At 38.0% G+C, this 72089-nt stretch overlaps 3 protein-coding genes across 9 annotated transcripts in view; 2 read left to right on the plus strand and 1 right to left on the minus strand.

Annotated features, from left to right (window-relative positions):
- The first annotated feature begins 12318 nt into the window (after window positions 1-12318).
- ccka (cholecystokinin a) lies at window positions 12319-14097 on the plus strand. The gene is made up of 3 exons (XM_046847979.1): window positions 12319-12442; window positions 13211-13462; window positions 13659-14097. Exons 2-3 carry the CDS (start codon window positions 13213-13215, stop codon window positions 13778-13780), a joined length of 372 nt encoding a protein of 123 aa, XP_046703935.1. The 5' UTR covers window positions 12319-12442; window positions 13211-13212; the 3' UTR covers window positions 13781-14097.
- Window positions 14098-17034: 2937 nt separating this feature from the next.
- trak1a (trafficking protein, kinesin binding 1a) lies at window positions 17035-40652 on the minus strand. The gene is given in 17 exon segments (XM_046847042.1): window positions 17035-19213; window positions 19216-19462; window positions 21612-21714; window positions 23349-23414; window positions 23565-23900; window positions 25423-25742; window positions 25825-26058; window positions 26267-26343; window positions 29634-29771; window positions 29882-29956; window positions 30081-30211; window positions 32005-32083; window positions 32418-32526; window positions 32752-32852; window positions 33269-33385; window positions 34074-34150; window positions 40451-40652. Coding segments are annotated over 17 exon segments (2922 nt in total). The 3' UTR covers window positions 17035-18703.
- A 29126-nt stretch (window positions 40653-69778) lies between these two features.
- Window positions 69779-72089, plus strand: part of ulk4 (unc-51 like kinase 4) — a 100970-nt gene continuing 98659 nt past the window's right edge. For 3 of the 7 annotated variants that reach the window (XM_046846512.1, XM_046846514.1, XM_046846507.1), the window contains exons 1-5: window positions 70029-70204; window positions 70380-70528; window positions 70782-70881; window positions 71603-71742; window positions 71865-72027. In XM_046846512.1, the coding sequence (XP_046702468.1) occupies window positions 70391-70528; window positions 70782-70881; window positions 71603-71742; window positions 71865-72027 (541 nt within the window). In that variant the 5' untranslated portion in view covers window positions 70029-70204; window positions 70380-70390. The other 4 variants (XM_046846508.1, XM_046846509.1, XM_046846510.1 and 1 more) reach the window with 4 other exon arrangements.

Genomic DNA, 72089 nt, shown 5'->3' on the forward strand with positions numbered 1-72089 from the left:
AAGAACACATCTTTGTTTGTAACCCAGTTTGTAATGCATAGTGTTGATGTTTTAATCTATTAGGAAATGCCCACAGTTACAGATATTGATGTCAGGCATCTGTCAATTTTCTAATAATTGCTATACATAGTAACGAGGGGTGAGATGGGCTGTGGGAATCACTGACATTGCACAGTTATTGCTTTAAATCCTTGATTATATCATAAATTGAATAAAAAAGCTCTCTTAGATTTTCTAAGCTATCATTGACATGCCTCTGTGTACTCAGTTTGCTGATGAGTTTGTCACATTATTACTGCATTTGCAGCCTTTCATATGAGACATGTCCTCTCAAATTATCGCTGATATCTCTGACTGTTATTGCTAATAGTAGTGTCAGAAAAGATAATAAATCACACAGCTGGCTTCAGGATGTAATTCAAATCAGAGGAGAAGCCCATAAGCATAAACAGGAAGTCTCAACATGGGATAAAAAAAACGACCTATATAACCTACAAAATACAGTATTATAACCTATTTACCTTATACATTTACATCTACATTTCAGAATTAGTTTGGCTAGGTAAATATATGTGGAAAAAAAACAAAGTTGATATAACAAGTAAACATGAACTTAGATTCCAAGTTTTCGAAATCCTTGTAAATTAGTAATAGACCTCTTGGTAAGCCAAATAAAAGTGTTTTGCAGTAACCCAGTCTAGAGTGCTGGATTTATTTAGCTCACACCTTGCCAATGTGCAGCAATAATATACAGTTTCTCCCTACTCTAGCAATAATGTCTCTGCCAGATTGTTTTCTGTAACTTCTACTGTGCAAATAAAAAAGGACATTAAAAATACTAATGGTTCCTGCAGTCCTGTGAAATTATTCCTGCTTTAAATCTGTTCTTAAAGAGAAACCTTTTTTTGAATAAATGTAATTATGCCAGTGAACTTGTATATTGTGTTAATCTGTTTAACACCAATTAAAGATCAGCTGTTTCTTTGGAATTTTCTTGACATCCCCTTGAAATCTCTCACACTGCTGAAAGAATTTATTAAGTATGCATGAGCTCTCATGTCCAAATATACCAAACAAGACAGGAACACAAAAGAATTTCTAAACGTGACATTACCAAAAAATAGGATGCCCATCAGAAATTGATGAAAGGACAAAACAGAAACTTATGAGGAAGGCTGCCAAGAGACCTACAACAACATTAAAACAGATTCAGGAAAATCTGGCAGGTAATATATTTTTTAGGTCTGGATTGTGGGTGGGGAGGCTAGATGAAAGCCTTTTCTCATCAAAAAGAATACCTAAGCCCAGTTAAATTACCCAAATCCAGATGGCTAAATGGGTTATGGTCTGACATTTTGCATATAATTCTGAAACATATGTTTGGCACAAAATCAAACTTATCACCCAAAGAACATCATCCTATAGGTCTGCTTTCTCTTCCCCTGGAATGGAACTCTAGTCAAAACAGAATCATTCCAAATACTTATCTATTTTCAGCATAAAACCTGCAGGTCTGCAGCTGATGTTGAAGAAAATGATAATGATACAGTCCAAGCCTACAAAGTAATAGCTTCAGAGGAAGAAGATCAATATTTTAGAATGGCTCAGTAAACCCAAATTTAAATCCTATTGAAAACTTCCTGATTGATTTAAAGAGGGCTGTATATTCTTTTATATATATATATATATATATATATATATATATATATATATATATATATATATATGTGTGTGTGTGTGTGTGTGTGTGTGTGTGTGTGTGTGTGTGTGTGTGTGTGTGTGTGTATATATATGCATTGTTTAGACTTTTATAACATTCAAAGTAACTTTTAAAGTGAACCTTGTCTCCTTAAGTACTGAAATAGAACATAGTTGTCATGTAACACGGAGGAAGGTGGATGCTACTGCAGATATTTATATTTATAGTGCTTATGGTACAAAAGCAAACACACAGAAACAAAATATGAACTGATGGGACACTACACAGATAAACAAAACCACACCATGAACAATGACAGTCACAAACAAAATGTAACGTGCAAGGTGAGACTTAATGACCATGTGACACAAAAAGACAATCACATGTAATGTAAAAGGAAGGTGCAGTGATGAGAAATGTAATTCATGTGTTGATTTTGGCAGTACCATGACAATCACTCCCACTTGCCAACCCAAGTTTTATTACTATTTCCATCATTAAATAAATCAATCAGCTCCTACTTATCTTTCAGTTTTGTTACCATTTGACCAACATAGGTAATTGACTTACCCACTTATCAAGATGTTATACATTTGCAGGGCAGCATGTTTGTTACTCTATTAGATTATATGGATAATAGTGTTGTACTGTAATTCTTTAAACCAAGTGGTAAAAGTGAGAATTGCAAAAAGTGTTAATAAAGGTCTATTGGGGCAGGAGTCATGTTGTTCAATGCTCAGGGGAGACATAGAGAACAGAACAGTTAATGGGGTTGGCCAATTGGGTTAGTTTAAAAATAGTCTGGGCCACCAAGATCTTAGAATTAACAGAATGTCTAGGATGTACTGAACAATTTATATTATGAGATATATTAAAGAGAAAAGGGGGATTATGGAGTGGGTAATGTCTGTATATCAGAAATATGTTTGTACCACAATGATTATACCACTCATAGACTATGACTATATGTCTAACTTTTCTAATGCCTAAAATTGTTAAAAACTTGACTAGGCTGGTAAATTAAATGAGCTCTTATGAACATGCCCTGAAGTATAAAACACAGATGAACAAAGGTGAATCTAAAACACTACTATATTCTGGATGAATCAGTGTTGTTGCCATTTAAAGGGTTTACTCAATAAATGTCAGCATGCACTATCAAAATATATGGGAATGTGTGGCTGCTAATAGAGAAAAGAAAATTAGCAGATTTTGAACAAAAAAAACAAAAACAAACAAACACTCTGATCAACTCCGTTTCTTTATTCTTATATGAATTTTTTCCCCTTTTTGTTCACACTTATAGTTATATCATGTCTCCTTGCAATAGTACTCTATAACAATGATTTGTGTGTCTCTAAACACTACTCTATTGCCCTTGGGAGCCAATTTGCTTCCTGTCTCTTTGGTGTCCAGTGCTTCATTACACAGTGTGTGCACCATGTACCTGTGAATGGGCTTAGTGTGTACTGCAGGGTACATCTCACTGTGAATGACTGATTAAGTGTACTTCACTTTCTGTTCGACTTTCCTGCATACTTTAGTAATTGTTCACTCTATCACTTTCTCTCTCTTTCAGTGTTTTGTTCTTTGTGTTTTCTTTAAAGCAAAGATGATGGAGCCACTTCTTACTGTTGAAACAGACATTAGACATCAGAAGCAGCTAAACATGCAACGATATAACATATCTTTTAGATACAAAGACTGCAAAACTATTTCCAAAAAATACATTAAACTGCATTGTCTTTTGTACCACTGTCCCACATAAATGTCTACTTCATTGTCTAATCCTGCTTTGCTGAATGTGAAAGGTATAAGAGAGGCTGAGTACAAATTTGACAACGATTCATTAGCACTCAGCACCTGCATATAGTGACCACTTGTGATAAATTATTGATGATTCACAAACAAGGGTTTGCCCACATAGTGCGGGGGAGAGACTTCAACATGATTCTGACAAAGTGCTGAGTGGATGAACAACGCTCAAGCTCAAAACTGGTTAAATAAATGTTGATGTTATATTTACAGTGCATAACATGCACAGGGATCACTGTTGTTGTATACAGTCAATTCTGAAACTGCTTCCAATTTCTTTCTTTGATATTTACAAAGAAGTCAAATTTTTTTTTTTGAATAATTGATTCTTGGAAAATGCGTCAAGTTTGCTGAAATGTTTCCTCATTACTAAATCTAAAAACCTTATTCTGTAAGCTGAGGTTTGGCTTCAGGTCAAGCATTTTCTTTAGAGCACATTTATAACCAGAAGTTTTTCAACACTTTAATCAAACACATGAGCAGTGCATGGGTCGGATCAGATCCAGTCTTCCCCCCACAGACAGGGTGAGGTTATAGAAGCTGTTAAGGGTGTTAAAGCAGGTGATTAGAGTTTCTGTTCCCTATGGCAGATGAGCAGATTATATTTCTAGTAACTCTGCCAACTGACAGGTTTGCTAGAGGCCAGTTAAACCAAATGAGAAATATTGTAAAACTGTAAAACAATAGAAGTGGAAAATTGGAGGAAGAAAGGTGCTGAAAGTATATTGATCAGAATACTATAGTGATAGAGTTTTGTTGCCAATTTACTATTAACTATTTGTTACCCTATATCAAGGCGATTTTAAAAGTACCACTGGATTGCACTGCAGATAAAACAAAATGCAGCCTGATTTGCTGGAGTAGCACAGGACACACAGAGCCTTGAGGCAAGCCATTAAATCCTAGGTAGGTTTTGCTCAGGCATTTTCTTTTTATTGTTCTCCTGTGGTTGTTCTTCATAAATTGATAAACTTCCTTAGAAAAGAACCATTATGTGGCAGCTCTGGACATGTTGACTGGTAAGCACTCCTATAGCTGAGCTTACTGTAAGTTGATTCAAAGGGTATTTTATGTATTTATGTTTTCATGCTTTAATAATTTGTCAATTCAGCTCTTTATTTTCTTTGTTTCTTTTTTTGCTAATGCTGACTAAAAAAATTTATTTATTCATACATGGATAAAAACAACAACAACAACAACAACTGCTACTATTATTACTAGTACTACTACGTCTGTCACTTTCAAACAACCCTACCACATTTGAATCATTTTAACCACATTTGGGCAGAACCAAACAATTCCATTATATCCTGTGTCATTTCTATTAATCCACCTTTAAATAACATCATTCATAAGTGTGTGTCTCAGTTAAGCAATTACCTGGTCACAGGCCAGACCACATTTAGAAGAGGATGAGTTGTTCAAGTCAAATCAAATCAAATCAAGAAGCTTTTATTGTCATTTTTACCATATATAGCTGATGCAATACAAAGTGAAATGAGACATCAAACAACATAAAGTGCTACATCACACAACATAAAGCTACATAAAAGAACACAGAGCAGGGACTAAAGTAAGTGTCCTCACCACATAAAGTGCATCGTGTGCAACCTAGTAATGGCAACTCTCCATCAGAAAATTAGAATGGCAAAGGGAAAGAAAGAACAACAGGGCCAGAAATATACTACTATATCGGACTATAAGCCGCTACTTTTTTCCCACGTTTTGAACCCCACGGCTTAAACAACGAAGTGGCTAATTTATGAATTTTTCCTGGGTTTTTTCCGGTTTTACAAACTTCAAGCCAAAAAACTGAACCCCATAACATTAGACCAATGAAATTTCCGAACGTAAATGAAAAAACGCACCTCACCTGTGTTCCGAGCTGCACGGCATCGGGAGAGAAAAAGGTTTTTTTTAAAACGCACAACGATGGCAAAAGAAAAACTCCCAAGAGAAATAGTTGTGAAAGGAAGGAGGAAGACAGTGAACAATGACTTTCTTGGTAGGCTACTGTTTAAGCCGTTGTAACACGTTGAGTCTGGGTCATGGGAGAGCTCGCTAACTCCAGTTGCAACAGAAATCATATAAGCACAGACAGGTTTCCAAAACTCGTGCTTTTTTATTATTCTTGGCAACAGCGTTACGGGTTAGTCAAAGAAACTTAGAAATCAGCATCAGAAAATAATAAGGACATAATCCTCGTCTTGCACACATGCAGTAATACCGGAAAAATGCAGTGGCATGCTATTCCCAAAATACTGCTATGCTCCTAAAGGAACGCAACATATTTCCCCTGTTACACTGTGTGTAACGTGTCTTTTGTTAAAGCCTGTGTAAAGTACATTAGTGTAGTAGTGCAGCTTATTTATGTTAAAAATAAAAATATTTGTAATATTCAGTGGGTGCGTCTTATATTTGGGGGCGCTTAATAGTCTGGAAATTACGGTAAGCTGGGCAAAAAAAATGTTTTTTTCTGAACTCAAACACACACACAGTCATCCCACAATTTCGCATCAAGAAAAAGATTCAACCACCCACATGATATCACTTGGAAGAATAGCACACAGCAACTTTTCTACAATGGTGCATATATTCTACAAGTCACACAAGATTAATTAACACCATTACTTCTGCTAACTCATATAGACAATGACCATATTTTAACACATTTAATGTTCTTTATATAATATCTTATGGCGATGTTAAAGTTGCAAAATCAACAGTAAAACAAAACAAAGATTGTTGTGGATTATCTGGTTCTCACCTTTGTTCATTTAGTTCACTCCGCAAGAAATAGGCAATATATCATGTGCTGGTACAAATGCTATTTTATAAGGTGTTGATTAATGAGAATAGAAGCCTTATTGTTAATTTAAGACAAACTTTGTGGTGTTAAATGTGACTATTATGTCAAGGACTATTCATGCAGTAATTTACGGGCAATGTTCTAGACTCCATTATTCATTTAAAGTCATCTATGAATTTCTATATTATGTTATTACTTTCTCTTTATATATTTCTCTTCTCTTTACTCTTACTGTATTGCATTTAATTGCCATACAACAAGTAATCAACTATATCAGTTCACACCTTTGCATACTTTTATTAAAAAAACTGGCTGCTTCAGAAATATGACCTATATACAGTATACTATGTGACATAAATGAGAAATGAGAACTATCCCTGGGTAAAATTACTGGTTACTCTATAGACACCAAAGTGAAATATGACCATGAAACTCTTATAATTTACAAAATGTAACAAACCCAGTACCTGCAATTCAATACATCAATATTATAAATTTTTTTTGCATATTCATGTCATTGGAACACAGCACACAACACCAGTGTTCACGGTTTGCTTCCGTCCAACTACTAAAACATAAATCTACATACACGTCCTCCCATCCGAAATGTATGACATTAAGTGATGACGTGCTTTTGTCTTTTTGTGCTTTGAATAACATAAAATATAGCAGTGATTTTGTAAGAGTGTTTGGGGTTTAAGAGATGGAGAGAAAGCTCTGTGAAAGCAGGCATATCTCCGGGGAAACGTTCTGAGGGAAGTGTCAAGCTGCTGTGAATTTTTAAATCTGGTAGGCAGGAGGTAGGTGAAACTGTGTCAAAAAGATCTTCAGATGCTCAGCCTGTGGAATGAAATGCAGAGTAGTGGCCTGAGAAAATTCATTGGTTATGTCTATACTGAACGAGTGTTGTATTGAGTGTGTGGGGTTATATAGAAACAGTCACAACAGAATAACAAGTGATAAACTCATTGTTGAAAACTAAACTGAGTACAACACATAAACACAACAATAAGTATGTGAATTGTAAGTACTAATATTTGAATATAATAGATAAAATGTATGCTGTTACTCTTTGTTCAGTTGCCTAATCGAATAGTCTAGAAAGTCTGACTCAGAGGCATAATTGTATCAAGAATAAGAAACTTTTTCTTTGCCCAGGCTTTAATATTATTATGTTATATTATAAATTATCATAAATGTGCTAGCTTTTTAAATTGAAAACTGTCTCAGGCACAGTTATAGACAGTGCTGGGAGAGTAGCTGATCTCGTTTACACCATCAGCAAGGTTCAGGCAGGGCTGTTTGTAATATAATCCTAGACAAAAAAACAGTGCATTAGAAAATATATACTCCCCTTTAATCGAAGCAAAATCCTGACATAATGCTGTATAAAAAGCCTCAACCATCATTAACTCAGCTTACCCTAGTGTACCGATTAGAAAAATGATGGAGTAGCTGTGGTTTCGCTGATAAATCAATACTCTTCTCCTCAATCATTAACATCTAAGTTGTTGCAGTGTGTTGCATCTGCTTCCTGTCTTGCTTGTGAACTACTGGACTTCTTAATTCTGTTAGAGAACTCATCCTTTCCACGTTTATAAGTGCCAAGCAATAATGCAATCATATGAAATTTGTGTTTGCATTTTTAACAAATATCCCTAACTGGGATTTTCTGCCTCCTGATGGCCCACTCAGGCACCATAGAAGAGAATACCACTAATGCTCTAAGGCAGTGGTCCCCAACCTCCAGGCACCGGTCCATGGGTCAATTGGTACCGGGCCACACAGAAAGAATACATAACTTACATTATTCAAGTTGTATTTATTATCTGATTCTGAACATTGTTTTATTTTTTTAAATAACCGGATTTTCTCCTCCACATCTGTCTATGACTCACTCTTGATGCATGTCAAGATGCCTCAGTCACATGTCTTACCTCCATCCGCTACCTTCTTAAAGGGGCTGCTCTGGCCGGTAGCATAATACATTACCGCTAAATTGAAATCCCCAAGCGAGCAAAATTAACAAAAAACAACACAGTGTATTCACATTTATTATTATATTTAGAAAATACAAGTTTTTATGCCGGTTGTATCATTTTATTGTATTTATCTGCCACACCTTAAAGGCCGGTCTGTGAAAATATCGTCTGACATTAAACCGGTCCCTGGTTCAAAAAAGGTTGGGGTGTGTATCAGATGTGTACCTCTAAGGTACACATCTGATCTTAATCTCATGGGAAATATAAAGACCACAGACTTAATTTTCCAATTATTTCCTTCCTACTTCCTTTGTAAAAATGAATAGAATTGTACTTGCACAGAAATCTAACTCAAAAGAATTGAACATTTCAGCAAGCCTTGCTTATTCTGTTCCCTACTTCAAAAACACCTCCCATTGGTGAGTTACATCAATGCCCTTGGTCCCACACTGAAATGTTACTGTGGGTTTCTTGTTAAACAATAGTCATGCTGGGCCAACAGAGTGCAGCATTTAAGAAATGACAAGCCACTTTGACTTGTTCTCGCCTGGAGAATACACTGAGATTTAACCTTCCAAATTGCTCTGGCAATCAGCAAGCACAGAATCTAGCAGCATCTAAGAGCATGCGCATATTCGTATGGCAATAGCAATAGAGTACTGTTGAAAAGGCTCCCACTTTTCTGACTCACACTCTCTAAGTAATTGCAACTCTCATGTGCCAGCATTTTCTACCCACTCCAAATGATGGGTTCTATAATTGGGTTATTTAATGATGTTATTTCCCCACACAGATACAAGCACTTGCTCTTCATTGGACTTATCCTGATTGCTATTCACAATTCTTTTATTGTTATTATGAGTGAAAATACTGATTGTCTCTAGAGCTTATTTAGGGAGCACTGAGCTTCTCTGCAAGTTAAGTTTATATTATGAAAAAAGCCAAGAGCAAGTAGGAGAACAAGGTTAAGTATAAATATATTTCTGAGGGGTTTTAAAGAGCCATTCATCTTGATTTAAACTATTTCTCATCAGCAAAATTAGCATTAATTTGAAAAAAGAGCAATGTTGGCTGCCCATACAATTATTCATTAATCTCAAGCCTTTATACAAAGAGACTTATAAGAAGCTTAATGGCAGATTCTATATATGTGACTGCTAAATTAACAAAATATCAAATGCATAGTTTGCTTTGAAGCTTTTTCATAAGCTTTACCCTTTACCCTATGCTTTACTCTTCTTTTGTCTTTTCTTCTTTTTATTATATTCTTTTCCATATGAACAACTGAAAAATGTTTTTGTGACGAATGTTACCTGTGTTCATACAATTATTAAATCATTAATTAAACAATGCAGTTAATTAATAAATCAGTGTAAGAATTTTCATGACTAATTAATTTTTTGACACCAACTTGACTGAAAAAGTGGAATCATTTTGCTGGAGTAAATTGAAGTTATTTTAATTGGTTAATTGTAATGGGTAATGCACAAAGATTAAATTTTCTACACTGAAATGTAATATATCATGATTGCACCTTTAAATACTATACTCTATGTAATATAACCTGCTTCAGCTATATTTTCCAGAGAAATTTCAAATTGCAGGAATTACAATTAAAAACTTTAAAATCTGTGCATTTAATCATCCAAATAACTAATAAAAAGTTTACTGAAAAGGAAACGTTCATGACATTCATTTGGAAATAATTAATGAAAATAATCCAAATCAGTGTACATAGGGTTTCTAAACCCAGTCAACCTAAACCAGTTTCCAAAGTGACTTGTGGACAAGTCAGGTAGGTGCAAATAAAATAGTGCTTTGGTTTAAACCCAAAAACCTGGTCCACAGGTGCTCAACAGTTTTCTCAAAGCAAAGAACAGTGAGTGTGTGGAATATAATGAGAAATAAAAGAAAGCCATTGAAGCCTTTTATCCACTTTATTCCCTATTGACCTTGATTTCACAATGCCTTCTCTCTTACCCTCTCTTTTGGCTCCTCTTTTTTCCTATCTCATCTCTTTTATATATTTTCCCTGAATGTCATTGCAACAGTTGGTCTATGGTATACATTAAATAAAGACTCCTACTGGGTAAGGGTTTCCTTGTTCCTTTGTTCTACTGTTACTAGCTATTGCAACATATATCCATATTTTCAGACTCTGAATGTTTGAGAATGATGTGTCCAGTGTTGGATTTAGAGCATTCTTATTGGATTGGCTCAAGTGTAACACAGTGGGAGCATAATGTGTACAGAGCTAGTGTGGCATGGTCATAGCAAAGTGTGACTTGCCAGTTTATCTAAATAAAATGCACATGCCTTGGTCTGACACTATACTATAGTTTGACATTATGATATCGTTTCACCCTTTGCTTATTTTATTATTTGAGTTAAACATATTTTTCAATCCTGAATAGTTTTCAGAACTGTCTACCTTAATAGCAGAGTAAAACCTACTGTTTAATTAAAGCATTCAATAGCAATCTATTTGTACATAAGTTTTTTTTTTTTCTAATCATGTTAATGTCCTCTGTGAAATTGTAATAAATAGTTGATTATTTAAAGACAAATAACTTATAATGGTAAGGTAAACAAACAAACAAACAAAAAACAATATGGGGCTGATAATGTACAAAGCCACAAAAAAATTCCGTGCCAAGTTTTAGAGAAAAACATATCATACAAAATCCTTTATGCTGCATTAAAAAATATATCTAGTATTTTACTAATATGTCTAAATAAAACATAAAATCATCACAGATTATTATGTCCTCTTTTAAACTGATACCTGCTGTTCCTCACATCTAACACAATTGATTTAGAACGGTCAATCTAACAAAACATTAATCACATGTAGGATCCCATCAGAAATTAAACTTGGAGAAAATGACCCATGGCAGAATGATAAATCTTATTAGATTGATTCTTGATTATAAAAAAAACAGTGTATAAGTAAAGTACAAAAACGCATAATAATTTAGGACAATGTACCATGTAAAACCCAAATGAAGCACTTAGCTAGCTAATGTAGTAGCCTCAGCCTCATTAATTCTTATACAATTCTTAAATATGTAAATGTATTCCTCGCAGCTTTCACAGCATTACGCAGATTAATATTTCTTTTTTGTCCACTTTAACTTTTGTGAAACTGTTGAATCTGTGGTGCTGCATTGTTTAACACTGAATTAATAATGAAATGTACGTGTTTCTATCAGGGGGTTGCCAGATTATATCTCAAATGTATAAGTTGCATACACCTGCTTAAAGTTTCTCTTACTTTGAACATTTCACAAAATTTGTTCCCTTACGTTAAGAAAAAATAAGCCAGTTTTTTGGACAAGTTATCAGAAATGAAATGTTTGATGGTTGTATTCTCTAAAATTCCAATTTATCAACAAATTAAAGGCGTATCAGTCAGACCCATACCTGCTCTTGGATATTCTTATTATAATAAGTTATACAGTTATACAGGATTTTATACTAATGATTCAATGTTATTATTTTATTAAAATTGATTCAATGTTCAGGGCAATTGTAGTTTTTTAATTGTAAAAGTAACTTGGTAAACAGCAAAAAACCTTTGTTTAAATCTACTTTTTTAGCTGAGTATTTTTCCTTTCACTTGGCTCTCTGTGTGAAAATAAAAAGTGGTAGATTTGTCATCCTCAAAAAGGGCCTACTTTTGTCGACATTTATAGTCGTTGAATAGCTGTAAAGTCAGTTCTAATAGAGGTCAATTAATGAGAAGTGTGTGTGTGTGTGCTAGAGAAATATGCTTCTCATTGTGACATTTGTCAGTGTGCATCCTGTAAAAAAAAAACCCCATTCTGCGTCAGGCTTGCGCAAATATACACACATGCACATATTCTTATGCGCGCGCACACACACACACACACACACACACACACACACACACACACACACACACACACACACACACACACACACAAAGGCAGTAGTGCGGCTGGTTCTGTGCAGGCCACACAAAGCCAGCCCCCTGCAGAAGAGTATATAAGGACCGCTGTTACACTGTGTGCTGAAGTTTTCCTCATTCATATTGCTTGTTGAGCACAGCACATCTTCCCATTCCATCTCCTTTCTTGCCTGCTGCTCTTCTCTGCTGCACAGCCTCACGCTCAGGTATTTCATTTGCACTCTTTATCTTTAGATTATTTCCTTGTTTAATCTATGACATTTTTTTATTAACTTAAGATTTCTTGTTGATATGTTGAACAATTTTCATAAATTTAATTCATTCATTATTATAAGAATAGTTGTAAAAATTTGATGTACTTATTTATTAGACATGATTAGACTAGTGTGAGAACATTCATTTCCTGTGCGCCATATACATTGTTAATAATATACAAAAATATATATTGTATATATAGTATAGGCTCATATACCAATCCGTTTCAGATCAACTGCAGTTTTTAAAAAACTGTCTTGGTTTAATATATATATTTTTTTTATTCTCTTTTAATCTCCTTATTTCTTACATTTTATTTCTTGCCATTTTAGATATAATTCTTCTACTTCTGTTCTCTATGAGTTCTTCTTTTTCTTCTACATAATAATAATAATAATAATAATAATAATAATAATTTGGGATCATGAAGGAAAGCCAGACTTTAAAGCTCATAACAAGGGTATATTAAGAGCCACTTGCAGTAATACTTCTAGCACCTAATTTGACAATTATGTCTATGTTGACTAATTCTAATTGTTAATTGCTAATAGTTATGAGGTTATAATTCAGCTCAAGTCATCTCCATTAGTGTAGTTAATTTTAATATTATTTAAACACTAAACCCTAACTGGAGATATAGTGCTTTGTGTAAATGGGATATTATGCCTATAATAAAAAACTAGGTTGTAAATGACTTTCTCTCTGGGTTTGTGCTTCAGGCATGAACACTGGAATCTCTGTGATAGTGCTGCTGGTGGCTCTTTCCAGCAGCAGCTGCTTCTCTCACCACACACACTCAGTGGAAGAAGGGCAGTTGGATGGAGGTTCTGTAGACGAGCACAAACGCCACACCCGTGCAGTGCCCCCCAATGGCCAGCTCAACTTATTGTCTAAAACTCAAGATGAGAACGTGGAGGAGGACGCGGTGCGCAGGCTGAATGAACTGCTGGCTAGAATCATTTCCAAAAAAGGTAGGCTTGTGTCATTTCCTGTTCTACCCTCGTCGTTTAAATTCAGATGTATTCTGATAATAATCCTGCTTTGAGTTTTGATTAAATCCCAACAGAGCAACAGGTAGCACTTTACAGAAGATTAACTTGGTTTCATATCATGTAGATTTTTCCCACAAGCTGTAACCAGATGATATTCCTCACCTCCTCTTTTCAGGTTCATATCGCAGGAGTCCATCCCTCAACAGCAGGTCCAGCCACAGAATAAAGGACAGAGACTACTTGGGCTGGATGGATTTTGGCCGCCGGAGCGCTGAGGAGTATGAATACTCTTCATAATATCCAATCCCCCAAACATCATTTTTAGGGAATTAATCAATCTGCCAACTATGTGTACAGAGAGATACACTTGAATTCTTCTTGCCAATCAAGTCATTGTTGGAGTGCCCTTTCTTCAACTTATTTCTAATGTAAATTTGTATAATGAAGATGATGCAATATATGATTATCTATGTGTAACTCATACAGATTTTACATGCACTCACATTTTCAAGGGGGAAAGAAATGTGCTCTGTTTTATTTATTTTCTTCTGTATATGATTTTGTTCTAGCATTAGAAAATCTGTAAGATGTTTGAGAATAAATCATTGCCTTAATTTATTTCCTCCGCTGTATTTCTTTCTAGGGTCCAGAAGTTTGTTTGATGCATTTACACTAAACCATAATGAACTGAAGAGGATGGGCTGCACCATAGCACACATTTATGCAAAAGCTAATGTGATGCCATGGAAACACTGATTAGATTAGATGCTGTTAGCTTGCATGCTAGAGCAGAAGCTTTCACCGCTCCAGAGAAGGTTACGAGAAAAGACTGAGACACTTTGGTGTTCTTGATTACTGCTTTAATAATGAGATTTGAACCAAATCCCCAATGGAAATGATACGAACAGCGCTGCCGAAGTGACAGTTTAAAGTCCTCCACATTGCAACAGAGAGCAGCGTAGCAATTTGTTTAGTGTTTAGGGAAGAGCGCTAATAGTTAATGGCCACATAAACACATTGTCTTATTGATCATTCGAAGTGGCAGCATTAGTACATAAGGCTTTCAGCAATCTCTCTCCGAACGGCCTTAGGGAAAGCTTACATCGCAGGCAATAAAAGGCCAGCTTTTACTTGTACAGGCGCAAAGCCGGAAACAAACAGACTGGGACATAACCTCATGCTGTCTATTATGTACCACTTGAGTTAGCACATAATGGATGAATTGCAGGATGGCAAATGAGGGAGAGCAATAGTTTAGAGAGAACAAAAGGCATCATTATGCCACAGGTGTGCCTCAATGAGAAGGGTTTCATTCATTTAAGACAATAAAAAGTGAACCAATAAACTCAGACAAGCACCCACACATGCGCAAACACATGCAGGCACATGCACTTACCCCGACATGAAAAGGCCTGCTGCCTGGGCACTTAGATGTACCATAGCAATTCAAACACTGCATCTGACCCTAAGACTACTTTCAAGCATCGCAATTAGCATGAAACAGATTGATTATCTAAGATGTTGGAGATCCTGGAGATGAGGTTTACTCAGCACAGCAGTGTGAAGTAGCAGAATAAAGCCAAGACTTGACAGTGAATTCCTTGGAGATCTCATTAAGGCATCAAAACAATTCAGAATCAAATCCCAAGCTATCTCTTTTCACCTTTGTCTCTTAACTTTTTGGTTTTACTGAAAAGCTAAATTATTGGGAAAAGTACAGAGTATTATTAATGATTTAATCTTAATCTGAAGTGAAGCAGTGAATTTATTAAGTAATCAATAAAAATACATAATAAAAAAAATAATTGCTAACTCAGACAAAACAAGATTTTGGTTTGCTGGTTAGACTCTGAATGATAAATTAGATTAACAATAAAAAAAGAAACCTAATTAGAAAATATACAAATTTAATGTCTGACATTTCTGTGTTAATAAAGTTTTTTTTGTTTTTTTTTTGTAAATTGATCTGACAATTCTATTGAAGTATTCTGTTTAATTTATATGAACAAACATGTTGTGGACACCGGATCATAAGATTTGTATGTGCTTTTTAAACATCCTATTCACATTTATACTGCTGTTATAATGTTCACTTTTCTGAGAAGATTCTCCACTGCATGCTTATTCTATAAACCATAGAGATTAAAATTAAATAAAAATAAAATAAAATTCCATTTAAAATGTAATATGCAAAATGTATATGTACAGTATTTTTGTATTTAAATTAACATTTACCATAGCGTAAATGTGCAAAGTTTGGTGCAAAATAAAAATGGTGTAACTTACATTTGCCATTTCCAACAGTAGTTTTAATATGTTAATTTCATACAGAAAAATGTAAATTGAAATACATAATAGAATTTAAATAGAATTTTGCTACCTCTATGCTTCTATATTATTCAGCCATAAGAGTTTTATTTAAGTATTAAATGAACTATTGTATTTAAGTAAGGAACTGATGGGGTGAAGAGGCCTGGGGCACAGTCAACCTTCCAGCTTATCCCAACCCATCCAGTTCTATAGCAGGCCACTTAAAATCTTTCATTCCAAACCATGTAAATGATATTTTCACAGAGCTGCTATTGTGCACAGGGGCATTGACATGCTGAAACAGGTTTGAGTCCCCCAGTTAAAATGGGAGACTCAATTCAATAGTCTCTATACATTTCTGTGTCTCCAACTTTGTGAAAACATGTGGCTGCAAGTCAGGTGTCCTGATACTTTTGTCCATATAGTCTACTTTATACGTTAAATATATTGCAGAACATACAGTAATAAAATTGTGAATGACTCAATAGTACTTTCTAAGCCTAGTTTTTATGGTTTATTAAAGTTATTTTAAACGCATAAATAGCATGCTATCCATAGAGCGTGCTTTATTTAGACCCTCATTGTTTTCAAGCATGCTTCCATTTACAATATGAAAATAAACAGAGCAATTATGTGCATGTAATTCAATCTCCTCATGAATAAACTCTCTTCCATGTGAATGCCACTATACTGTGAATTTAAAAGCAGCTGATACTTACACACATTAAGTGACTTTCACTTTTGTGTTATCAAATCATAAGCCTAAACTCATCCGTCACAAAAAGGATGAGTGAGAGCTATAAAAAGGAACAGGCATGAAGGAGGAATTACTGGTGTTTATTCACTTTTATCCTTTAATTAACTTATTTAATGACCACTAGACGGTCAGAGCCTTGCCCCAGAGGGAATATCTTATTCATTATCTTTTATTCCCAGAGGACTGAAACATCAAGTGCCAAATAAAAATGCTGTGACAGAGGGAAGAATGAATGTGTCACTCACATTCACACATCTGGTGTCAGTGCTCAATGAATACAGACCAACAGGCTGATGCTATTTTACTGATTAATCAGGTTTCGAATTTTGGATAGAGATTAGAGCCCATATGTAGGAGGGAAGAAAAGGCTGTAAGGGGCCAAATGATTCCTGTGTGTCTTTTGTGAAATGATTACTGTTAATATCCTGAGCGCATTGAATATTTTAACTATACCACTAAACAAACAAACAAAAAACACACACACTTGCATTAATTCATTTATTGATGACTTTTCTGCATTCAAACTTCCTGAAAACTAATCAGTATTTTTTTTTCTTTCGGACACTTCATTTACTCAGTAATGTATGGTATTTTATATAAAACATATTTCTATCTTTACAATTTACAGTGTACAAGTGACAAATCTTCCCTTTATGTGGCGTCAGGAAATAAAACTCGTAACTGCAATGAACATTCAGTCATGTAGGACACCCTTCTGTGATTCTGCAATACATTCAATACCAATATATTCAAGTCGAGGGGAAGTGCATATACCTCTGTAACAACCTTTCAATGCAACTAAGAACATGATTGCAATAATAATATTTATAAAAAAATACAGGCATAGTTTAGACCAAAATTAGTTATGTGCTTTCTAGACAACGTCATTTCTCGAGAATCAAATATCCTTCATATATTAAATTCAAAACTTCATTGCAACATTAAAAACCTTTCTGTTAGGGCAGCACCAACCGTAGTTACAGTGTTAACACATACATTCTGAGGCAAAGTCTTTAGTCACTCAAAATAAGGTTCAATCATCAATTATTGACATCAGGCACTAGGAATCTGCTGTCCAAGGACAAACTCGCACAATGCAATTAAAGCTTACGGATCAGTCTTTGGAGAGAAATGACCTCTCATCTAAAACACACACACTTTTACAGCTTTGAAATAGAACAGGATACTGGTCAGAAGCTTCAGTGCGGAGTTTCACGTTTCTATCAGAAGAACTGGACACCATTGTTATCCTGGAGGTTGTAAATATTTTGCCTTTGAGTTGTTGTTTTTTTTAAATGGCTTGTTAATTCACACACTTATAAAGAACATTGGTCTAGCCCCCATTCCTACCACTGAAACACCTGTCTTTGATTCCTTACAGCTCTTCACTACAACCCTGAACTCTCAGATAAAGTACAGTACTGTGCATTCCCCTTGTTGTGCTACTGCAGATTTCCTAACAGGGCCCCTTTTAAGGGCTGTTTAAAATGTTTATTACATGGTAATAAGCATTATATAACAAACCATTTGAAAGATTTAATATGCTATGATGCAGTCGTACACGGCCATGTAAGGCTGATGTAGGCAATTACAGAAATAATGGTGTGGGCAAGTACATCTATGCTATTTTAAACATTAATAATTTAATAGGATTCTTCTGAGGGCGCAGAAAGGGTTAAAATCAGCGGCATTAACTGGGTGCTAACACGTTTTTTATTGTTCTGTCTAGGATTAGCATAAGGATGTTATTAGTGTTTCAGCTTTTTTGTATAAGCCAATCAGAGGTGTTTTGGGCTTTGGAAGAGCACATTAGCACAATATATATGATTACAGGGTCATGGTGTTTTTTAGCAGAGTAATGCTTAAGCAGTCAAAATCAAAGTGCTTACAAAAAGGCCTTATGCTACAGTTTTTTGTGATGCAGAAGTGCAATTATTTCACATTTTAAACAGTAGGGGATTAAAGAATCAACAAAACATACTGTGGCCTGGCTGAATTGCAGTGTATGTGTGACAAAATAGTAATAAAATGGTATTAAATTTACAGATACTATACAAAATTATCTATACAAATCTCTTTTACAGGCGCAGTTGATCTGCTATGAGAACAATGTATTTTTCCACATATATACAGAGATGACAGTGAGGTAGTGCTCACTCCTCACTGAGGCCATCTTGTATAGAATGTTTGGGGGGCAGGAGCAAGTCTTCACTATGTGGCCCCAATCCCTTCATTGCCATACTAGCCCCTACCATAACCGGGTAACTTCGGTTTCTCCGAATTCCAGTCAGTCCTCCTATGGGGCTGGGCAGTCCAGGTTGCGTCCCGAAGTGAGGCGTGGCTAAACCAAGCCCTGGACCTGGAGTTACAGCTCTTGGGCCAAGGCTGAAGCGTTTTACCTTGTCCACAAGCTGCAGATTGTGTATGCTCATGTCTGTCTGGCACTGGGATTCCGTGCGCAGCTTGGTCTCAGCGCCCCGCATCTCCTTCAGAATAGAACTGGCGGGCCGTGAAGCAAGGAAGTTCTCATAAGGTGGGTCAGAGGGGCTGAAGTCTATAGGCAGCACAGGACTGCTGGGTTTAGATTTGGTGGGAGAGTTTGGGGGTGTCGAGGGCAGGGTGTCTTGGCCTGGGGCACTGGGGAATGTTCTGAAACAGGTGGCAATTTGTTAGGTGTGTTTTCAGCCCGGTCCCAGCTGTGAGGGTTGTAGACAGTTGCAGAAATCCCACGTTGCTGTAGGAGGCGTACCAAGCCCAGAGAGGTGCTGGTGGTCTTGGTATGCTCCCGGAGATTAGTGAAGCTCTCAGCCAGGCTGAGGCGGCGTGGCGTGCAGGGGGTAGAGGCTGGCGTAGAGTGCACACTATTGATGCTCTTCACACAGGGGGCCATGGAGGGACCTGCTGCCATCACACTGACAAAAAGGAAAATAAATTTAATTAACTTAAGACTGATACGTCAGGATTCATGTTCTTCACACAAACAGGCTGCTGGCAGTAATTTAAACATTTCCACACAGGAATCATGCATCACTCCTCATTGTCCTGATTATTGACAACGCTTATAATCTCAAACATGTTAGTCAGAGCACAACACTAGGCTGGGAAAGTAGTTTTTAACATGTAACACTGCCACTAAAAGATGAATGAGAACTTGTAGGCACCGCCTCAAACAGTTAGACCAGTTAAGTTTGGTTAGAAAACAATTTGAACATGTCTGTGGCCCATCATGCTGGTACCATGAGACCACCTCTCACCCTGAGTGGGTGTGGCTCAGAGAACCTGCTCTAAGCCTGGCCCCAGAACAACATGGTAAAGTGCTGCTTCCTCCTCCTCCTCATCATCACATGATCTGCAGAGAATCAATTAAATATATTTTGGTGCTGCTACAAGACTCCTCTGATTAACGGTCTTTGATTACATTAACTATTTAAGACGCCTCACTGTTTTTATGTGTAAAATAAAACAATCTACACCTCTATTTGTACATCAGTGGGGAAAGAAATTTCCAAACTGTGGGACAAATAAAGGTACAGTGGAATCCGCTTATGTCGATGTCCTAGGGGTCGCCAAAAAGCATCGAGATAACCGATGATCGAGATAAACGAAAATCAAAATGGCGGCAATATATTAACGTGCTTGAAATTTCTTTATGTACATGATGTGCGTTATTAAATGAGAATGTGCATGCATGTGTTTTTGAAGGTTTTTTTTACACAACAGCGTTGCCGCGATTTGTTTGATGAAGGCATGCTATAAAAATACATACAGTACATGTTTATCTGTCAGGAATCCACCTGCCACGCCCCTTCGCCCCTTCAGCGTGTCAGGTGTTTTCGGCCGCTTTCTCTGAAGCTCCGCTTCAATCGCGCACATATGGTGCTCGCTTATCATCATCACCAGCTCCTATTTAAACTTCCACACTCACCGTCCGTTATTGTTGGTATATGTTGGTTCACGGCGGTCGTTGTTATCGCTCATGTGTATCCCGGTACGTGCCTTCCCACCGGCACTCTCTCAACGGCTGCTCTTTTCTTCCCAAAGCGCATCGCGGATTCCCCCGATCCTGCCGGTGTTCATTCTATGCTTTTGCTGCTCATCCCACGTTCCGCGCCGCCAAGCGCGGCTTTCGCCTCCCGTTTATCGCATAACATTTAACAACAAAAGGCATATGTGCACTAACTAACAGCAGAGATTCACCAGTATACAATACAACACCTGTAGCATCTGTAAGGCTTGATTTTTCCGCCACTTCCGCGAGTTCTTCTGCGGCTGCACCGAGATAACCGACGTTAAATGGCAAATTTTTCACCCCTTGTGCTCAAGATATTAGGGTTCGGCGACATAAAAAAAGTCGACATAACCGATAAAAAATGCTTAGACAAAGCGAGAATTTGGCGGTTCCACTTCAAAAACGTCGACTTAATAGGGTTGTCGAGATAACCCAGGTCGAGATAACCGGGTTCCACTGTATATCTTTTCTTATTTTCATGGCAGTATTTTTAATTAAATATTAACGTCTCTTTTCTTAACAATAACAATCATTGGTATATATATATAAATTTGCAGAGAATGCATCCTTTTCCAGCAGTTACAAATTATAATGTGCACCAAGATATGTATAATTGAATAATACATTTATTTATAGTCTGCAATCAAATTGAGTTGCAGACTGAATATAAAGTGAGGTGTTTCACAAACTGTTCCTGTCATAACTATCAATTTTATCAGTCTGTAGTTTCTTTTGATTTTCAAATAGTTGGTGCTCCATCACTCAATGCTGTACTAACAGGAAGTTTTTCCTTCACTAGGATGAAAAAAAGTGAAAGATTATCCCAAACCATCAATCAGTTACCAGAAACTAGGACTCAAGTAATAATAGGTAAAACATTAGGTAGTTTGGGCTGAAAGTTTCTCAAGAAAAGTGGGAGAAAACACCGGTGAATTATTCCAGCTCTGCATAAAAGCAACAAAATTAAGACCACCGAATGGAAGGTATGACTAAAAAGAATACTGAGTCTTAAGCACCCTCTAGTGGTGGAATGCTTTTTTTTCAGGTCTCACCTGGGAGTGACTCTGGTCAGCTCATCAGAGGGGTGGAGAATCCGGCAGGTAGTGAAAGTGTACGTGGAGTTTGTGTGAGACATACATTTACCAGGAAAATGCACTGGGAACAGCAAGAGAAATCAATTAATACACATCTAAGAGGCACACACATAATGGAATGGTGTAAAACTGTATCGGAAATTGTAAAAACTAAAATATGAATTGAAAATATAGAGATAGAACATTTTGAAACTTAAGGTAAGAAACCTTTGATCAGAAACAAGTAGTGAATGTATTCTGTAATTAGCATAGTCCTAGCTCATTTATTCTGATACAGTTTTAACCATGATGGATAGGACTTAAGGATAGGCAAGAAATAGAATCACCATCAGACAAGCATGATTTTGAATTGATCACATACTGATAAAGAGTAATACATTGCCAAAGGGGAAATAAATTGACATCTGCATTTATGCAAGACGAAAAATTAGTATGTAACACTATGCAGCATGTGTCGATCAGGCAACAACGATCAGGCATAACATTATGACCACCTGTCTAATATTATGTTGGTCCCCTTCTGTTGTCAAAACAGTTCTGACCCCTCATGTATTAACAGCATTAACTTCTTCAGCAGTTTGAGCTACAGGAGCTCGTCTGTTGGATCAGAACACACAAACCCTGTCGCCGGTTCACCACTGTTCCTTCCTTAAAGCAGGATTGATAGACACTATGCACTGCAGTCCTAGAACTTCCCACAAGATCTGCAGTTTTGAAGATGCTCTGAACCAGACGTCTAGATTCAGACAACTTGCCCCCTGTCAAACTCGCTCAAATCCTTACGCTAACATCAACTTTGAGTACAAAATTTTCACTTGCTGCCCAATAATATCCCTCACACTAACAGGTGCCATGAAGTAGAGATAATCAGTGGTATTTACTTCACTGTTCATAATGTTATAAAGTTGTAACGTTATGCCTGATCGGTGTGTTTGCACTTATAAATCAGTTAGTGGATGTGAATGTGACCTACTAGCAACTCATGAGTGTTTCAGTTCTACCTCAGTCATGTGAGCCTGTGATCAGAGTGCGCTCGGTTTTTAATAGACCGTTGACACCTGAGCATTTAACATACGTGTTTTACTCCATGACCTTTTCTTGGATGCTGGCCATGTCCTCAGGTTTGCTTAGACTGTGCAAGTATGCGTGTCTGGTTGCATACACACACACACACACACACACACACGAATTCAATCTGTAGCTCTTCACCATCCCATAACCTTTTCGTCAGGTTGTGTCTTCCTTTAGTTCTAGGAAAGAGTAAAGGAGGTGTGTAACTAGATCACTGGAAAAATTGCTGTGAAACAGGCACAGATTGCTGAGGCTAGATTCCTGTGTAGCTGCTGGATCACATTCACACTCACTAATATTGTAAAAGTGAAGCACATCACTAGAGCAGAGAGAGAGAGGAGAGTATAAGTTGATAGTAAATTAAACTGAATGGATGCAGGAAATGAGAATGAAGCCCATGGCACAACTTGTATAATAAATTCTAATATCCGTCTACAGTAAAATCTCTCACACTAGGAAGCTGTAATATGTGGTAAATCAATACACAACCCTCCAAATGAAGGTTGCTTAGAATACATTCATTTCAATTTTTAAAGACGCCATTCTCATTTTGTAGCACAAAGAGAGAATGCTGAGGACCATGAAAAAGTGTATACGTAAAAACAACAAAAAAAAAATAATCACTATACTCAAAACCACTGTGACAGCACATGGCAGGCAGCGATGAGGTAGTTGTGAGTTCACTGTACGCTGTGTAACAGGAGAAGGATCACAGATATGAGACACGTAACAGGCAAATGTCCCCAGCATGCTGCTACATTCCACTGGGTTTGGCTGGGTGTGGGCAGTGGGTGGAGTTTGTAGTCAACCCTTCAGGTCAACATTAGGATACTCCCTCACCAGATGCCAAATTCTCTGCCTCGTCCTGTGCTTCTCCATTTGTCTCCTGAACCCCTGGCTCTGGCCCACGTCTCTCTTCACGGTGCTGCTCCCCCGGCCGGTGCAGGTTGGATTTTGGTGAACAGGGCAACGATCCCAGGCCTGAGGTAGAGAGAGTGGGTGGAGAATTCTGATGCGCTCCTGGTTCATCTTCCTCCAAGTCTGTAAATTTAAAAACTTCCTCAAGGTCAAGATGGAGATGGCGGAAGCCTTTGGTCACTACCCCTGGCCGAGCATCCAGAATGCCACCAAGGTTAGGTTGAGCCAGCTGCTGCCACGCATGCAGCGTCGCAGACCCTAAAGAAATCATAGAGACACAGTAGAGATCAGACAGGAGCTTTGAAATACAGAGCAATGTACTTTATGGCTGAATAATGTAATCAAGTTTCAGATACTTTGATGGTGATTTAGAGTGATAATGGCTGAATAAAACTTGCAATGCAACAGCTAGGAACAAGTCAACTTCCAAGCATATACATCTTCAGAATAGTAAATTATCCCATATACAGATGATAGGAAAGATATGCTTCTAAAGATTTGAAATGTAGTCATGTAAGACTAAATATAAAAAAAAATAAGGAATATATTAATTATGAGCTTATATTGGATAAATCGTTTCCAAAATGTTTTGCAATAAAGATTCAAACTAACAAGCAGGTCTTGAAAATCAGGAAAAACAATAAATCAAAACAGAAGGACATTACACTTTTAACATCCTTAATGGCTGTAAACTCAGGAAAATTGGGAGATTAACATAATCCCATAACAGTTAGCAGAGTTTGTACATTTGAAGTGACAACACTATTTGATCTTAATTACGCATACATTAAACTGAACATAATTTAATTTATTATACATCAATCTCAATTTGATCAATCTATGCAATGTTAAATAACAGACTGTTAAGCTTAATGCTCTTTTGACCATGCAATCATTGCTCTGAGGGTTAGGAAACAGATAGAGGGCAGTGAAAAGAAAGAGAAGAAAGAATATGAGAAAATAAGCAAAGTTTATTGAAGAATAATAAAAAATAAATAAACAGACTGTAATACAAGAAAAGGCACTTTAAACTGCAAACTGAATGAAGGATTAAATAATATAGGAAACATGAGGAAAATGTATTGTTTCTAACCAACCAGAGAGCAAAGTCATGCTGAATACTATTTTATTACTGATTATTTAGGATTTTTTTATTTAGCATTATTTATTGCAGTTACGTCGTGTGTGTAACTTTTTTTTTTACATAATCTCCGTTTCATTTAATGTGTTCCAGCACCTACAAAGTGTCCAGATTCTTAGAAGTGTTTTCATTTGACTCAAATATACTTTAATATACAATTATCATTTCATTATTGCTTAAACCTCAAGTGAAAGAGGATGAAAATAGCAAAAAACTACCAGCAGGTGGGAGTAGCAAGCTGAATTTGATAAGTGCTATTTCTTCTGTTCTCTTATGTACTGAGAACGTATTAGCAGGTTTTTTAGAAAATTAAAGACAAATGCACTCCCACCAGCTTACGTGGACTTACATAGTCAAATATTAGTCACATTTTTATTATCTATAATAAAATTCATAATGAATGTAAAGTGCACTTCATATGTATATTGTGCATTGCTGCACATATTAGACAGCAAGCCATACAGCAGAAGTGTGTGCATTCACGGAGAGTGCGGCGCTAGATCTCAAACCAACAGCGCGGCTGTGCGTTTCTGAAATAAAACGAGTGCTGTGTGGAGAGGTTGTCTGAGTGTTGGTGTATTAGAGCCCAGAGTGTGTCTAAGAGATGCAGGGCCACCGGCCTGCCTTTGTTCTGGTCACCTTCCAAAGGCTTGACGATCTGCAGCTTCTCAGGCAGGTAGGAACGATTGCTGTAGAAAGAGTAGACAGAGTGCAAAGTGCCCAGAGACAGGATGCTGTCTTCATGTGTGAGTGATCCTCCTCCTTCTCCATCACTGTCTCCACATGGCTCTCTCTTCTCCGCAGCTAGTGCCAGCAGCTTGCGTTCTCTTTCTTCCTCAAAAAAGTGCCGCTCGCTCAGGTAGTTGTCGCGTCGAAGCGAGAGCCTCCGTAGTGCTGCCTCTAGGTCGTGAGAACCGGGTGTGCCAGGAATACCAGGCTTCTTGTTCGAGTCTTCTAAACTAAAGCAACAAATGAGAGAAAGACATTAATGTTTTTGCTTAGTGAAGTAACATGAGAAAGATGAACATACCATAGACATACCATTCCTGTGGACTGTGACTTTCCAGCATCATGCTGTTGGTGCGGTTGTCGGTGACACTCCCTTCTCCTCCATAAACACTGGATCTAGGTGTGCTCAAGCAGCTGGAGTGTCGAGAATTCATGGAAGACGTCTGATTGGAGCCGGGGATGTTCATGGGGGAAGGACAGAGCGAGCGCTGGCGAACCACCTGATTGAGGTTGCGCACTGTTTGGAATACTTTCTTCGGGTGTAACCTGGAAAAACGCACGTACACCACCACAAAACAAAAACCAAAACAAATGAACAAGGTGTATGTAAACAAAAAAAAAATTTAAATTTAAATTACAGCCATGACTAAAAAAAGAAATTGAATACAGTCTATAATACCAGCAAACGTTCATTTCACTAGAACAAAAACAGAAAGTGCATTTTAGGCATTTGCATAGTTAAGGACACTGATACCTCTGATCTTCCACTTCTGGGTCAGACATCTGAATCTCTTTCCTCATAGTCCCTTCAATTTCAGCAGCTAAGGAGTCCTGTTCCATACATACAGCATTAGAAACTGGGAATAGACAGTGTTGTTTCTGGATCTGATGTACTTGTCATTTACATGCTGTAAGTCAGCTGACAGAACAATTCCGACATTGCATTCGGCATTGTCCAAGAGCTGTAAAAAAATCAACCTCTAATACCTTCCTCTCAGCATAATTAGCTTTATTTACATGGGACCACAGTAATATGCAAACTTATTTGGCAGCTAGGCAAAATCATAGATCAAAAATATTGTACATATCAAAACTTAGATAAAAGAGAAGTCATCTCTCTAGTGCAAACACTACCTTAAGTGTAACAGAAATGCATTGATCTCCACTGAAGGACTTTATCAAATTAGTATACATAAAGTAATCAAAAAGTGTTTTTCCCTTTAATTAAAATTTAAATGAAAATAATATGATCTCAAATAATAAAATACAGTGGAACCCGGTTATCTCGACCTCGGTTAACTCGACAACCCTATTAAGTCGACGTTTTTGAAGTGGAACCGCCAAATTCTCGCTTTGTCTTAGCATTTTTTATCGGTTATGTCGATTCTTTTATGTCGCCGAACCCTAATATCTCGAGCACAAGGGGGGAAAAATTTGCCATTTAACGTCGGTTATCTCGGTGCAGCCGCAGAAGAACTCGCGGAAGTGGCGGAATCCGCGGTGCGGTTTTCTTGGGAAGAAAAGCGCAGCCGTTGAGAGAGTGCCGGTGGGAAGGCACGTACCGGGATACACATGAGTGATAACAACGACCGCTGTGAACCAACATATACCAACAATAACGGACAGTGAGTGTGGAAGTTTAAATAGGAGCTGGTGGTGATGATAAAACGAGCACCATAAGTGCACGACTGAAGCCGGGAGCTTCAGAGAAAGCGGCCGAGAAAGCACCTGCCATGCTGAAGGGGGCTGAAGGGGGCGTGGCAGGTGGATTCCTGACAGATAAACATGTACTGTATGTATTTTTATAGCATGCCTTCATCAAACAAATCGCGGCAACGCTGTTGTGTAAAAAAAACCCTTCAAAAACACGTGCATGCACATTCTCATTTATTAACGCACATCATGTTCATAAAGAAATTTTAAGCACGTTAATATTTTGCCACCATATTGATTTTCGTTTATCTCGATCATCGGTTACCTCGATGCTTTTTGGCGACCCCCTAGGACATCGAAATAACCGGGTTCCACTGTACCATGAAAAACTCATCTGCGCCTAGAGCAAACTACTACTACTCATTCTCCAGCAATGATAATAGTTTAGTTACCATGCTCCTGGTGGGAGAAAGGAGGATGGTAACTAAATAAATCATCATTGCTGGAGAAAGACTCTCACCCCCTGTATGAAACAGTTTCCTCTCTGAGCAGGTCCTTCAGTGACAGACTGTTGCATCTGAAGTGTCTGAAGGATCGATACAGAAGGTCTTTTCTCCCTGCTGCTATTCAACTGTACAATCAGAGCTGCTCCCAATAAACCAGTCACCATAATACAAACTGTTATTGTGTTTTTAACTGTGCAACAACACTAATTTAAACCGTGCAATATTACCCATGTGCAATATGTTTGAAAGCGCCTCTTTTTCTTTTGTATTCATACACTGATGTATATACTTGTATTATGTCTCTACTTTTTAAAAATTAGCACAGAAACTTCTCCACTGTGGCATGGATAAAGGTATATCTTCTCATCTTATCTTACTTCAAATATTTTCACTCTGGATACACTAGTAACTCCTCTCTCAACAATGGGGCAAAAAAGTATTTAGTCAGTCACCAAAAGTTCTTTCACTTAAAAAGATGAAAGAGGCCTGTAATTTTCATCATGGGTACACTTCAACTATGAGAGACAAAATGAGAAAAAAAATCCAGAAAATCACATTGTCTGATTTTTAAAGACTTTATTTGCAAATTATGGTGGAAAATAAGTATTTGGTCAATAACAAAAGTTCATCTCAATACTTTGTTATATACCCTTTGTTGGCAATGACAGAGATCAAACGTTTTCTGTAAGTCTCCACAAGGTTTTTACACGCTGTTGCTGGTAGTTTGGCCCATTCCTCCAGGCAGATCTCCTCTAGAGCAGTGATGTTTTGGGGCTGTCGCTGGGCAACACGGATTTTCAACTCCCTCCAAAGATTTTCTATGGGGTTGAGATCTGGAGACTGACTAGGCCACTCCAGGACCTTGAAATGCTTCTTACAAAGCCACTCCTTCGTTGCTGTGTTTAGGATCATTGTCATGCTGAAAGACCCAGACACATATCATCTTTGATGCCCTTGCTAATGGAAGGAGGTTTTCACTCAAAATCTCACAATACATGGCACTATTCATTCTTTCCTTTACACGGATCAGTCGTCCTGGTCCCTTTGCAGAAAAACAGCCCAAAAAGCATGATGTTTCCACCCCCATGCTTCACAGTAGGTGTTCTTTGGATGCAACTCAGCATTCTTTCTCCTCCAAACACGACAAATTGAGTTTTTTACCAAGAAGTTCTATTTTGGTTTCATCTGACCATATGACATTCTCCTCAATCCTCTTCTGGATCATCCAAATGTTTTCTAGCAAACTTCAGACGGGCCCGGACATGTACTGTCTTAAGCAGGGGGACATGTCTGGCACTGCAGGATTTAAGTGCTTGGCGGCGTAGTGTGTTACTGATGGTAGCCTTTGCTCAGAACCCGCGTGTGGTTCTGGGATTTTTGCTCACCGCTCTTGTGATCATTTTGACCCCACGGGGTGAGATCTTGCGTGCCCCAGATCAAGGGAGATTATCAGGGGTCTTGTATGTCTTCCATTTTCTAATAGTTGCTCCCACAGTTGATTTCTTCACACCAAGCTGCAGATTCAGTCTTCCTAGCCTGGTGCAGGTCTACAATTTTGTTTCTGGTGTCTTTTGGCAACTCTTTGGTCTTGGCCATAGTGGAGTTTGAAGTCTGAATGTTTAAGGTTGTGGACCGTTTTTTTTTTGTAGGTGACCAAATACTTATTTTCCACCATAATTTGCAGATAAATTCTTTAAAAATCAGACAGTGATTTTCAAAATTTTTTCTCATTTTGTCTCTCATAGTTGAAGTGTACCCATGATGAAAATTACAGGCCTCTCTTATCTTTTTAAGTGGGAGAACTTGCACAAATAGTGACTGACTAAATACTTTTTTGCCCCACTGTATACATTTTGTACTGACACACATGGCAAAAGTTTTAGAGTTAACAAAGTGTACATCCTGCTATTCTTTAACGCATTTCAGTATTCAGTCAACCGATTCTTTAATTTTCTCTCTCACCATGGGGAAAAAGCCGAGCGAGTGAAAGCGACGCGGTGTGCTTTGAGGCACTGTCTTGTTCCTGAAGTTCTTTAACTCCTCTTGGGCTTCATGCAGCATCTCCATACACTCTGCATATTTATCCTCCAGCTCACGTAGCTGTAGAGTGCAAGAGAGAGCAATAAAATATACCATTTCTGCACTTTCAAAAACCAATTAAACGTGTAGATTATTCAATGCGGTTAACATGCTGTGTAAAATAACTTCACCTCAGCAGTAAGTTGTCTCTGCGCATCCTTGGCAGCTCCCAGATGCTGTGTGAGCTCCTCATTTTCTAAGGCATACTGCAAAACACACATCCACACAAAACACCATCAATTATAGCCCTGAAACTCACCTAAAAATAACTCAAAATCTAAAATGCTGATCGAGGAACAGATTGCAAGCTAAATGTAGTCAGACACTTACACATTTAACCTTTTTCTGGAGGTCTACAATCTGAGAGAGCAAGTGCGTTATCTCTTCCTGTTGCCTGGATGCATCTTCCGTCTTCTTCGCCAGCTCCTCCGCAAGTGACGAGATCTGTAGGTTAGCATCCCCTGTGAGAGGAGGAGACAATTTAATTTAACTTCTTTGCTAATAAAGACATCACCAAAATACACTATATGGACAAAAGTAATGGGACACAGACTTTCCCAGCCATATGTGGTTCTTTCCCAAACTGTTATCGCAAAGCTAAAGGCACACAATTGTATAGTGTATTTGGATGCAGTAGCATGAAATGTTCTCTTCAGGTGAACTAGGAGACCCAAACCTGTTCCAGCATGACAATGCCCCTGTGCACAAAGCAAACTCCATGAAGATATACTTTGCATGGTTTGGAGTGGAAGATCTCCTGCTATAGAGCCCAGACCTCAATCCTATTGAACACCTTTGGGATAAATTGGAACACTGACTGCACCTCAGGCCTCCTCACCTCACCCACATCAGTAACTGACTTTACTAACACGCTTGGGTCTGGGTGAGCACAAATGTCCACAAGCACACTATAAAATCTAGTAGAACATCTCAGCTGAAGTGTGGAGAGAATTCTAAGAGCAGAATTTGGAATAAATGTAGAACGCGATGCTTAAGAAGCACATATCATTTAGCAATATAGTGTCTGTATCTGCTGTTTAATAGAGCACATCACAAATTTAAATTGCTTAGGAATATTTCACAAATTGATCATAGTCACTGGGAGTCTTAAAAACAAAACAAAACAAAAAACGTGATTTTTTTTTTTTTACCAAAATGCAGTTTTTCTGACATAAATTCTCCAACATAAATACACCAAACTAATATAAAAAAAAAAATGCCATTTGAAATATTTTTATAGTGATGCTCGGAGGTTTGCCTGCAGAAATGACGCCGAGAAAGGAGAAATCAACAAATAAACAAACAGTGGTAAATGTGAAGAGTCTACAAATTTGCTAGCTATAGTTTGTGCTACAGTATGTGTGTGTCTGTCTGTAAATACATAATGCATCATGTGAGGGTTTTCTTATTAGGTTTAAAAAATAAACACAAAAAAACAACCCAAATGCAGCTACAGTTTATTTATACTTGCATCATCTGAACTCAAACACACACTCATTTCACACATTCATGTCTTCAGCACCACCCATATTATATTGTTTTATTATAACTACATAACTTTTTACATGCTGTTCTTGCACATTTATATGATTGCTGCTGTTGCTGTTTTGCACAACCTTTTCTGTTTATATTTTGTGTTGATTACAAGTACACTCCTATATACAGATCTCTTTCACACATTGTACTATATAACATACAGTAGGTTTACTGGTGGTGCTATTTTGTGTTTTGCGTGTCTCTCCCACACTATCATGTGTTGTCTGTTTGCACTGTTTGGTCTTGCTCTGTTTGCACTCTGTTGCACACGATGCACTTTATTTGGCTGGGACAACTTATTTTAGTCCTAAGCTCTGTGTTCTGTTATGTAGCTCTATGTTGTTTTATAATGTTTTATGTAGCACCAGGGTCCTGGAGAAACGTTGTCTGATTTCATTGTGTACTGTGTCAGCTATACATGATTGAAATGACAAAAGCTTCTTGACTCTTGATTGATCATAGTCTTTGGAATGATACTGAAAATAGATCTGATGGTGATTAACCTCGATTTTGACCTAATTACATTAATAGGACTGAGAGCATCAGCAACTCGCTGTTTTAATGATGGCCTGACTAGATAAGATAAGATAAACCCATATCTCAGGGGAAAAGTACAGTGATATAGCAGCATGACTGCATGAATATTGAGGCAGAAAAAAAATAATAAAATGTACATGAAAAGCATATATACTGTAATGCTGTGGGCAGGTGTACTCACTGAGCTCTTTCACACAGTCATTAACCAGCTGCTGTTCCTTCTCCTCGTATGAGATGGTCTCTGTCTCCAGGTGACACGCCTAATCAAAAATCATGTCAAAAATAAGAACGGGATCTTGTCGCCAACAATACATGCTTCATGTTACATTTACTTTCTTTAAAACAGTTTCTATTGTCTGGAGAGGACAATAGTGCTATTAGTTCTGCAATTACATTCTAAATTATGACCTTTAAACCTTTTGTAAAGTTTCATCTTTAATAAAGTCCACTATTAAGATTTCTTTCTAAGAATAATCAGAGAAAACATTTGATTTGCTATGAATGTATGCATTCAAGAGGTAGTTTTTCATACAACCTTTGCTCACCATTTAATTTACCTGTATTACAGGCTGTGCATTAATAAATCAGTCTCACCTCAGACCGCAGCACAACGTTCTCCTCCTCCAGGTCTTGGAGCTTTTTTTGCAGCGAGTCCAGTGGGAAGAAATTTGGCACTGACAGTAAGGGATCATTCCGTGGGATCCTGACATAAAACAACATAAAACAATCAGTGAGTCTGCAAGATTAATCTGTTTGACCTGCATGCAAGTAACAAAAAACAGAAATGGAGAGAGAAAATTCATGGAATGAAGAAAAACATAATAGAAGAAATGCCGTTATCATAAATGAATAAACAGCTGGGTGAAGTGCTGCAATTCAAATCTTTAAAAAACTTGGTAAAAGAAAGGTGGAGGTTTAAAAGACCTACGGGGTAGAGGTGACCGACTCTCCCTCGCTTTCCTCAGCAGCACTGGTATAGAACTGGAGCAGTTCATCCTTCATAGAGAGATCATGACGCAGCTGAGAAACCTGCACACACAGCAGGGACTACAGGTCAGCGCAACAGCACACAACACGGCAACGTGAACAGCTACAACATATACAAAACATATAACCAAACAGAACGCTTCTGCTTATGAACCAACAGAAGATTATGGCATGACTAAACCTTGATACTGGCTTAAACAGTCCCATAGAAAAATAGAAACATGTTTTAATTTGCTCAGTTAAACTGATTTTTGCTGAGCAGTAGAATTTGTTTATCAATGTAGCTCCACTACACGACACTAATGCAGCTTTAAATGTAGCTTAAAGAGACAGAACTGAAGAGGTAGAACTGCATCTGTTTGTAAAGTAAAAGCTTATTAGCAGGCAAACTGTCTGAGCTACAAGTCCAAGCAGAATAAACTGATCTAAAGATGAGAGAAGTGGATGGATAAAACTACCTCCTCCCTTATGTGCTCCACCTGCTCTTCCAGAAACTCATTTCTTTCACTCAGGGTTTTGTTTTTCTTCAGCAGTGACTGTCCTATGCGTGCTGCTAACTCCAAGTCCCGTTCTTTCTGCAGAAAGAAGAAAGAAAAACAGACATTTAACCGTTTAAAAAATTTAAAAACATATTTCTATACAGGCCAGTAGAGGAAGAGATGCTTTTGAAAGCCATGCTATGTTGTTTTTAGTATATTATTTGATAAAAGTGTGGGAGGAAGGAAACTATTATATGTAAATGCCATGCTCCATCTAGTAAACACTCAAACACTACTTCCTTGTAGAGCTATGCAGTACAGGGCTGTCAGATACTAGTTGCCCATCAATTCAGTTATATTTATACATTGTGTGGAACAAAAAGCAATGTCAAAATCCTGGTGGGAATTAAGAATCCCTTGTAAACATTATCTGTGAGCGTGTTAATTATTTGGCTGCATTTGAAATGCAACTCAATTTGAAGGTATTGTTTATTAAAATGTTGTATAAAAGCAATGCCTAATTGCAATCATGCCTTAGACTAAATATCAGCATGATGGATTAACTAAGACCATGTCACAGCTAATTATATTCACTTTACACACTCTTGCTCATATGATATTGGTTAAAATAAAAAAAAGAGTCACAAATCATTAAAATAAAATGAATAATAATAATAGTGGGGGCTAGAACGCACAGCAGTTGCTGCTTTCATAGTTGTGAAAAACCTTTGCACCATCCTACACACAACTGAACAAAGGCAGAACGTGGCCGTGACTAGCTTACCTCTTCAAGCAAACGTGTAACAGCATCGATGTCATTGTACGTCTTAGTCATCTGGCCCACTCTATCAGCACACAGAACTGCACCAAAAAACAGAGAATTAATGCTGTCATAATCAAATATTAAAATGCTATATTCATTTACTATTGAAATATTAATAATGTATAAAACAATAAACAGAAAGAAAGGTTAAGGGGAACTGATTTTAATCATACCTAGCAAAAACACACACACACACACACACACACACACACACACACAATTCAGAGGGGTAACTATATATTGCAGCCAAGGTATTTTACACAAAACCTTTTGGTAACCTGAAGCTTGAGATAATGATGATAGATGTTTGCACCTGAATCTAAACACAACACAGACCATACACTCATATGCACAGTTTACACATATTTACATGCATCAGCACCACTGCATTTGAGCCATTAAATAAACTCTGAGTGTACTACTGCTCAGCTTATTGGTCTGAGGAAATGAAAGCTGATGCCCACAAGCTTGTGTTGCACATACCTGTGACTCAAACACAAACTTTGTTTCTAATGTATAATAACCGACACATACACAAGTAACTTGATACTTTCAACTGTTGTTTTTCTGTATTAGGCGAGAAGTTGTTAAGGGAATGAAACTTTAACTGTTTCATGATTTCTTGAACTGTGCTACAGCCACATAATTTACTGATAAGATAAGTGCATGACTGTGCAGTTGCGCTGGTGTTCCTAATAAAGCGGAGTAATGTGAATAAATGCGTGTTGTGTAAATTTTGCTTCATATATTTCTTTATTTAGATTTGTAATAAAAAAAATCATCGAAAAGAAACGCGCGCTGCATTAATCACATGTTAATAAACAAAAATTAATTTGCATACATTTTTTGACACACCCTGTATTTGTGTGTGTGTGTGTGTGTGTGTGTGTGTGTGTGTGTGTGTGTGTGAGAGAGTGAGAGAGATTAAATAAAAATACATGGGAAAAAAAGCCTTGGCAGTAGTATTTATAACTTTCAATATGCATTATAAAACCACTATGTGGCTTCATATGTACAATAATGTTCAGAATTAAAATTACTTTGTAAACAGCAACAGAGTACGAATTCTGTTTTATTTTTTACAATGTGCAAATGATTTTATGTTCATGTCAAACAGAAAGGACAATACTGGCCCAATTGTTCTGACACTAAACAGATGCAGTGAACAACACACATTACACACTTTATTTAAGTTGTATTTTTAGTGACACTAGACAGGCACTTACGTATCAGGAAATAAATTGTTTCTTCATTAACAACATATGATTACAGAAAGTCAAAAGGTCATCAGTAGATTTTCTAAAACATTCTCAGGAACGACGTGACAGAGATAAATGATTAAAGTAGGATACAATGGTCAGTCAGATCCCAAAGTTTGCCAAACTGGTTAATCATAATAAACCATGATCATTATATCTCATACTTCCACCCAGCACACTACAACACAGGTGATGTCACTGGGTGAGTGGGAGTGGTGCAAATACCAGTGTGGTGCCTGATTGTTGCTGTTTAATTCATATTTCTGTGCTTAGTCTACATACAATCAGCACACACTGCCAAAATGTGGCTGTTGAATTTAAATAAATAAATATAGGCATCTCTACATAAGGTACATCACCAAAACCATGTGGTAATGGCTTTTATGTATGAAGCAAGATCACATTTGTGAAATCGAAGCACAAAATTAATCCAAATGATTGTTTAAAAGGGATTAAAAGTTGTGCTTATCATTTAGAGACACACCGGATGTCAAACCTGTTCCAGTGTCCGTGTTTGGATGCCAGAAGTGTAAACACTAAAACAAATTCAGTGGGGACGCTGGAACACTGCACCTGCTAAAAGCAGCTAATTTTACAATTGGAAATAAAACATTACCTTCTTCCAATGTATAAGGTTCCCCATCCTCCTGTTCATTATCAGCACAGTCTGATTCGGTGAAACTAGACAAAGCTGAATAATCCAGCACATCGGACGAGTCATATTCGTAGCTTTCTTCATTTGAGTTGTAAGGAGGCAATTCCATGGTCTTAATAGCCTAGTGGTGTAAAGTCAGACCACTGGGCCCGAGCTCCCGAGTCTGCAGCAACACTGGTCATACTGGTCAATTTATTATCCTCGGAGTAACAAACCACTCAGATATATATATATATATATATATATATACACACACACACACACAAACACACAACACTGCCCAGTGCCGACACCTGCCAACAAGCCGTGACTCACAAACGGGCGGCAACCATTTACCTAACTAGGAATCTCAGGGGAGCAGCAACTCGAATCTCAAATGATTTGTAGTAAAATCGAATTCGGTGACTACGACAAAATTCAACAAAGCATTTTAAAACGTCTGTGGTTGTAAGTGTTAACTCATGCATAATGTGTATTTTGCAACGGTTGCATTTCCCTAACTAAATAAATCACCAACACCCCTCTCTTTAAAACCCAGAATGGTTTGTTCCGTCAGTGCACCATAGCAACCTGTTAAGGCGTAACAGAGTTATCTTTGGCTACACCTGTTAAGTAGGTGTGGCCACCTGATATCCTCAGGTGAGGTCGTTTTCCTATAGTCATGCAATATGCAAACAGGGAGTGATGCAAAAGTCCTCTATATTAGAGGTCATGTATTAGCTTTAAATAAAATGCGCATTAAATGCAAAAGATGTGGAGCATTCCTTGCTGCTACAAATACATGTTTAACTGGATTAATGGATCACCTGATGGCATCCCTTAAACCTTAAGTTAGTTAAACCATAATTGGGTATGTCACTCTAAAACAAGCAAAACACAGGATACACAGTTTTGCATCAGAAGTGTTTATCTCTTTTTGAAGCACAAATAGAGTAGCTCTGACCTGCTGTATTTCCTGCATTTGTCTCAAGCTTATGATTGTGATGCTATTTGCATTGTTCTGACCAATGATTAATGAGCATTCACTCATCAATAGCTCCACATTTCTAGGGAAACACGGCAGTAATGCCTGTTTGAAAAGCAAGAGGAAACTGTGGCTGTGGTGGTGAATAAAAATGCCTTACTTTTGTTCAGCCTTAACAACAATGTATTCCAGTCATGCTCTCCACTCCTCTCTCCCCCCCAAAAAAGAAACAAGAGAATGAACACTACAACGTGGTGATGAGAGGGGTGACATCACTGGGGATTTGTCAAAAAGTCAGAGTGAGCCCCAATTTCAATGCAGATAAAGCACAATCCACCAATGTGGGTCAATGGCTCTAATAAGGCATGAACTCTCCCAGCACAGCCCTCTCCCACGCTTCTTTACAATATCCAAGTTTCACCAAATGTTCATGCCAGTCACAGACCAGCGAATTTAGGATTCTATATAGATGACTATGGGTTTATAAAAACAACCATTCTCAGTGTACATGCAAACTGCTTCTCAGTGGAATAAAGGAGTGCTTTCAGCAACAAAGCTTTCATTTGATTTTAATCCATCATATAAGACAAACCCCAGCACCTCCCATACACATGCATATCAGATTAAAGTACTTTTGGAGAAAATTTTTAAAGAGGCTAAATTATAGGAGGTAACCATTTCTTTTAAACTACATAAAAAAAAAAACTATACAGCATAAATCCACTGCTGGAAACAAACACAAAATAGGAAAAACTGTGTGCATTGCATAAGTACTTTAAGTAAAATACTATTTTTGTTTACAACTCTATTCTCTACAGGGCAAAATAAATCTCGTGGAACAGGAATAAAAATAAATAAATATAAAAATAAAAAGCTCAGGTCATCTATGGAACCTGATTATTTATTTATTTATTTTTTTACTTAAATAAGGGTTCAGTCAACCATCCTACCCTATCAACATAATGACATTTCGCTGACGCACCTACATGAACTTGAAAGTGAAAAGGGCTGTGTGTGTTGGTAACTGTCTCAAAAAAAAAACTTGAGCAAGCTACAGGATGTCTGATGCAATACATGGCTGTGAGGACGGATCATTTCTTGCTGTATTTATGCCACTGTGAGCATCCTCATTCTGTGTCCTTTTGCTCCCTCTTATTAGACAATGCAATCAATCCAGCTTGAATACTTGCACTTTTTATTCATCATGAACATTTATTTAAATGTATTACACATGCAATCATCTTCATCACAGTTCTGCATGCTCATTCTGTTAACTTCTCTCTCACCTCGTTTGTCTAATCATTGTTCATATTCTCACAGCCAGTTCTAAGCAAGGAAATGGCCATCTGCTCTTACCATCAGCACATTCTTCATAATACCAGTCCAGCTCATAGTAGTCAGCCTCCACAAATCTCTGCATACTCAGTCTCCTTCAGCTGTGAGTCGCAGCTCCTCCTGTCCAGCACCCGAGGTCACAAATTCACACGCACTGCCCCAGCAACCCATAATCTCCACTGACAGAGAGCCTATTTTGAGTAACAGTGAACAAATGAAGCTGCATACAGCATCCCATCCAAAGTGGGATGTGGAAAGATGGAAGAATTATGAGGCTGCAGTGAGGAGGAAAAAAGTGCAGAACAAGAAGCTGTACGCGGTACAGCTATAGTCAAGGTTGTATCATGCGCACCGGGGAGAGGCAACTTCCTAGCTGTGTAGCCAATCAGACTGTGCTACATCAATGAGCGTCAGTAGTCGATTTACCCATCCCCTCCTCCTTCCCTCTCCCTCCTGCCACAGCTCCCTATTTCCAAGGCAGCTCCCTCTGGAGGGGTTACCATAGCAACTGGCCCTGACTCTAGCCTGCGGTGGCATGCACTGCCTAAATTCTCTTCCACTTCCTCAGACTTTCCCCTCTCATCATTCCTTTTGTACCCATGATTCGAGTACAATGTGCGAATGAAACTGCATGAGACAGAATCCATGGCGTTACTCAAAGAGTGAACCGTTTTGGCTGCCAAATTAGACGTGAACAAGTGCAGTGCGCTGAACTACACCAGCTGTAAGCATGAATAGCACTGAAAAGACATACTTAAGCTCGTCCGCAATATTAGGATGTGGAATAAATCGCCTAATCACGAGTCTTAATCTTGTAATGTAATTTCCTGAGCCATGGATGGTTGAGGAAATGACTCACCTACTGACATCTGCTGTCTTGCCCTTGGCTTGTCCTGTTGACATCAAAGTGCAGAAGTAATGGATGTGCAAATGGTTTAGCCTGTTATTGATAATATTTAATTCAGCTCCTGTTGTGTAATTAAGTGGTATAGTTGGCAGATGAACACAAGCTATAAACACTTTGCTTGCAAGTTTACTGATCACAGTTTAGAATCATTACGCACATCATTGTAACGGAGGTATTAGAAATTCAGAGAGATTCAGGTCTGTAACAATGAATAAAAATCAATACATGGCTCACTCTATTCCCCCCTCAGCTTTAGGAAGCCTGTCTCACTCTAGACTATTTTAAACTGAGATATGAAAAGTGAAGAGAGAGAATGACAAACAATATAAATGACCTCCCTTAAAGGCATAAATCAAAGGTTATAGACAATGCAGGGTGTAAATTTGTCCAGGTCATGAGCTTTAATATTTGCAACATGGTGCTAAATGCTGTAAAGCTAAATAAAGGACTATGAGAGAGGACTGTGTGTGAGATACAGTTACTGAATACCAGGTGATGGAGCAAAACACATATTCTAACCAGCTAGTACAAATACAGCACAAATAACAAGCTAATGAACAGCCTCCACTCTTAAAGAATATATTTGCACAAGATTTTGCAATATATTTCCACTATTCACACAAGCATTAGTAAGATTTGGATGGTAATCTCAGGTAAGACAGTGTTCAGTGGGGTTGAGACACGAGTTCTTCTCCACCCAGGTTCATTACAGCTCCAGTTGTTTTACAATTTTTATGTATTGCCTTAACAGTGGAAATTGGCATTTTCAGCTTAAAGTTCCTTCTTAGTCATTGTCTCATTTATCAAATGTCAACCCACTTTTATCTCATTTCCTTTGAGTGCTCTTTAATATTTCCCAGGCTGATGAATAACTAAGAGAATTTAGCCTCTCTTTTACCTCACTGTGAAACACAAAACCAACAATGATTGATTAATAATTTCTTAACACCCAGATGAACCTGAATACTCAGGCAGGTCCTTCAGACTTCATTTACTTCAGATTGTAAGTCATTTCCTTCTATTTTCAGTGTGAGATTAAGATGAATTACCAATAGCAATTTTAATTTCAAACTTATTTTTGTTTTGTTTTAAATGATGTGTGGCAATAATTCTGGAGGTGTCTGTACATGCTTTGTGTTAATTGGTCTACATGACCACTTCAGAGATTATGGAGATCCATTAAGAAAGGGGGGGGTGGCATATAAGTAAAGAACGTACGGAAGTATTTGAGGGTCTCCTCGATCTGCTCGACGGTCAGGTCGATGTTGATGTCGGGGGAAATGAGTGGCGTGTGGAGCCAGTCGTCGTGGTCATAGCCGTATATAGTGTCTGCTCTCAGCTGATAGTGAGGGAGCTGCTCCTCCAGCAAACTGATGATTTCCACCTCTGGAAGATCCGTGCTGTTACACACATCTGTCATACACGGAAAACAGAAAAGAGAGACAACACGGGTTAAAGGCATTCAAAAGTGCAAAGAAGAGCATATCTTCTACACAGCTCATATATACAAAGAGAATGTAGAGTTAATAGTTCAGGGCTGAAACAGTGCAAAGTGTTTGCAAGTATATGGATTCAAATGTTATTAAAGACATTGTAGCTGTCCTAAATATTAAAATAATACACAAACAAGGCTTTAAGGAGCCATTGGGAGCTCTTTGCGATTGTGTTTAACAAGTATTTTTATGCTTTTGACTATTGTTGTGTCATCTAACTGTCTTTTTTTAAATGATTTGTTCCAGTAATGAAATCAGTTTTCCCTGCAATTTCTCTGCCCAGTTTAGAGCAGAAGTTGCAAAACGTTATATGCGTCTCGTGATCGTACCTCAGCCATGAAAACTCTTGAATCCAAGAAGTTTTTCAAATGTCATTTGGCACTTTTATTTACGTTTTCACTGACTGACATAGAAAGATATTCAGTGTTGCTGTCGTTCTCCTTCTCTCGTTTCGACATGCTTTTTCCTGATGAGGAAAGGTGAGTTTTTGCTTTATCTGTCCGTTTATTTTGGCCCTTTAACTAAAGCGTAGGCGGATCCTGCATCTCAGTTTATTACGTCAACAAATTGTGACATGCCATTCCTCACAGAACACGAAAGTCATCACATGGAGATTTTACGGTCATAACATGTATATTTATATGGTCGCAGGTGGCGATCAAGTCAAAAATATTACTGGCAAATGTACATTTTAGTCACAGTCTGTAGCCCAGCAAAAACATCTCCCATTCCTTATATGTGAGTTTTCCTACCAACAAAAGTATCACTGTTGTCCAGTCAGTTTAATTGTTTAATTGTGTTCAATTTTCCCAAATCAAAACGTCTCTGTCACACCACTTGTTCTTGTATGTAACCAAGTATTAGCTAGATTAAGTGTGATTTGGCTTCAAATTAAATTCAAATTTAGGACGAGTTAACTGATGTGAGCACAGAGTCTTAACTTCTGTAATAATAACGGTGTTTTAAAACCAGTCTCGGACAACCTAGCATTTCTACCACCTTTCACATCTGTTCACTCTCACGTTGGGGATTTCCTGTAATGGTAACTAGCCTTGGCTTATTCATTACTGATGTTAATCTATGTCCGGATTCCTGTTAAGCAGCTTTGTGGCAATGTCTATTGTTTAAAGTGCTATTCAAAAAACTTGACCTGAAGTAGTTTGGCAGGCTAGTTTTGTTTGGGGAGTTCATGGTAACATTTAATGGCACAGAAATTTTAGATGGTTAATGCAATCTGCAGCATATATGATCTGTAGTCCGTGTATGACATTACAATTCCAAACAAAGCAAAACACACACACACACACACACACACACACACACACACACACACACACACACACACACCTTATATGCTTTTTGAACATCCCATTCCAAATTTAGTCTTCATTTGCAGTTATAATAACTGCAGTCAGTGTTCCAATTTATTTAAAAGGTGTTCAGTAGTGTTGAGGTCAGAGCTCTATAACAGGCCACTCAAGATCTTTCACTCCAACCCATGTAAACCATATCTTCTTAGTGATGCTGGAACTGGTTTGGCTCTCCTAGTTCAAGTGAAGGAAAAGATTTATGCTACTGCACCTGAAGACATCTCCCTTCCCCCACTCTGTTACAATACGGTTCAGGTCTGAAGACATACTTGGCAAAACAGTTTGTTTGTTGTGTGTTTGGGGTCGTTTTTCATGCTGGAAGACTGTTAGAATGGCATCATGTTCTGCTTCAGAGTGTCACAGTACAGTCCCAGACAATGATGCTACCACCACCATAGTTGACTGTGGGCGTAACCCTACATGCTGGACACCATCTGAGCCAAACAAGTTTATCTTAGTGTCATCAGATCACAGGGCATGGTTCCAGTAATTTATTCTCTGGAACAGGTTGTCTTCAGCAAACTATTTGCTTCCTTCTGGGATGACGGCCATGCAAACTGACTTGTTGCAGTGTGCAGTGTATGGTCCGAGCACCGACAAGCTGACCTTCTGCTCGTCAGTTTTTGAAGGCAGCTTCTGCACCTGATGCACAGCACGGTGACTCAACTTTTTTAATCGACCCATGTGAGGGCTGATCAGAGTGGAACTGGTCTTGGAAAACCTCTGTATGACTTTGGCCACTGACTGTAACTAAGTTTAAGGTTGTTACTGATCTTTTTATAGCCTCTGCCTCTTTGTAAAGAGCAACTATTCTAATTCTCAAATCCTCAGAGAGTCTTTACCCTTTACCCAAAATTCTGCTCTAATACAAGATACACATATTTGTATGGTTCTGTCAAGCAGACAAACTAACGATATTTAGATATTTAGCTTTGCATGGTTAAACAATGTACAGCTGTTATTACTTAGGGTGTTAGGGGGTTAGACACTCTAAAATACAGTGGTACCTTGACATACGAGTTTAATTCGTTTCCGTAACCTTGCTTGTATGTCAAATTGCTTGTATTTCAAAGCAAATTTCCCCATTGAAATTAATTGAAATGCCATTAATCCGTTCCTGCCCCCAAAATGCCACCCCAGTTGTTTTTGTTGCGTGTTTTTGAATAAGAAAAATGTATTTATAAATAACAAATCTTGTATAAAAACATAATAAAAGAGAATGTAAAGATATAATAAGGTTTTATTCAGTGTATTTTGAGACGACTTGAGCTAACGAAAACGCCGGTGGGGTGTGTGTGAGTGTGCGGGGAGGGATGGGGGTTGTAGAGGCGATAAGCGGAGGCGGAGGGAAAACTCGTTTTTTTACTATCACTCCTGTACACTACGTATCCCTAAACTTTAACATTTTTACTTTTTCTTTTTTGCTTATCCTAATTTGTCACAATCTTCGCCATCTAGCAGCGGCGTCTCGAGCTCGTATCTCAAGTTTTTGCTTGCGTATCAAAGCAAAAAATCAACTGAGTGACCGCTCGTATCTCAAAAAACTTGTATGTTAGGGCACTCGTATGTCAAGGTACCACTGTATATCCAAGTTTCATTTCTATAGTATTGTCCCTGGAGAAGATACTAAAATGGTAGCTGAAATGTGAGGTGTACTCACTTTTGTAAGATACTGTAGATATAGCATAAATTAGAGCATAACATATAGCATACCTATAAAAAATGTATTCTTATAGTCTGGTAATGTGCCTCAAATCACTTTTAAAGAAGCAATGTGTTCTCAGTTTCAGATAAAAGTGCTAAGTAACAGGAAGAAGATTTCCCCAATACAGATTTTATTTTATATATATATATATATATATATATATATATATATATATATATATATATATATATATATATATATTTATAATTAATTTAAAAACATTTTTTTTTAGATCATCTTACAACTTAAAAAAAGGTACAGTTAAGCACTTTCTGAGCACAACAAAATAGGCAGGAAAGCCTTTAATGACAAAAAACTGACAATGAGCCTAGTGACCTCTAGTGGTATAGTTCATAAATACATCTATTGTAACAACAGTGCATTCTTGGTATGAGGGTACAGTACAGTAGATAATAGCAGTTTTGTACATCAGGGGTTTTACACCAAGATTCTGTAAATCAGTAAAGCTCTGACTCATAAGAAACTACTGGCTACATGTTTCACGTGTCAGATACATATCAGCAGAAACTGCACGCTTGTACATGTAGGGGATTTGTCTTGCCTGTAAAAATGTTTTGTTTGAATGAGACAGACTTTAAAAAGGGAGGAAATGAACAGACATGACTGTCTAAAGGAAAATGTAATAATAAAGATGTCAGGAAGGGCTGATGGGAGTATCCATCAGGCTTTAGAGATGTGTTTGAGCGCATTTTATGTAAAAAGCTAGTTTCAGTTTTAATTAGGGCAGTGCACTACTGATCATAACATATATTTGATCTTGCTTCCTAATAATCTTGAAATTTTAAATAATGACAAATAAACCTGCCTCACTGTTTTCCATTGAACATGATGTGTGAAATTCAAATGGAACAAAAAAAAGTTTTGATGTTTTTTCTGAAATTCATGCTGATATTATTGTTTTAAAAACAGACAGATATCCGATACAATCTATTAACTTTATATATTTTTTTGTATTATTTGTAAATATCCATCATTTATAAGACAAAATTTTTGTGGGGCCTGTAAGGAATGTTCATCAGCTACTGATACTGTTAACGTCATTTAGTAAGACATAGGAATGTACTGCTTACTTAATTGTATTTTAACCATTTATTTATGCCATTTATTCCCTAAAAGCTTAATATTTTATACCTCTTTTCCCCTAGTTAGAATGTATGTAATAAATATAATGTGGTTTAGTTTATTAAAAAGAAAATTCAGAGTATAAAATTATGTTTTTATAGCACCAATCAAATGAATTAATAAGGGTAGTAAAACATATCCAAAAAACACAGTAATTATTATGCACATTATAATTGCTGCAATGTTTATCTTCCCTCCTTTTGCTGTGCTGAGTAGGCATAAGAAGGACCTGGAGCACTGAACCTTTTGTGTGGTTTGCTGAAACTAAAGCGACCTTTAATATTAACAACGTGCAATTATGACATGTAGAATTAAGTGTTATTCCATCGTATGTACACTCTGGCTAATGAATAAAATGTACAAAAACAGCATATCAGAGTCCAAAAAAAAAAAAGAAAGAAAGAAAGGCTGACTATTGGATTAAGCCTGCAGTGAGAGCACAAAATCCTACAGCACTGCAAGCCAGAACACGTCACCTGATGATAAGACAGAGATATCAATATACAGTGAGGAAAATACAGTGCCTTGCGAAAGTATTCGGCCCCCTTGAACTTTGCGACCTTTTGCCACATTTCAGGCTTCAAACATAAAGATATGAAACTGTAATTTTTTCTTGTGAAGAATCAACAACAAGTGGGACACAATCATGAAGTGGAACGAAATTTATTGGATATTTCAAACTTTTTTAACAAATAAAAAACTGAAAAATTGGGCGTGCAAAATTATTCAGCCCCTTTACTTTCAGTGCAGCAAACTCTCTCCAGAAGTTCAGTGAGGATCTCTGAATGATCCAATGTTGACCTAAATGACTAATGATGATAAATAGAATCCACCTGTGTGTAATCAAGTCTCCGTATAAATGCACCTGCACTGTGATAGTCTCAGAGGTCCGTTTAAAGCGCAGAGAGCATCATGAAGAACAAGGAACACACCAGACAGGTCCGAGATACTGTTGTGGAGAAGTTTAAAGCCGGATTTGGATACAAAAAGATTTCCCAAGCAGCACTGTGCAAGCGATAATATTGAAATGGAAGGAGTATCAGACCACTGCAAATCTACCAAGACCTGGCCGTCCCTCTAAACCTTCAGCTCATACAAGGAGAAGACTGATCAGAGATGCAGCCAAGAGGCCCATGATCACTCTGGATGAACTGCAGAGATCTACAGCTGAGGTGGGAGACTCTGTCCATAGGACAACAATCAGTTGTATACTGCACAAATCTGGCCTTTATGGAAGAGTGGCAAGAAGAAAGCCATTTCTTAAAGATATCCATAAAAAGTGTCGTTTAAAGTTTGCCACAAGCCACCTGGGAGACACACCAAACATGTGGAAGAAGGTGCTCTGGTCAGATGAAACCAAAATTGAACTTTTTGGCAACAATGCAAAACATTATTTTTGGCATAAAGAAACACAGCTCATCACCCTGAACACACCATCCCCACTGTCAAACATGGTGGTGGCAGCATCATGGTTTGGGCCTGCTTTTCTTCAGCAGGGACAGGGAAGATGGTTAAAATTGATGGGAAGATGGATGGAGCCAAATACAGGACCATTCTGGAAGAAAACCTGATGGAGTCTGCAAAAGACCTGAGACTGGGACGGAGATTTGTCTTCCAACAAGACAATGATCCAAAACATAAAGCAAAATCTACAATGGAATGGTTTACAAATAAACATATCCAGGTGTTAGAATGGCCAAGTCAAAGTCCAGACCTGAATCCATTCGAGAATCTGTGGAAAGAACTTAAAACTGCTGTTCACAAATGCTCTCCATCCAACCTCACTGAGCTCGAGCTGTTTTGCAAGGAGGAATGGGCAAAAACTTCAGTCTCTCGATGTGCAAAACTGATAGAGACATACCCCAAGCGACTTACAGCTGTAATCGCAGCAAAAGGTGGCGCTACAAAGTACAGTGGAACCCGGTTATGTCGATGTCCTAGGGGGTCACCAAAAAGCATTGAGTTAACCGATGATCGAGATAAACAAAAATCAAAATGGCGGCAATATATTAACGTGCTTGAAATTTCTTTATGTACATGATGTGCGTTAATAAATGAGAATGTGCATGCACGTGTTTTTGGAGGGTTTTTTACACAACAGCGTTGCTGCGATTTGTTTGATGAAGGCATGCTATAAAAATACATACAGTACATGTTTGTTAACTGTCAGGAATCCCCCTGCCACGCCCCCTTCGGCCCCCTTCAGCGTGTCAGGTGCTTTCTCGGCCGCTTTCTCTGAAGCTCCCGGCTTCAATCGCGCACATATGCTGCTCGTTTGTCATCACCACCAGCTCCTATTTAAACTTCCACACTCTCACTGTCCGTTATTGTTGGTATATGTTGGTTCACGGTGGTCGTTGTTATCGCGCGCATGCGTATCCCGGTACGTGCCTTCCCACCGGCACTCTCTCAACGGCTGCGCTTTTCTTCCCAAAGCGCATCGCGGATTCCCCCCGATCCTGCCGGTGTTCATTCTATGCTTTTGCTGCTCATCCCACGTTTTCCCGTGTGCTGTTCAGCGCCGCGCTTCTACTTTCGCCTCCCGTTCATCGCATAACATTCAACAACAAAAGGCATATGTGCACTAACTAACAGCAGAGATTCACCAGTATACAACACAACACCTGTAGCAGCTGTAAGACTTGATTTTTCCGCCACTTCCGCGAGTTCTTCTGCGGCTGCACCGAGATAACCGACGTTAAATGGCAATTTTTTTCCCCCTTGTGCTCGAGATATTAGGGTTCGGCGACATAAAAAAAGTCGACATAACCGATTAAAAAATGCTAAGACAAAGCGAGAATTTGGCGGTTCCACTTCAAAAACGTCGACTTAATAGGGTTGTCGAGGTAACTGAGGTCGAGATAACCGGGTTCCACTGTATTAACTTAAGGGGGCTGAATAATTTTGCACGCCCAATTTTTCAGTTTTTTATTTGTTAAAAAAGTTTGAAATATCCAATAAATTTCATTCCACTTCATGATTGTGTCCTACTTGTTGTTGATTCTTCACAAAAAATTACAGTTTTATATCTTTATGTTTGAAGCCTGAAATGTGGCAAAAGGTCAAGGGGAATACTTTCGCAAGGCACTGTAAGTATTTGAACACCCTGCTATTTTGCAAGATCTCCCACTTAGAAATCATGGAGGGGTCTGAAATTGTCATCGTAGGTGCATGTCCACTGTGAGAGACATAATCTAAAAAAAAAAATCCAGAAATCACAATGTATGATTTTTTAACTATTTATTTGTATGATACAGCTGCAAATAAGTATTTGAACACCTGAGAAAGTCAATGTTAATATTTGGTACAGTAGCCGTTGTTTGCAATTACAGAGGTCAAACGTTTCCTGTAGTTTTTCACCAGGTTTGCACACACTGCAGGAGGGATTTTTGATTTCCACACAGATCTTCTCTAGATCAGTCAGGTTTCTGGCCTGTCGCTGAGAAACACGGAGTTTGAGCTCCCTCCAAAGATTCTCTATTGGGTTTAGGTCTGGAGACTGGCTAGGCCACGCCAGAACCTTGATATGCTTCTTACAGAGCCACTCCTTGGTTATCCCGGCTGTGTGCTTCGGGTCATTGTCATGTTGGAAGACCCAGCCTCGACCCATCTTCAATGCTCTAACTGAGGGAAGGAGGTTGTTCCCAAAATCTGCAATACATGGCCCCGGTCATCCTCTCCTTAATACAGTGCAGTCGCCTGTCCCATGTGCAGAAAAACACCCCAAAGCATGATGCTACCACCCCATGCTTCACAGTAGGGATGGTGTTCTTGGGATGGTACTCATCATTCTTCTTCCTCCAAACACGTTTAGTGGAATTATGACCCAAAAGTTCTATTTTGGTCTCATCTGACCACATGACTTTCTCCCATGACTCCTTTGGATCATCCAAATGGTCATTGGCAAACTTAAGACGTGCCTGGACATGTGCTGGTTTAAGCAGGGGAACCTTCCGTGCCATGCATGATTTCAAACCATGACGTCTTAGTGTATTACCAACAGTAACCTTGGAAACGGTGGTCCCAGCTCTTTTCAGGTCATTGACCAGCTCCTCCTGTAGTTCTGGGCTGATTTCTCACCTTCCTTAGGATCATTGAGACCCCACGAGGTGAGATCTTGCATGGAGCCCCAGTCCGAGGAAGATTGACAGTCATGTTTAGCTTCTTTCATTTTCTAATGATTGCTCCAACAGTGGACCTTTTTTCACCAAGCCGTTTGGCAATTTCCCCGTAGCCCTTTACAGCCTTGTGGAGGTGTACAATTTTGTCTCTAGTGTCTTTGGACAGCTCTTTGGTCTTGGCCATGTTAGTAGTTGGATTCTTACTGAATGTATGGGGTGGACAGGTGTCTTTATGCAGCTAACAACCTTAAACAGGTGCATCTAATTTAGGATAATAAATGTAGTGGAGGTGGACATTTTAAAGGCAGACTAACAGGTCTTTGAGGGTCGGAATTCTAGCTGATAGACAGGTGTTCAAATACTTATTTGCAGCTGTATCATACAAATAAATAGTTTAAAAATCATATATTGTGATTTCTGGATTTTTTTTTTAGATTATGTCTCTCACAGTGGACATGCACCTACGATGACAATTTCAGACCCCTCCATGATTTCTAAGCGGGAGAACTTGCAAAAAAGCAGGGTGTTCAAATACTTATTTTCCTTACTGTAACTATCATGGCGGATTTTGTAACAAAGCACTGATGCAATATTTTAACAAAGAGTGAGCTAATCTTAAACTACAGCTGCAAAACATAAAACTACAGCTATGTTGTAGCTGCACAAGGCATTACTGGAACTTGTAATATGGGTAACAGGCCAGCTATTGCATTCGCCCCCTTGCTTGTGCCCAATCTAAATGAAGGTTACCATGTCCCGAATGTGAAAGTGAATGGACTGGCAGGCTTGGGATTAATTTGGGGCTGTGTTTTAATGTACATGTTCATCAGTAGTTCCTGATCAAAGCCTTATTGTCCTTCTGGTTCATTCATTGACCACTGGTTCACTCGTTAACATGACCCCTTAAAACAAAACTTCCAGCAGTCTGACAAAAATCTGTGCACCACAGCTGCGACAGATCGCAAAGAAGAACCAGCTGCTTTGTCAACGTATTGAACAGAAAAGTCTTAGGAAGTAATATTGTATTCAAAAAAACAAAATCCACATGACAAATGTTTTCCGTTTGAAGTTTAGCAAGTTTATCAGTAAGCATTTTGCATATACAAATCTTACTCTGTGGACTTCAAAGGAAAACATGTCTATTGGCAGACATGCCATGGAAAAGAAAACATTTTTTTCAAATAAACCAGACAAAGGAATACACGCACAAAATTCATTCCACGTGAAGCAGTGAAAAGAAAAACAAACACAGCCGGTTTGACCTTAACCTCATCATGGCTGGAGGTCGGCATGCAAAAGTTCAGCCTGAAGCTCCACGGTGTCCAGAAATCTATCACTGTACAGCCACAAAAAACAAAAAGTAACGGTAGATACCAAAGTCCCTGAAAAGTCTAAAATATCCGATCTCAGTACTTACTCATGATTCTGCCACCACAGGCTTGTTCTTCTTATGCCCAACTTACATTTTTTTCACAACTTCAGAACAAGGGCTGGCCCTCAAGAGAACATGTCCGGGGCAGAACGAGAACGAGTGAGGGGAGGGAAAGAGGCACAGTGGGAGGGAGGGAGAAGAGGAGTGAACGCCTAGTCATGTCTGGCATGCTGATGACACCAATCACATGCCCCTCACTAAACATAGACTGGATTACAGTGCGAGCAGCAGCCTGATGCACTCATTGTCCTCTTTCACAAGACTTTGGGGTAGTTTGTAAATTCGGAATGGTAGAAGCTGACTGAAAGCGTTTTTTTATGTACAGCTGGGGTAAATGCATTTACTAGTACAGGAAGTTAGAAATCCCTCAGGGAATCAACAAAAAGAGACAGTCAGATCAGTTTAGCAGCTGCAACTAAGAGAAAAAAACAACAACAAAGATGGGAGCACAATAAGGGAAAAAGAAACAAACGGTCACTGATATTTTTCTAAAACACCTATAACCACTCACACTGTGAAAATATACAGTATGTTCATACATCACCTGGTAAACAAATACTACTATGAGAAATACCTCACTCCCAGCCTCCATCTCCCTCTGCAGCACATTTAGAACATTCCCAGGAAGTACATTTCCATGGACACTAAATGCATACTTTTTCCTTTTGTTTTTGTTTTTTAACAACAGCTGTTGTCGAATGTGATTCACTGCGGCTTTACTATACATTCAAATGGTTTTTAATGTTTTATATTTAATTTATGCATATATCATTTAATTATTATATCAAATTAAATTCATTATATATTCTAGATGCTTATATGTTCACAACTGAACAAAATGTCTGTTTTGACAATTTATGTTAAAAGAAATACAAAATGTTATATTTTATTTTATGTAGATTTTTATGGATCATCTTTCCAAAATAAATAAACAAACAAAAATGTGTTTTGTTTTCTGTTAGTGTGATTATATATTCTATCTTTTTATTCTGTCATCTATCTGATTGTATAATCTGAAAGACAACACTGAATGGACTGTTTTTGATTAATGCTCTTTTGTGAAGAACAGCACCATCAGTCATGTTCCACTCACACAGGAATTTAAACAAGGATCTAGAATCAAAGATAGTGTGTACGTATTCAGCAAAATTCATACTTCAGTTAAGATATTCAGGTTTGCCGATATGTTTGAACTGTACTTTATGTATTGTTATAGCTCAATGAAGTCATTAACGGCAAACATCTAGCGGCAACCAGACATCAGTTCTCTATCACCATGGAAATAAGAAACAAACACACGAAAACACATGGCTCTGCCCTGGAAACAATGAGCAGAACTTTTTCTTAAAGTGAGTCACACACCAAATGTGGAGCTTACCACTGCTGTAAAAACTTTAAAATATGAAAAAAAAAGACCAGTGTTGATGCTGTAATTCAGATTCGTGCACACAACACACACACACACACACACACACACACACACACACACACACACACACACACAGAAACAAAACAATGACCTGTACTGTCAACACAATGAACTGACACGAGACAAACACTTTGAGACAGAGCTTTGTGTCTGCTCAGACATAATATATGTATGCAGACATCACTACTAAATGAGTATACCAACTCTTAAAGAACATTATATATTAGAATAATGTACACATTCTAATGTTTGATGAGCCAAGTTCATTTAAAAATCCCATTACACAAACCTATATTGGACATGGCACATGGTCACTATTAAGACTGAATTGCCATAAGTATAATTATTTTCCCTGTAGGACTTTCTGAAGCATAATACAATAATATAATATATAATAACTCCCTGTACAGCCAGAAGATGGCACCGTTCCTAAATAATCCATCTGAGAAGGCTGCCCTCTGATAATCACTGCATAAATTCTAAAAAAAAAAAAAATACAGGCATATGATGGACATGTCTTGTTCAATGGTTTATCATCAGGTGAGGCAGAGAAAGACATTTACCTTTAACCAGATCGCTAATACACAATAGCCTTCCTTATTTACTTCATTTGAATAATCATTATTTGAATCCTAAGCCCTTTAAAGAAACAAGCCCTAAAAGGAAGCATACTTTTGAACCACTATGAAAATTCAATGATGTATTAAGTGTGTAGGTCACAGCAATCAGGTCGTATGCAAATAGACTAAAACTTGGAGACTTCCAACATGCAAATGAGCACAGTTTGAATCTCGCATATCAACAGGAAATCTCACAGCATGTCTATAAAATTGAAACACAGACTGGAAGTAATGAAACAGAGATGCATTATTCTGTTCCGGCTCTGTACTCTAGTGATGCTGAACACTAGATTTAACAACAGCAGCCGCAACAAAAAAGCCTGACAAATTTAATTTAAGGCGAAGTCATCCATGTTCAGTAAACAGTTCTTTAATTAAAGCCTTTTTTTTTTAACTTGGGTATCCGAATGTTGCATATGTAATTGCTCATTAACTGCTCAGCTGTGAGCTAAATCATTAGTTCATGCAGCAGAGCACCAGCTTAAGCCTTGATTTTAAATGTACTATGTGCATCAGACATTTGCATGTAAAATGTTGATATCAACTTTAAGAAAATGACTACTGCAGATAAGAAATAATGCTGATGTGTCATGGCCCCTTTTCAGTACCCACTGATAGAAGTCAGTGCATTTTTAAAACACAAATTGCAACTTGACATGACAAAAAAAAACCCTGACAAACTGTTCAGGCCCGTTCTAAGGAACCCATTGTGTTACAGTGGTGTGACTGAACTTCCTACTTATGACTTCATTGTCATCATCTGGAGGAGGAAACCATAATATTCCCTTAACCAGCTGTTTCTAAGCAAGGCTGCTGAGTGAGTAACAACATCACAGGACTAGCTGAATAAGTGTGTCTTCTAAACAAGTACTGATACTAAAGCAATTATCTCAAGTTTTAATGATAGCCTTGTATAATGAGGCAAATATTTCCCTCCCTGGGAACTTGTTTAAACGAAGGAAGTGACCCCACAAATAGCTTAGTCTGTTTATCTGTAACTATGTTACACAACTACGCACCCCAAGAGTGAGAAAGAGAAAAGGTCTCAGCTCACTGGGTAAAGCAGCAACAGAAACGCTACACTACTCTCTCTACTTTACTACACTAACTCAAACCTCAAAAAACCTAAAAGCCTCAATGCCAAAGACTCAGCATCTATTACATAAAGGTGCTTTAAATGTGAATCCACAAAGGACAGCTTAAATAATTTGCAATTCCAGCTGAACAAGAGTTACAACACAACCAGCGATAACCTGTAATGTTATTAGTGTAAAGCGTCTTAGGGAAAATGTCCATTGTCAAAAGTGCTTTTCAAATAAAACCAAAATAAATGTATTGATTTTATTCATTATTACTAACACTAAATAATACAATTTACATTAACTTTTTGAATTGCCTTCCTTGTTCCCACAATCCCACCTAAACCAGTATTATAAAAACATTTTTGAAAAGTTTTTAAAAAGTTGTAAAATTTGCCTAAGCAACATGAGCAACATGAGATTTATAACTGCTTATGTTTGAATTACAAATGCTACATGCGTTTAGTAGGTAAAGGATACACACAGGAGTTAGGATCAGAACCTTTACCTGAGGGAAAAACATCTAAAAGACCAGCATGCTTAATATAGGCGATAACCACAAGATCTATTATTGTGTGACCTTTTAAGAGTTGGGTGTCTTGGCTTGTTCAAGCACTACTGTAAACTCGATCATAATGCATTTGTAAGTGTTATTACTGAGAAATGTCACCATTGATTACATTGCAAGTCTTTCTAAAACAATAAGTAACAGCTTCTTAAACTACGTATTTCATTTTCAGGTCTCTGTTAGTGACTATACAGTGATTGCAGCTATACTTAATATATTAACATTAACTTGGAGCACTCTGGCATCAGTATTAGTTAAAACTGGCACAATTACTTCCCTTGGATCAGGCCTCCATTGGACATAGAAAAAAAACACTCAATGCTTTGCAACATTTGCTAGACGTCTAGTTTACTAGTTAGTAGTGCTTGCAAAGCTTACAATGCTGTGGCCCATTGGGATTATTTTGCCGGGTCACTACTCCCGCATTTTTTGTCCCAGCACCATGGGTGCTACCTCAAAAATGAAAATGAATGGGGAATTAAAATATCGAGCCACGGCTCGGCCCTCGATCGTCCGACACGCGCATACGGCATTTGCACTCGTAGGGGATCCCGAGCCGGTGGCATCTGTATGGGCTCGGAATTCCGGTTCCGCTCAAAATTCCGGGAATTCCGCGTCAAACAGGCCCCCATAGAAAATGAATGGGGAATCCGACCCGCCACAGATTGGCAGCGTTCGCCCCAACACGCTCGTACAACGTATCATCTCGTCCGGGGCAGAGACCGGATCACACGTTTGTCGAATACCCCCCGGAACAACGAGCAGGGGGGCAATTATTCTCCCCCATAGAAATGAATGGGAAAACAGCAATGATTCACATACATTGAGGCACACAGAGTGAATGAGCCAGGCCAAAGCACACAGACTCCAGGCATGCCATACATCAATCTAAACAGCCTGGTTGGGAGAATTGCATTATGGGAGATGCTAGAACTCCATAATGAATGGGGTTGGGGGGGTGGGCGGGGTTAAGTGGGGGCAAGCACTACTCACATTTTCTTCAGGAAATGTCCCATTCTAGTTACCAATACTGTTCATGTTAATAAACTTTACAAGTCAACCTCTACACCAATGGCTCCTAAAATATATTACAAATTTAAAGTAAGGAGACAATGGGCATTGATTTCCTGAACGCAAATACACAAGTAAGATCTTTGTATGATAAACAGGATTAAAGGCAGGGGCATGAAAAGGTCTAAAAATAAAACCTCATTGATGTGAATAATGTGCAGGTGTGATTTGCACTCATTTGGATTTGTGTGTCTAGGTCGCATTTGTGCAATATATAATAAGATCTGTTGGTAATGCCAAAACAGTGGATTTTAAATGTATTAAATTAATTAACACAATATAATATTATTCATACGCACTATTTGTATATGTACATGCACCTTTTCAAGAAGCCCCGGTATATAAGGCATAAAATAAACGGAAATAAAGATAAAACCATAAAATAAAATTTAAAAAGTGTAATAATAAATATATACATACATACATACATACATACACACACACACACACACACACACACACACACACACACACACACACACACACAGATATATACTGTATAGTTTATAGAGTGCAATATATATACTGCTCTGTTTTGCTGAATGATGTAACAAATTACAGTATACTGCAACATACTTATCACCATTCCAAGCAAGCATTTTATTTAAAATGTTTTAAAAATGTATATATGTAAATTATGTATATGTATATATTTAAATTAGTTTGATGATCTGAAATATACATTATACATATATATTTCAGATCATCAAACTAATTTAAATATTAGTAAAAGATAACACAAGTGAACACAACATGCAGTTTTTTAATTAAAGTTTTTATTATTGAGGGACAACAAAATCCAAAACTACATGGCGCTGAGTGAAAACTGTTTGCCCCCCTGTTAATACGGTGGTTTATCACACCCAAGTTCAATTTCTCTAGCCACACCCAGGCCTGATTACTGCCACACCTGTTCACAATCAAGAAATCTCTTAAATAGGACCTGCCTGACAAAGTGAAGTAGACCAAAAGATCCTCAAAAGCTAGACATCATGCCGAGATCCAAAGAAATTCAGAAACAAATAAGAAAGAAAGTAACTGAAATCTATCAGTTCAAAAAGGTTATAAAGCCATTTCTAAAGCTTTGGGACTTCAGTGAACCACAGTGAGAGCCATTATTCACACATGGAAAAAACATGGAACAGTGGAGAAACTTCCCAGGAGTGGTCAGCTGACCAAAATTACCCCAAGAGCACAGCGACGACTGATCCAACAGGTCACAAAGACCCCACAACAACATCCAAAGAACTGCAGGCCTCACTTGCCTCAGTTAAGGTCAGTGTTTATGACTCCACCATAAGAAGGAGACTGGGCAAAAATGGTCTGCATGGCAGAGTTCCAAGAAGAAAACCACTGCTGAGCAAAAAGAACATAAAGGCTCGTCTCAGTTTTGCCAGAAAACATCTTGATGATCCCCAAGACTTTTGGGAAAATACTCTGTGGACCGACGAGACAAAAGTTGAACTTTTTGGAAGGTGTGTCCCCCATTACGTCTGGTGTAAAAGTAACACCGCATTTCAGCAAAAGAATTTCATACCAACAGTAAAATATGGTGGTGGTAGTGTGATGGTCTGGGGCTGTTTTGCTGCTTCAGGACCTGGAAGACTTGCTGTGATAAATTAAACCATAAATTCTGCAGTTTCAATGTTCAGCCATCTGTACATGACCTCAAGCTGAAGCAAACTTGGGTTCTGCAGCAGGACAATGATCCAAAACACACCAGCAAGTCCACCTCTGAATGGCTGAAGAAAAACAAAATGAAGACTTTGGAGTGGCCTAGTCAAAGTCCTGACCTGAATCCTATTGAGATGCTGTGCACCTTAAAAAGGGGGTTCATGCTCGGAAACCCTCCAATGTGGCTGAATTACAACAATTCTGCATAGATGAGTGGAGCAAAATTCCTCCACAGAGCTGTAACAGACTCACTGCAAGTTATCGCAAACGCTTAATTGCAATTAGTTTTAGGGGGCAAACACTTTTTTCACTTTGGTTTCCCTTAATAATAATAACCTTTATTAAAAAACTGCATGTTGTGGTCACTTGTTTTATCTTTTATTAATATTTAAATTAGCTTGATGATCTGAAACATTAAAGTTTGACAAACATGCAAAAAAGTAAGAAATCAGAAATTTCAGAAATCAGGACTTTTAAACACCTGTGTGTGTGTGTGTGTGTGTGTGTGTGTGTGTGTGTGTGTGAAATACAGTATATATGTCTATCCTGTCCCAGACATGGGTTATTTCAGGTATGTAGCAATGACTTCTTCTAATCTTATCACAAACATGGAAAGTCAGATGTGAGGAATGGTTACGCTCACAACAAAACAACAGAATTATTCCTTCTGATTCACTCAGACAGTAATAACATCACTGCCAAGTCACTTGGTTCCATGGCAACACACCAACACCCACTCAATTAAGTTAAAAAAAACAGCAGACTTACCAGTGATGGTTTCTGCATCTCTGTAAAGATCATTGTCTAATCTGGGTTCTCCTTCGCTTACATACTGCTCCTCTTGTTGCGTAGGAGTGGCACTTGCTGCAAGTTGTGGGTGCTCTCTATGAGGGAGCTTAGTCTGAGGATTGATTGAGGGGGGCAGGGCTGAGGCAATGGGGGGCAAAGCTGTGGTGTCCAGCTTGGCTGATTTTCACAAGTCAGCTGCACGAGCCATAGGGCAGCGCCCACACTCAGCTGACCACAGTGGGCAGGAGCACCACACACACACGCCGGCAGCCAGCAATCGGTCAGTGCTGGAAACGTTGGCCTAGGGAAGAAAAAGAGAGGTATGAATGGAGGGAAAAACAGTTAGACGTGTCTGAATTCATCAGTGGAGTCATTTTGTTCCATATTATACACAATTCCAATGTATCTGCACTTCATGTCAACCATTTTTTTTTTTTTTTAAGGCTATAGTAAGTGCATGTCATGCTGAACCAGTTGGGACACAAATTTAAATTTTCCAGACCAAATAAGGCAAATCATGGTTTTGATGTCAACGCCATTTTTTCCCTCTTTCCCTCGTCCTCGTATTCTGCTAGAAACTGACGGTTGCAAAGCCTGATTCAGCTGATCTGCAGTACAGTGGATGTTTGAAAGAAAATATGCTTCACTTCAGTGTCTGTGTGCTGGACTAAAGCCATTAAAGCTGCAGTTGCTTAATTCAGTGCTTTCTGTCAGGATGAGGAGTTCAGACCAAGTTGTATGCCAAAATATTCTTCTTCTGTTACTGAATACATGGATTTCTGACTGGGTGCCCTTTTTATAAACATCAGCCACATGAAATTGGAGGAGTAACAAAACATGTCAGCAGAAAAGCAAGACTCAGGTATATACTGACACTAGACCAACAGCAGAGTACAGCATGCTAGAGAGCACTATGGAACACTGACACACACTAATGGCCTTTGGGAGTGTTTCTATAAACAGTCACTTTTAGCTAATCAGCAGAATGGTTTAATCAGACATGCTTTTAGTTCCCAGGCCCCCTGACTCAGGGAATACATGCACAGAGAGCCGTTGCATATGGGGAGGTGTTTACATCTAATAATATGATGCTATCCTTATATGACACAGTCTGTTAGCTTTATGTTGGAAGGTTTAAAGAATATTTTCACACGAACTGCGCTGTCCACCAGACAACAGTTTAGAGAATGAAAAGCACAATACTGCAGAGAGATATCTGATGAATTTATTCAATAAAATATTGAATTCCACCAAAACTAAGAAATAAAAATAGAGATGATATACGAAACTATAAAATACATAAAACAACATTGGTAAGTTGTTCCACCACAAGGCACAGTAGGGTATATCTTATTCATGGACTCTGCTGGAGAGATTCTGAAAAAGATTTTTAGTTGTGCTCGAGCAGGGGAACTATGGACAATTGGTCGTTAATAGCAGAGACATATTTGACATTTTTATTTTAAATGTATGTTTTACTGGTATCATTGTTTTACTGTTTACTGATGCCACAGAGAGTGCTATATTATATTTATAATTTATTTATATTTATTAATAAATGCATTCATATTTATTTTATTTAGCAAATTTCAATGATTCAGTACTGTTTTGTTTTTTGTAATAAAGTTCAGCACTATTTTACATTATGTTAGTTTTGATAAAATATACCCATTTTAAAATTATCATCAGTTGATTAATCGGTTATTGAAATTATGGTAAATGTTTTATTTGATAATGACATTTCAAACATTCACTTATGATGATAATAATAATGCTCTTTAATCTCTTAAAAAAGTAATGATCATTTGTCTGTACAGTGCATAACAAAAATATTAAAATAATCTAGCATTAGGAGGCAAAATAAATAATCACAATAATTCTGGTAGTCACTCTGGCATTTAATTTTCCGACCCGGAACCCCAGTAAAGAAAGAAAAATTACGTGGCCCTCACAGAAAAAAGTTTGGGGGCCCCTGTTGTAGAGCACTAGCATATATAATTTACATGATTTTTATCAAACCATTCAGTAAACTCTGTTTCATTCACGGTGTCATTCTGATTAAGAGCAACAGAATTACGGTAGAATAAAAATGTTTCTTCATAGGATAAAGGTGATCAGTCAGATTAACTGACGTTGTCCTTATTGTAGGAATTTGGATCTTTATGGTTCTCCTGGTGTATGCCACATGCACTCACATGTTAAAAATATGGTAAAGAATAAAGTGTATGAACAAAAAGAGCTGGATTATGTGGTCTACATGAGCATATGTATGACATCATTAAAGGCAAGGTTTAAATCATTACATCATTTATTTTATTTTTGTAATGTCTACAGAGATTTAGACAGGAACCATAAATGAATGGCTAAATAAATGTGTAAACTTTTTTCCTCCTAGGCTATGAGCCCATGCATGCTGTATATGTGTCCTGAGTGTACCTGACAGAATGCATGAATGTCAGCCATGGTGTGAGAATTTCCAGCCCTGCCAGGTTCTCTTTGTCCTCATACCCTGTGATATTCCTTGAGCACTGCCACATGATATTCCACTAGCAAAGACATTTAATAGCTGAGCCAGGGTTATTCAATACTATGTTAGAGCACACTGGTACGGGTGTAACGGGTTTAACACTGTGTCATACACGTTCTTATGTACAGGTTTAGAAGAGAACACGGTCTTTAACGGTGTGACACCAATTTTCCAGCACACTTTTCCAGCACAAGAAATGAAAACTGAAAATGATTTGACCTATCAGTCTAAAGTGCAGATGATAAGAGATGTGTCTCTGTGCTTTATTAAACCTGCCACGCTGTCAAGTCTAATTCTCTCTCCCTTTCTCTTCTTTTTATCCGTCTCTTTATGCATTTGCTATTCACAAATGCGATTCAAACCATTCATAATCAGTACAGCTCACTTACATAATTACCTCATTTATTTTTCTTACTTATCCAAAAATAATAATAAAAAAGAATCACTGAAAAGCTCATTACTACACTGATGCTGCACATGGTATCAGTGACCAGCCCTGCAACACTCATTACTGCTGAATGGGAATAAAATGCATGAATACTAGCTAGAGACAACATTGGACATACAGGGGGAAAAAAGAGGAAACACACCAAGAAAAAAGTTAAATACCTCATAGCTAAAAACACTTCATCCCACACATTCCCCTGTGCAATGGCACTACAGATTGTGTCTGGCAGGGTAGACCTGTGCATACAGACCTATGAACACATAGATATATGGGTTTTGATAGCTAACTGGAATACTGGAATATTAGTTAAAGGTGCTTTGCTCATCATTTATCAGAGGGAATAACCTTTAAATTCTTGTCTGAAATCAGAGGTCTGCGGTATATTAAGGTTTTTTATACACACTGAGGTGAAATGCATCAAGTTCGCCAACACCTCTGGAAAGGGAACAGACTTCCATAAACAATGGAGAATTTTACTAAGCCTGCTGTAGTTATCAGTTCAATCACTAAGAGAACAGAATGACCCAATACATCTTATTAAATGCCCAAACAGTCAAATCCAAATTCACTGTTCAACAATAATCTGGCATTAAAATGACCGTAACCTACTAACCTTAAAACAGACACATTACAACAGAGGTAATGAAGATCATATATTCATTGGCTCCATACATATCATATCACAGAACTGATTCGTGTTATAGCTTCCACATCCTTCAAATTCTTTTATTCGATTTGTCCAAGTGTCTTCATATATGAATCACAAATATAAACTTATTCACTCTCAAGAGGTAAGGTTTAGGTTATGCTGGCATTAAAACATTTTTTCAAGCTCACACAAGGTACAAAAGACCTCAATTTGCAGAGAATCAGTGGTGCGCCAGCCAATTTTATGGTTATTGCAGTTATAATAGAAACCTCGTATTGCTCATACAGCATCTCTGTTTTCTTTCATTCTTTATACATCCATAAATCTGTTGATTAGATTACAAATCAGTTTATCTGCCAGTAAAAGCAGCATTCGACACACACACACTTCATTATATCTGAATGTTGACAGTGCACTCAGTTAAAACTCACTTGGACTCAGTTTCAGGGAATCATTCCCAGGAGTCATGTGTTCCGTGTTCTGTATAAACATAGATTGGGGTTAGGGAACATTTCCACATAGGCACTTTCAGGAATCTTGTTAGTATCATTAAAAGAACTGAGGTTTTATAGTTAGCGTGCAGGTTTATCTGCGATTAACTGAATAATTGAGATCGTTTTTTGGCTGTTGAGTTTTGTTTTAGCGCTCAAACCATTTTTGAGAAATTCAAGCAATGAGTTTAAACTGCCCTATTTTCTGGACCATAAGCCGCTACTTTTTTCCCGCGGCTAATTTATGGATTTTTCCTCAGTTTTTCCTGGTTTCACAAGCTTCAAGATAAAAAAACTGAGCCCCATAACATTAGACCAATGAAATTGGCAAACAGGTTCAGGTGAACCAATGAAACTCTTTATATCAAATCAGATGCGCTCCCACTGAATCGGGCCGCACCACATCATAAATATGGATGAGGTTCCTCTGACGTTTGACCTGCCCCTCACTCGGACTGTCTACAGGAAATGCTAATCATTCATCACGCTGAAAACAACCGGGCATGAAAAACACACTTCACCTGTGTTCTGAGCTGCACGGCATCGGGAGAAAAGATTCACCGATGGTGATTTTTAAACGCACGACGATGCCAAAAAAAAAACCTCTCGAGCGAAATAGTTGTGAAAGGAAGGAGGAAGACAGTGAACAATGACTTTCTTGGTAGGCTACTGTTTAGATACAAGCCATATAACAGACACTGTCTTTCGTTAAAGCCTGTGTAAAGATTATTAGTTTCAGTGTGGCTTATTTATGTTCAAAATTAAAACTCTTTGTCAAATTTAGAGGGTGCGGTTTATATTTGGGTGCATTTAATAGCCTGGAAATTACCGTAAACATTTTCAAACATTGGATTAGGCTTAAAGAAATCTGCATTCAACAAATGCAGCTAATGAATGATGCTGGGACAAAAGTCAAAGTGATATAAGCTGTCAGGTCACTAATGCAAAGGAATGATTTTAAAAACACTAAAAAACTTTCACATACTGCTTCTGCTTTTTCTGCATCAGCATTGCTGTGATAAACGGGTTGCAATCGCCTAGTCTACTAAATAGACATATAAAAACCCTTACTGTTATGCACACACACACACACACACACACACACACACACACACACACACACACACACACACACACACACACACACACACACAGTTTCCTCTCACTGTAATGCCACACACGTCTACAAATGCAGAGACACTCTTCAACGGTTCGTTTTAAATAGCAGCCAAGAAGGGGGGTTTGGCACAACCCCTCCTTTTACACAGCGCCACTATCACGATACAGACACCTTTCCTCCCACTCACATGAAATACATGATCATTAAGATTTACATGTTCAGCGCTTGTCGTCACGACGTTATTTGGTCACTTGTTTGCACTTGCATGTTAAGCAAAAGTGAAAAAGAGAAGGGCTGTAGCACAGAAAGTGCCTCAACTGATGTCTTTTCTGCTGCAATCTCTGGTAGTAGTACTGCTTTGGCATTTCTTCACGGCTTCAACTGCTGGGTGTGAATGTGAGAAAGTGTCTGAAAGGCACCACAAAGTCTGTGACTGCGCTGTGTGACTGAGTGAAAAGAAGAGAGTAAGCAGAAAAGCGCTAAGAAGTGGAGTAGCAGCCTCACTCCATCCACCTCAGACTGACAGTGAGCAAGTGCAAAACATGCACAAGTATTTGGTGAAAGAAGATATTGCATAAACCTAGAACTGGAGAGAAATCTACTGAGTGTTTTCAATAAAGATATCTCAGGTGGTGACTGAACTGTGTGCTGATAAACCGCAAACAAAACAACGCGTAAAATATTTTTATAAGTCCTCAAGAGCATTTAAACAGGCTATGTATAACACCCTGTAACTTAATTAATTAAAAAAAATGTGGATTTGTGAATAGATCTAGAGTTTACCTTTTTAGGATAGAAGGACCATATCAGTATACGACTCTTCTATTAACAACATGAACACAAAGTAAAGCTTTAAGAAGGAGGAACAGGAAGAGAGATCTAATAATAGCATGCTCTCTGGCTTACTGCACTGAGTTTTGACAGGGTGGGCTATGGCCTTTACAAATTCTCTACAAATTCTGTACAAACACAATGCAATAGTTACATTTTGTATATCAACCTCATACTGTTTGAGTGGCCATACATTTAACATGAAGGTATACAGATCTAAACTTTAATTCACCACTTGTATCAGACACTCAGTCAATAAAGCACAGATGGCTGAGAGCTGCCTACTTCCCCGGGGTAATACAAAGGCAATATGAAAATGTGACACCATTTTAAGTCTTCCTTGGAGCAAAGGTCAAAAAATGGGGAACAGGAAAAAAGGCCAGGCATGACTTGAGGGAGATAAGTAACACACCAGACACCACAGAGCATCATGATAACCTATTGTAACATCATGATCTAATCATAAAGAAAGGTTGCCTTCTGGTCTGTGAAAAAAAAAATCACGAGTCATAAAAAAGCCATTAAAAGTGAATGCCATGTTTTAACATATTTGAGAAAATCATGGAATATTTAAATTTTTCTCTTTTCTTCCACTTCAATGACAGACTTTAAAGCGCAGTTAACTCTTATTGAAATAAGTGAAAATCAGTCACATGTCTATATAGCCAGTAGTTTAGTAGAAAATATAATGAAAGGAGGTGCTGCTCATTCATTTATTGATTTATCTTCTAGATAACTCCAGTTTTTGTGAGGAGAGAGGAAACCGGAGAACTCAGGGAAAACCCATGTTGACTTGGGAGAACATTAAACTCCACTCAATGCACAAAAACTGAAAATAAGTAAATGATGAGGTTTTTAGCGTTTGGACACTGAAATCGGGTTAAGTACATAAGATTATCACTAATGCATAGAAAACTGGACCTGGTGAGTCAGCAACACTGATAAACAGACCGTTAACGCAAGAGGATCAATTATGTGCGAAGCTACATATAAAGCAGGGCTCCAAGTCCTCTGTGCATTTATTTAATGGTGTCTGAACAGAGTGAGCGAGGTCAAGAGACTGTAGAAAGGATGGCGAGACAGTGAGTAAGCCCAAATCCCCTCCATACGTTTAGTATTACTCTCTGGGTCTAATCTATACAACTGAAGCCCATGAACACTAAAACACAATCAATAACAAACACATTAAAGGAAATGGGAACAGCCAGAGTATATGCAGTAACGCTAAGGCCATCACGAGAATTAATCGAGGGTATATCGGTTACAAAAGAAGGAAAGAAATACAGTATCAGACAGCTATCCTGGAATACACACCAGCACGTGTCTCGGCAGAGAAAGTCACACATGCAGAAATAAGTGTCCCTGGAAGGGCAGTAGACATTGTTCATCTGTTGGAAGGACACAGCTGACTGCATCTTTCATAGCAAACATATTTATATGTCATACTCTAAATGGGGCTGATGGATTACAGCGCTCAGAGTTTCGCAGTGCTGTCCCAAGTCCATATATAATGATTTTTGCACAGAGGAATAGATTTTTTTTTACATAGATAAAACTGTTTAAACTATATAAATGATAGGACATTCTGAACCACATTGTATCTCACCCAGCACAGAAAAAGCAAAAACTACAGCTCAGTAAAAAAAAAAAATACAAATCCTGCAAAACAAGTAACCAGATTTAAAGGTCTCTCTTATTTTCCCCTCAGTTTCTGAGCAGCTTACTAAACCTACACGTAAAAACGTCGCCATAGCTGCTTCAGTAACCTGCTTCAGCAGATCATTTCTATGCTTTGAAACACACTACAGTGGAATAGATGTGTATTATGAAGCTGAAGCTACTCACCATTTACTATGAGAAATAGAAATAATTGAATGGCTCCAAAATCTGGCAAAATATCCACAATCACATTTTATTATTTAGTATCCATTATCACATTTTATTTATTATTTATGTCCTTAGCCCTGTGTTTTCTGTTTCTGTGATTATTGTTGTATGTTGCATCAGGGTTCTGGAGGAACGTTGTTTTATTTCACTGTGTACTGCGTCAGCTATATATGGTTAAAATGACAATAAAAGCTTCTTGACTTGACTTGTTATTTATTATTGATATTATTTCAAAAAAACAAATGCAACCGAACCAATTTTAATCCCTAATCTTTACTGTCTGAGAACGGTGGTTAGATGCCTGCTGTATGAGTTCTGTTTCAGTTTCATCTCTTACACAAGGTGCAGCAGATCTGTCCTCAACACAAGCACATGACCAGCATGACATCTTCAAATCAGAAATAGAAATACAAGCTGTTAATACAATCTCGTTTTATCTATGTCTATTTCCAGTCTGTGACTGTTTGATTTTGAGCCTCCAGATTTAACTTAAAACACTGTCCTTATTTGACATGATCTCCAAGTTACATTTTGTTTCAGTGACATTTTCTACTGAAAAGATGGGGGTGAGGAGGAAGGCGCTAGGAAAAGAGGAACTTTGAGAAAGCCTACAGATCAGGCGATGAAAGGAGATTTAATAGGATTTGTAAACAGATCCTATTAATCTGTTTGACATCTAGTAAATGAAAAAGGTTATTGAAGAAGTTTAAGGTTCATGCTGCACACTGTGATGTGTAAGTAGACGAGGAATGAAAATGAAATGACACTTTACTCTCATTGGCTTCACACAAACTGACCACAAAGCCATGTGAAGCTTGTGAAAGCTTGTTGAGCGGCTACAAAAGATAAAATACAGTTGAGAGTGAATCACACACACACACACACACACACACACACACACACACACACACACACACACACACGGGGAGAGAGAGATACTCACCACAGATGGAGGAGAGGATCTCTGGTGATGTTCTTCACTCAGATGCTCTGAACGCGGCATGTACTGTACCTCAAGTCCACAATCAACCTCATGTGAGCGAGAAAACCTCAACTATAGTTAAAGTATCGTAAGAACACGAAATAAATCCTGAGCTGAAAGTCTCCTCGGGCCCATGAAACAGGTTCTCTTTTGAATTTGACGCCCAAACCGGAAAAAAAGTATAGAAACACGGCAAGTTTTCACTAAACCGCCGTGTTCGTTTTTGCTCTCAGTGTCCTTTCTTGCTCTTTATCCAAAAATAAACGAGGAAAATTGCTTTTTTAAAGCGAAAACGTTACTATGAAAGCTGGAACCCTAAAAGCGTATCGGGTGTTAAAATAAAGCCGGTGTGTGTGTGGGAGAGAGACAGTCACTGCACAGCGGGTCAACCGTTACCCCCCACCCCCCGAGACGTCATCATGCCCCGCCCACAGCCAGTCTCGCTACGGTTGCTAAAGCAACAACTAATATTTTATGAGCTCATTTATTCAAATAATTAAAACTTTTTGTTTTATGTATATGCGTAGATCTCTGTTGGAGCGTTTTCCTCGTTGTATAAAACCTTTATTTTTACTTCTACAGTTTTGCTTAAAAAAATTTTTTGATCCATTTACTACTTTTTCCGGCTATTTTTATAAGCATAAGTTTAGTTCTTTGTCTAAATAGCCCTCGTTTAGTCTTGTTTTTGTGTATGGATGACTATTTTGCCACTTTTGCATTTTTATAGTCTGCAAAATATTTTTTTTAAAGTAGGCTTTAACATCCTCGGCATCACTACAACATTGTACAGTATAAAGATGTATATTTATCAAATTCATTTTCAGTACAAGAATTTCAGAAACACTGATATATAAAATTCAAGTAAATATATAAAATGGGAACAAATAATAAATGCATTGTGTATAATCAATTAGTGAATGAAATGAAGTAAGATTCAAAGTTTAAACTCATTTGTTCGACACAATGGAGGAGTGGAAGCAGTTTGGAGGCGGGGCTAAGATGGGCATGGTTTGGCTGCTCTCTCTCTCTCTCTCTCTCTCTCTCTCTATATATATATATATATATATATATATATATATATACTTTTGGTCTGTACTGTATATATATATATATATATATATATATATATATATATATATATATATATATATATATATATACAGTACAGACCAAAAGTTTGACACACCTTCTCATTCAAAGAGTTTTCTTTATTTTCATGACTACGAAAATTGTAGATTCACACTGAAGGCATCAAAACTATGAATTAACACATGTGGAATTATATACATAACAAAAAAGTGTAACACAACTGAAAATATGTCATATTCTAGGTTCTTCAAAGTAGCCACCTTTTGTTTTGATTACTGCTTTGCACACTCTTGGCATTCTCTTGATGAGCTTCAAGAGGTAGTCACCTGAAATGGTTTTCACTTCACAGGTGTGCCCTGTCAGGTTTAATAAGTGTGATTTCTTGCCTTATAAATGGGGTTGGGACCATCAGTTGTGTTGTGCAGAAGTCAGGTGGATACACAGCTGATAGTCCTACTGAATAGACTGTTAGAATTTGTATTATGGCAAGAAAAAGCAGCTAAGTACAGAAAACGAGTGGCCATCATTACTTTAAGAAATGAAGGTCAGTCAGTCCGAAAAATTGGGAAAACTTTGAAAGTGTCCCCAAGTGCAGTCACAAAACCATCAAGCGCTACAAAGAAACTGGCTCACATGCGGACCGCCCCAGGAAAGGAAGACCAAGAGTCACCTCTGCTGCGGAGGATAAGTTCATCCGAGTCACCAGCCTCAGAAATCGCAGGTTAACAGCAGCTCAGATTAGAGACCAGGTCAATGGCACACAGAGTTCTAGCAGCAGACACATCTCTACAACAACTGTTAAGAGGAGACTGTGTGAATCAGGCCTTCATGGTAGAATATCTGCTAGGAAACCACTGCTAAAGAAAGGCAACAAGCAGAAGAGACTTGTTCGGGCTAAAGAACACAAGGAATGGACATTAGACCAGTGGAAATCTGTGCTTTGGTCTGATGAGTCCAAATTTGAGATCTTTGGTTCCAACCACCGTGTCTTTGTGCGATGCAGAAAAGGTGAATGGATGAACTCTACATGCGTGGTTCCCACCGTGAAGCATGGAGGAGGAGGTGTGATGGTGTGGGGGTGTTTTGCTGGTGACACTGCTGGGGATTTATTCAAAATTGAAGGCATACTGAACCAGCATGGCTACCACAGCATCTTGCAGCGGCATGCTATTCCATCCGGTTTGCGTTTAGTTGGACCATCATTTATTTTTCAACAGGACAATGACCCCAAACACAACTCCAGGCTGTGTAAGGGCTATTTGACCAAGAAGGAGAGTGATGGGGTGCTGCGCCAGATGACCTCGCCTCCACAGTCACCGGACCTGAACCCTTTTGAAATGGTTTAGGGATGAGCTGGACCGCAGAGTGAAGGCAAAAGGGCCAACAAGTGCTAAGCATCTCTGGGAACTCCTTCAAGACTGTTGGAAGACCATTTCAGGTGACTACCTCTTGAAGCTCATCAAGAGAATGCCAAGAGTGTGCAAAGCAGTAATCAAAGCAAAAGGTGGCTACTTTGAAGAACCTACAATATGACATATTTTCAGTTGTTTCACACTTTTTTGTTATGTATATAATTCCACATGTGTTAATTCATAGTTTTAATGCCTTCAGTGTGACGCTACAATTTTCATAGTCATGAAAATAAAGAAAACTCTTTGAATGAGAAGGTGTGTCCAAACTTTTGGTCTGTACTGTATATATATTCACATATATACCTAATTAAAATGTTTTTCTTTTTTTTATGTTTTTATATTGTTCCCAACTACAGACAACCAGGATATAAAACAGAACTCCAGGGAGACATAAAACACGAGAATAAATATGTAGGGAAAGTGTATTATGAATTCATTATTATTATTATAACTATGATATCGCATTGTGTATAAACAGTAGACGATGTTAGAAATGGTTCAGTGTTTTTGTTGTTTATTAACCGGGTTTACTAGCAAACTCTTTGTTCCACCTCAGGCTCAGTGATCCGCGGGGACGGATGGGAATATAGTTCTCTACTTGTTGCAACCGCGTGCTCTGCGGTAACCTAGCAACAAAGGGAAGGCTCAATAGTAAGGGGTGCGCGAACAGTGCCGAAAGAGGAAAAATAGCATTAGAAAAAAAGGCAGCCGAATTAATAAATATATACGTTTTTAGTATTCATCATGTGAGGAGGATTCGCAGTCAAATCTTAAAACCAACAGGGATTTTGTGAAGAACTGTTGCTGATATTGAAGCCGATAACACAAATTTGAAAGTGAATTGGCCCAGGTTTGTTTCCGTTTGACAGCTGTTGGTGCTCGCGCGGTTTATTAAACGGTTTGAGTTGCTCGTTTTTACTGCACATTATTATAAAAATGCGGAATATTGTAGTTTAATTGTTTGCGTTGAGTTCTTTATATTACTGCCTTTGCAGGAGTTATGTTACTAAAGTGAAAGTTCTGCTTGCAGTTGCCAGGCATAGTAAGTAGTCGTTAGCGAATGGAACTAGCGTGCTAAGTAACTTCAGGAGAGGACACGGTAGAGTCAGTGTGGCTCTCTGCTTGCTTTTGTATATATAACAATATATGCAATACTTGCAAAAAATTATATAAATGCTTTAAATAATGATCAGACAAATTTCAAATAATCTCTGCAGGAAAAGCTCAGATGGAAAACTTCGTTTTGTATGAAGAGATTGGAAGAGGGAGCAGGTCGGTGGTTTATAAAGGCAGGAGGAAAGGGAGTATACATTTTGTAGCAATTGTCTGTAGTGAGAAATCCAAGAGGCCTGAGCTGACAAACCATGTAAGTAATTTAGCAAATATTCTTGAAATGTTCACTCCAAAATATACACATTAAAATTGATGCATTTCTTGCATTTTTGTGTTTTGTTGTTGTTGCTTTTTTGTACTGTAATTTACGGTGTATGTCCATTGCTTTTCTCTCTACAGCTTATATTTTATTAAATATATTTTCATCTTAAATATATTTGTATTTTTATATTTGATGTTTTTTAATAGTTTAGTATACACCTAAACAGTTTTTACTGTATTAACAGGTACGGCTGGCACATGACCTGAAGCATGACCATGTCGTCTCTTTCTATGAGTGGTATGAGACTAGTAATCATCTGTGGATGGTGGTGGAGTTGTGCACAGGTCAGGACTTGAAAAAACATCCACTTGATTTACTTTGTGTATTGATTTCTCACAAAAGATCAAAACAGTGGGCTTATTAATAAATTGCTCTCTTTCATATAAATGCCATTGTTGTTCTATTGTGTGTCACTATCATGATAATTTTTTTTAATAACATACACCGACCAGGCATAACATTATGACATTTTAAAGTTATGAGCAGTAAAGTAAATAAAACTGTTTATCTCTTTATCATGGCACCTGTTAGTGTGTGGGATATTTTAGGCAGCAAGTGAACATTTTGTCCTCAAAATTGATGTGTTAGAAGCAGAAAAAATTGGCAGGTCTAAGAATATGGGCCAAATTTGGTCAGAGCATTTTCGAAACTGCAGCTCTTGTATAATGTTCCCAGTCTGCAGTGTTCAGTATCTATCAAACAAGGTTTAAGGAAGGAACAGTGATGAATCAGTGACAGGGTCAAGGGTGGCCGAGGCTCACTGATACATGTGGGGAGCGAATGCTGGTTCCTGTGGTCCGATCCAACAGATGATCCTGTAGTTCAAATAGCTAAAGAATTTAATGCTGTTAATGCTCCACGGGTTTAGAACTGTTTTTGCAGCAAAAGGGGACTAACACAATATTAGGCAGGTGGTCATAATGTTATGCCTGATCGGTTTACAGTTTAAACAGCTGGCGTATAAAACACCCAGTATTGAAATCTCTCTACTATATATTTCTGCAGGAGGATCACTACAGGCAGTTATTTCCCAAGATGAATGCTTGCCTGTTGACGTTGTGCAAGAGTTTGCTATGGACTTACTTAAAGGACTGAAGTACATCCATGACTCTGGCATAGTGTTCTCTGATGTCAACCCTGCTAAGGTTTGTCTCTATGCATCTGAAACAGTTTTGCATGAAGAGAAATGTATTCATTCACAAAAAATCTAAATGAGATTAAAGAACGAGTTTGATTACTCTGATTAAATATTAGTGTTTGTATGCAGATTTTACTGGATGGTCCAGGTACTCTGAAGTATTCAAATTTCTGCCTGGCCAAAGCACAAGGAGAGAACCTAGACGAGTTTTTTGCTCTTGTGACGTCAGAAGAGGGAGGAGAGAACAAAGACAGTGCTACGCCTCGAAAAGATATCAAGAACCGAACCGAAGGTAGTCACTTAGAGTATGATTTCTTTATTGCTACCGTGCCTGATCACACTTTTAACTCTTTG

Source organism: Silurus meridionalis, chromosome 4, assembly GCF_014805685.1.
Source record: "Silurus meridionalis isolate SWU-2019-XX chromosome 4, ASM1480568v1, whole genome shotgun sequence".
Lineage (NCBI taxonomy): Eukaryota > Metazoa > Chordata > Actinopteri > Siluriformes > Siluridae > Silurus > Silurus meridionalis.

Coding starts and splice junctions, on each gene's coding strand:
- ccka (XM_046847979.1), top strand. CDS start 13,213: ATGAACACTGGAATCTCTGTGATAGTGCTGCTGGTGGCTCTTTCCAGC. Junction 13,463..13,658: donor TAGAATCATTTCCAAAAAAG/GTAGGCTTGTGT, acceptor TCCTCTTTTCAG/GTTCATATCGCAGGAGTCCA.